The sequence below is a fragment of the Peromyscus californicus genome, unplaced genomic scaffold (assembly GCF_007827085.1).
Source record: "Peromyscus californicus insignis strain IS unplaced genomic scaffold, ASM782708v3 Scaffold_12__1_contigs__length_115047231, whole genome shotgun sequence".
In the NCBI taxonomy this organism is placed as follows: domain Eukaryota; kingdom Metazoa; phylum Chordata; class Mammalia; order Rodentia; family Cricetidae; genus Peromyscus; species Peromyscus californicus.
In genome coordinates this window covers 86,740,972-86,811,133 of record NW_026294413.1, presented here as the reverse complement: position 1 = coordinate 86,811,133, position 70,162 = coordinate 86,740,972, and the positions used below count along the sequence as shown (strand labels likewise).

General features: G+C 49.1%; 2 protein-coding genes and 1 long non-coding RNA gene across 6 annotated transcripts in view; 2 read left to right on the top strand and 1 right to left on the bottom strand.

The window, feature by feature from the left end:
* Dcp1a (decapping mRNA 1A) overlaps positions 1-10,923 on the top strand; it is a 70,135-nt gene extending 59,212 nt beyond the window's left edge. For both annotated transcript variants that reach the window (XM_052733770.1, XM_052733771.1), the window contains 4 exons: positions 2,654-3,385; positions 5,472-5,537; positions 6,679-6,897; positions 7,162-10,923. In XM_052733770.1, the coding sequence (XP_052589730.1) occupies positions 2,654-3,385; positions 5,472-5,537; positions 6,679-6,897; positions 7,162-7,242 (1,098 nt within the window). In that variant the 3' untranslated portion in view covers positions 7,243-10,923. The remainder of the gene's footprint in view (positions 1-2,653; positions 3,386-5,471; positions 5,538-6,678; positions 6,898-7,161) is intronic.
* A 23,313-nt stretch (positions 10,924-34,236) lies between these two features.
* On the bottom strand, positions 34,237-35,622 carry LOC128107621 (uncharacterized). The gene is made up of 2 exons (XR_008217157.1): positions 35,099-35,622; positions 34,237-34,879 (listed from the first exon to the last, which is right to left on the bottom strand). It is a non-coding gene; the product is annotated as an uncharacterized LOC128107621 (long non-coding RNA).
* A 120-nt stretch (positions 35,623-35,742) lies between these two features.
* Positions 35,743-62,039, top strand: Tkt (transketolase). 3 transcript variants are annotated; one of them, XM_052733750.1, is made up of 14 exons: positions 35,743-35,964; positions 46,641-46,758; positions 47,613-47,726; positions 48,511-48,608; positions 53,358-53,549; positions 54,126-54,244; positions 55,464-55,657; positions 56,281-56,445; positions 57,240-57,396; positions 57,508-57,638; positions 58,265-58,348; positions 58,468-58,561; positions 59,510-59,632; positions 61,746-62,039. In XM_052733750.1, the coding sequence occupies exons 1-14, from the start codon at positions 35,858-35,860 to the stop codon at positions 61,919-61,921; spliced, it is 1,872 nt and encodes a 623-aa protein (XP_052589710.1). In that variant the 5' UTR covers positions 35,743-35,857; the 3' UTR covers positions 61,922-62,039. The 3 variants fall into 3 exon arrangements, with proteins under 3 accessions (XP_052589710.1, XP_052589713.1, XP_052589711.1); XM_052733753.1 differs by lacking the exon at positions 35,743-35,964 and adding an exon at positions 36,188-36,371; XM_052733751.1 differs by lacking the exon at positions 35,743-35,964 and adding an exon at positions 45,555-45,577.
* The last annotated feature ends 8,123 nt before the right edge of the window (positions 62,040-70,162 follow it).

Genomic DNA, 70,162 nt, shown 5'->3' with positions numbered 1-70,162 from the left:
AGTTGTGTGATTGTCTAAAACAAATACAAATCCTTAATCTGCCCCTACACAGAGATACTATATCTATTTAGTAACACTGCCATCTAGTGTTTACACAGAAATACTGTATCTGTTTAGTAACACTGCCATCTAGTGCTCACACAGAGATCTTGCATCTGTTTAGTAACACTGCCATCTAGTGCTCACGCAGAGATCTTGCATCTGTTTAGTAACACTGCCATCTAGTGCTGAGTAGCAGATGATGCTGCCAAACCTTGCTATTGAACCCCATTTCATGAGGGCCGCTGAGGTGATTGAGGTCTGTACAAGTGGTGCCGTGCAAGCATGAGGACCAGAGTTTGGATTCCCAGCACCCACATAAAAAGCTGGGCTCAGTGGCACTCTTATTTTTGTTTGTTTTGTTTTGTTCGAGACAGGGTTTCTCCATGTAGTTTTGGTGCCTGTCTTAGAACTCACTGTAGACCAGGCTGGCCTCGAACTCACAGGGATCTGCCAGGCTCTGCATCCCAAGTGCTGGGATTAAAGGTGTGCGCCACCTCTGCCTGGTGGCGCTCATCTTTTAATCCAGCATTGAGGGGGCAGACACACACAGACCTCTAAAGCTCCTTGGGCAGCTGCTCTAGCTGAATAGGTGAGTTCTGGTTCATAGAGGATGGCATCTGACATTGACCTCTGTCCTCCACATACATGCACATTACCTACATGTGCACACGTGTACACCCGAATGAACTTGTATGTATACCACAAGTACAACTTACAAAAAATGAATTTCACTTTCATAATTATTAAATTCTCTTGGTAATATTTCCCTGGTGTGGTTTTTTTTGTTTTTTCATGCGATTTAATTATTCCCATTCTTTAACATAGAAGTATGATTTCTTACCTGAAATTTCTGCAGACTAGCCCTAATATTTCATTTTTCAAAATAGGAATCTCTAAACATTAGTATATATATGTAACAGTATGATTTTTATGTTCCACATTAATTTATATTAATGAATATGAAAATTGCTTTCCAGTACTTTCCAAAACAAAAAACTGGTTTTGTTTGTTTACATTCACTTGGACAGAATTGCATTAGCTCCTAGGGGATAGGCTCATCTAACCAAGAACTCGGTGGGTAGCTGAGGGTGCCTTTGAACTTCTGATCCTCTACCACTGTCTCCTGAGTTCTAGTGTTGCTGTTGTGCTCTCTCCCAGCTTGGTGCTGAGTAAAGTTGTTAGGCTTTTTGTTTCGGTTTGGTTTGGTTTGGGTTGGGTTGGTTGGTTGGTTGGTTGGTTGTCCAATTTGGAACACACTATGTAGCCAAGGCTTACCTTAAATTCAGACTAACCCTCCTACTTCCACTCCCCATCCTGGGGTTACAGGCATGAACTACCACATCCAAGTCCTTTATGTCACACAATCGTGAACCATTTTGTTTTATCATAAAGAATTTTTTTAATTGTCGGGCATTCAGCAATCAGGAAGATGAAGCAGAATTGTTAAAAACTCAAGACCAGCCTGGATACATGCCCCCAAAATATAAAACATCCCAAGATCTGAGGTGTACATAGCTTGGTAGTCGAACTGCAAAATAATTGTCATAATTGTGTATATGGTTATGTAATTTTTATATTTACAATTGTGTTAATTTTCCAGTTAATACTTGACTTGAACCTTGGTATTTTTTACTTAGATACTGGGCTTTGGAGAAGTAAAAATATGAGGAAATTGAACCATGTGAATTATTATTATTCCTCTTCTACAATTTATTTATTTATTTGTTTGTTTGTTTTTGGTTTTTCGAGACAGGGTTTCTCTGTGTAGCTTTGGTGCCTGTTCTGGATCTCACTCTGTAGACCAGGTTGGCCTTGAACTCACAGAGATCCGTCTGGCTCTGCCTCCCGAGTGCTGGGATTAAAGGCGTGCGCCACCACTGCCCGGCTCCTCTGCTACAGTTTATAAAGTGAGTTTCAGGTCAGGAATATGTAGAAAGACCCTGTCTCAAAATACAAAGAAAGAAAAGAAACATTCCAGATTTAGAATCTCACTTCAACTTTAAGACCACAGCAAAAAGAAGAAGAAAAATAAAAACTGTGCGTATGCACGTGCAGGGCAGACTCACCAGTGAGCTGCTTCCCTAGCTCCAGTCTCCAGGGTAAATGTTTTTGTTTGCTTCAGGATTCTGTGATTTGGGGGCATGGAGCAGGAAAGGCTGGTAATAAATGCTTAAAATTGTTTGGGGTATTAGGTTCGTGTAGTTCAATGCTAGCTTTTTGTCAAGAACAGTAAAAGTGAATTTCTTAGAATTTGGTCCCCCTGTCGTGCTGGCTTCATGTGCCAGTGTGTTAGTAACAGTGGGCACTTAGGCACATTAGAGCTTTATCGTAATATAAGTGCCCCTTACCTTAGCCACGTTCACCAAGGGGAACAAAGTAAACTAACCGATTTCCTGGAACTCGACAGTACAGATCTTGGTTATTAGCAGAGTCCGATCCTCGGACCTGGAGAGACTGATAGAAGCTGTTGAGCTCTGCTGCATCCTAGGTTACCCCAGGCGGTTTTCACACTCTGTCCTTGCTTTTCAGGCTTCTGCATCATGAGAAAGCATTTGGGTTACATTGATCTGCAGGGATTTCTTTCATTTTTGTCGTTGGATCTGTTTTTCAGTCGGCTCCATCTGGTCACAAACATCTGACAGTAGAAGAGTTATTTGGAACCTCTTTGCCAAAGGAGCAACCAACAGTTGTGGGTCTAGAGTCAGAAGACGTGGAGAAGCCGCCCGGAGATGGATCGCAGAAGGAGCCCAGCTCATTCCTCCCCTTTCCCTTTGAGCAGTCAGGGGGAGGGCCACAGTCTGAAAACCTGGGTGTCCATTCTGTGGCTCACCACACAGTCCAGCCTGAAGTCACCGCCCCGGTGCTCATCACTCCTGCCTCCATTGCACAGTCGGGGGAAAAGCACGCCCCAAGCTACACAGTCCCACTGAGCCCTGTCCTCAGTCCTACTCTGCCAGCCGAAGCTCCTACCACACAGGTTCCTCACTTACCTCGGAATAGCACCATGATGCAAGCAGTGAAGACCACACCTAGACAGAAGTCTCCACTCCTGAGCCAGCCAGTTCCTGAGCTAAGCCCCTTCAGACCCCCGGTGAGTCTGTCAGGCACCACTGGCACGTCCCTCCCCAGCGTTGATCTGCTCCAGAAACTCAGGTTGACCCCACAGCATGACCAAATACAGGCCCCGCCGCTTGGAAAAGGTGTCGCGGCACCCAGCTTTCCGTCAGCAGCTGGCCAGCTGGCCACCCCTGAGAGCTTCATAGAGCCCCCCTCTAAGACGGCAGCAGCAAGAGCAGCAACCTCAGCCTCCCTGAGCAACATGGTGCTTGCTCCAACCCTTCAGGTAACGATAGGAGAAGGTGGGGGAACAGGGGGAGGAAGAGGGAGAGATTTTGTGCACTGGCCAAAGGTGTCTGTGTGCGCCCCACCACCACCCCCGCCCCATGGTCTGAAGTAACTGAATTTGCTGTGGAAACACCCTGGGGGAGTTGGCATTGAAAGATGAATAAATTGTCAGTTAAGGAGTTTGAGCTTTGTTCTCAGGCCTCAGAAGGCACCGAAAGGTTCTGAATGAAGAACGCCTTGTTGGAAATGACAGAGACGGAGTCAGGCCATTCATGACAGAGCAAGCTGATGGTCACTTGGGCCTGAGCAGTAGGGGCCTGGGTTGGGCAGTGTGGACAAGTGGATTTTTAAAATATCCAGTCAGTAAGGCTTCATGGTAGAGTGGTATAGAAGGGAGAGGAGAGATTTGCCCTTCAAAGTAATTCATAAGTGGCAAGTTCACAAGTGAGGAAACAAGCTGAGTTCAGATGCGTGGTACGTGGTCACGGCTGGAAGGGGGTGGAGTGTGCTGCCCTGGGACCGCTGGCCACCGTTCAGCATGTGGGTGTGACCGCATAAAAAGGAAGGAGCATTCTACTCTGCTGGCAGGGTTCTGCTCCGGAGGTAGATGTCACAGCCCTGAAGTGCTCCTCATACTTTCTTTTGCTGTGACAAAACACCAGAAGAAGCATATGGAAGTGTACTTTGGGTTTCTGTTCAGGGCAAAGGGTCTGCTCCTGGCTCAGTTAATCTGGAAGCTCAGGCAGTGACCCTGCCCCTGCCTTCCCCAGGTTCAGCCCCAAAAGACAGCACAACACTCTTGCATGCTTCCTGGCAGAAACCACTTACATATGTGTAAATAGTCCTTTAGAGGGAGTAACTGGTTTTTAGATCTTGCTTTTGCCTGGTATAGTGGCACATGCCTTTAGTCTCAGTACGCAGTCTGTGATTTCAAGTCCAGCCTGGTCTACATAACAAACTCCAGGCCAGCCAGGGCTATCCTGTCTCAAAACAAAAGACCTTCGTCTACATTGAGTTCTCTTGTGTGTGCTGTGTAGCACACATCTTTCCCAAAGGCCCCGATAGTGCATGCCTATAGGAAGAAAGCTGAGGCAGCAGAGTCTCAAGCTAGAGACCAGCCTGAACTACCCTTGTCTCAGAAGAAAAAAACAGAGAGAGGAAAGTCTCTCTTCCTCTCACAAAAGTGAGCATTTAAAATGTGACTTAGGATGAAGGCTGTTCAGTGCCATCTAACCAAGTTCAAACAACCTTTGAAGAAATGGGGGCTGGGGACATAGTAGCAGAGCCACTTGCCTGTCATGTGCAAGGTCCTGAGTTCACCTTTCAGCACTGCAGGGGAAACATTTGTTAAATCATTTGATATATACACCCAGTGGCAAGATAGGCCCGGCCTATCCCCGTTTTTACAGGTGATGTATTTTCCAAAGGCAGGCACGGTGGCACAGACCTTCAATGCCCTCACTTGGGTGATAGTGGTAGGCAGATATCTGAGTTCAAGGCTAGTCTGGTCTGCAAAGTGAGTTCCAGGCCAGCCAGGACCACAGAGAAACTCAGTCTCAAAAAAAAAAGTGCCACGTGGTGATGGATCATGCCTTTAATCCCAGCACTTAGGAGGCAGAGGCAAGAGGATCTCTATGAGTTCGAGGTCAGCCTGGTCTACAGAGCAAGTTCCAGGATAGCCAGGGCTACAAAGAGCAACTCTGTCTCCAAAAAACAACAAATTCCAGATGCTTAAGAGGCTGAGGCGGGAAGATTGTAAATTCAAGGCCAGTCTCAGCTCTCGATATACAAATCCCAGGACTGAGGATATGGCTCACTAGTAGAGTCTGCCTGCTTTGCACGAGCTCTGACTTCAGTCCCCATCACACTTCTTGGGGTCACCTGAAGGGTTCGCCTGCACGTCTTCCGGGGGAGCTCCACGGGGGCTGCTGTGCAGAGCGCTCGTGTGGGGAGGAGTCCTTGGTTGCATTGCCAACAGGTCTCTCAGCCTCTGGACCATTCCTTGTTGAAAACATAGATGTGTCACCAATAACTCATGAAACTTGCTGTATCTATTCATCTTTTTTTCCCATTAAACATTTCAGTCTATGCAGCAAAACCAGGATCCTGAAATATTTGCCCAGTCTAAGGTGTTACCCAGTGCCATCCCGGTAAGGACCCCCTCCCCCAGCCCACCCCCCCCACCCCCGTGTGTGTGTGTGTGTGTGTGTGTGTGTGTGTGTGTGTGTACACATGTACGTATACGTGTGGAGGGCCAGCACTGACTTGGGGTGTCTTCCTTAGTTGGGCCATCACACCCATCCAGAATGTTTCCATGCTCCTGGGGATCCAAACTTAGGTCTTCACAAGCTAACCTAGGGCAGACATAGCAAGCACCAGGCCATTTCCCCAGCCCTGAGACTTCTCTGAAGAGCACCTTAGTGAAAACCTGTCTAGGTGTCCCTTCTGGGCCTGAGATGCTGTGGCTTAGAGACCTTATATTAACTCTACAGAGATGTCGGCCTTGACTGTAGCGAGCAGATCAGCCACTGGGTGGGCCATCATGCCTCAGTTGTAACTGGGTGGGTGCTGGGCACATATCAAGCTGGTTTCTTTTGTTTGTTTGTTTGTTGTTTGGTTTGGTTTGGTTTTTCGAGACAGGGTTTCTCTGTGTATCTTTGCGCCTTTCCTGGAACTCACTCTACTGTAGACCAGGCTGGCCTCAAACTCACAGAGATCCGCCTACCTCTGCCTCCCAGCACCCACTGGCCGCTGTCACTCCAGCTCCAGAGGATCCAGCGCCCTCTTCTGGCCTCTATGGGCACTGCATGCACATGGTGCTCTGGCATACAGGCAGGCAAAGCACCATACACATAAAATCTTAAGGAAAGGGGTGGGCGGGCGGGGCGGGGCGTGCTAAGTGCCTCGAATAACAGATCTCAGATTCAGACAGGGTGGAAAGTGAAGACCAATGCCAAGGCTGTCCTCTGGCTTCCATACCTGCTCCATGGAACTCATGATGGAATACACAGATTTTAAAAAGAAAAGAGACTGGGAGTGATGTGCACCCCTTTAATCCTGCACTTGGGAGATAGAATTCTGGGCCCGCCTAGTTAGTCTACATAGTGAGTTCCAAGACAGCAAGGGCTGCACCCCTCTCTAAAAAGAAAGAGAGGATAAAAGAGTAGTGTTTAACTCTGCTCGGCGACGTCTCATGGTAATAGCTCTCACCATATGTCCCCTTCTGTGGGCCTAGGGGTTTGCTTCTGTACAGCAGTGCGAAGTGACTGTTACTCTGTTGTTTCCCTGCAGATTGCAGGCCCTCCATTGGTTACTGCAACAACCACAGCAGTATCTTCTATCCTGCTGTCCCCCAGTGTGTTCCAGCAAACAGTTCCCAGGTCCATAGACCTAGAGAGGAAAGCAAGCTCTCCCTCCCCCCTCACTGTTGGAACACCAGAAAATCAGAGAAAGCCTTCCATTATTCTCAGCAAGTCTCAGCTCCAGGACACACTGATACATCTAATAAAGGTATGTAAGGTGTCAGCTTAGCTTTTCATTTTGTACCTCAGTAAAAGTGTAAATTCAGACAACTGCCTGGGAGAAACCTCTCTCTTCCCAGGTATCTTCTCCTGGTGGAATGACAACTGTCAACTCCAGGACTGTCGTTATGACTGTCCCTGGGGTGAGGATTGGGGGAATTAGCTACACCAATCATTTTTGTGTCTTCCTAAGTTGAAGTAAGTTCTGAAGCGGTTACTGACACTGTGTCTCCACCTCTCCCGTCTCTTCCAGAATGACTCTAGCTTCCTCAGTACACTTCATGAAGTCTACCTGCAGGTGTTGACCAAGAAGAAGGACAACCACAACCTATAACTGGAGCACAGTCAATGTGAAGGTCGAGGGTGCACCTCAGAAACAAGCAGGCTTCCTCATGGAACATCTCAATAGAATGTGGAGCTTTGAGAAGCCTGAGTTTGAGCCTTTGAGAGAGCCTTGTTCCTTAAGGCTGTTTTCTAGAGACATTCTCAGTGATGATGGAGGTTTCACTGTGAAGCATCACCAGCAGACCTTTGTTTGACAAAGACAGCAGAAAAGACCATTGTGTTGAGTTCCGTGGGGGTGTGGAATAAGGAGCCTGATTGTCAGCTTACTTTCCAGGCCTCGGGCGGGGCCACCAGCCTTGTAGCAGAGCCCAGTGGAGTCCAGGCCCTCTCTCCACTGCTGGCCCTAAAGCTCTAAACTGAATGTCAGCTCCACAAAGTAGCTTCGAGTTCTAAGGATCGGAATTAAGTTGGTTCTTTAGAAGGTATTTGTTCAAGTGAAGTATGTTTTCTATGAGCACCCCGCTTGGGCCTTAAACTTCTGGGATTTCTTTGTGTTTCGTTAAGTGTCCCGGTCCTGCCGTGTGCAGACTCAAGTGAAGCGCGGCTGTTTGGATAGGCCGGCCTGGGCTCTGGTGGAGGAGGCTGGGAACCTTGAAAACAGAGGCTGGGACTGCCCAGATCCACATCCTACCGGAGGCTCTGCTCTTAATAAACTCTCCAGTGCTTTGGAAGTGTCAAGTTTGTGTGTGAAGCACAGCCTTATTTTTCTTTTCTGTCTAAACAGTTAAAGTTCTTGTTGATTGTTTTTCTTAACACTTTGACAAAAGGACCAGTGGACCAATCTGACAAAGCCATTCTGGTTCCATTCCTCAGATGTGCTGAGAGCAGTTTTCAAGCTATGCAGAAAAGGGGGCCGTCCTCACACTGCTCTTCCTTCGTTGTAGACTATGGAGTCAAAGTGGGAGACGCAGAACCTCACCAGTATATTCCTAGGCTGTGAGCTCTTGAGCCGCAGTGTGAAACTGTAAAGATGCTTTGTGATGCTGCTATTGATCTGCCATGGTTTCTATTTATTCTTTTATGGCATGTAATGGTGTTTAGTAATATTTTAATGTAGAATTTGATGATTTCAGCAATAGTAATTTTGAGATATTCTTTGAATGAAAAGTGTCTTTGTTTCTATGATACAGGTCATTTTGTAGTATTTAACCAATTAAGATGCACTGCTTACTTTTCTGAGCACTATTTAGTGATGGGTAGGAACCCAGTTGGCTCAGCCAGCTAATGTAAGGACTCTCTGTGACTGTGCTGACAGATGCGGCAGTCCCAAGGGAATAGTCACTTAAGCTTTAATGGGAACTCAATCAAAGGCTCATCCATTTCTTTCTAGCTGAAATTTTAGAGAATTACTTGTTAACTACTTATTTTAGTTTGGTCTTAGTTTTTTAGGCTAAAGAATACTTGGATTGGCTCATGCTGATCTCAACATGCTTCCTGGACAATGTTTCTGCTTCTCAGTTCAGAGTCTTCTCTCTCTTGCTGTCTACCTAGTTATATGTGAAGTGTGCAGAATTCAGGGAAGCCTAGACTTCTCATGCTCAGTTAGGGATAGTTTGTTTTCATGATAGTGTGTAAATTTAGTAACCAAAAATTAATTGTTGATGCGTCATCTAAGGAAGGTAGAATTGTAGTGAGCAGATCTGTTGCCGACAGTAGGAACCACCAGACTGTTCTCCTAAAGTGGACACTACTGTAGGTCTGGTCACCCCGTGCGTGGTCTCAGTGAACATCAGCAAACAGATGAATCAAAGCATTCTTCTTCCAGTAGGTGTTTGAGCTTAGCTGATGCTTTTGAGTGTGTGTGATATTCTGGGAGGGTGAAGATGGGTACCCTGAAGAGTGTCTGCAGTCGGATCTGTTGCTTCTCACCCTAGTCCTAGGAATGACTGACAGAAGTGCAGCAGAATCTCCTGGAAGGCTTCCTCAGTGTAAACACAGACTTCTAAGTGCCGAAGTGATGGAGACTTGAACAGGGGAAACCTGTTTCAACTCCCAGATTTATATATTCCAAGCATTTACTTCAGATTCAGAAGCCAGAAGTTCCAGATCATGATTACTAGGAAGTCAGGCCAAGCTTGGCTAGTTGCAGCTGGATGAGCCTGGCCTCACAATCGGCTCCATTGCCTTATTCCTCGTTCAGGCATACGATCGAGAACCTCTGCTAGCGGAGCTTGCCTGTTTACAGTGTCTTTGCTGGAACCTTAGCTGAACTGAAAGGGACATTGGAGTTGCTTCTTGCTAGGTTGGCAGAGCCCAGGAGACTGCATTTAGGCCACTCTGTCCACCTGTGTACACATCCCATTCCCTCACCCCTGTGGTCAAAGGATCTGGGACGAGCAGCCAAGAGTTTGGAGTACCGTGTGTCTGGAGTGTCACCAGTGAGTGACACTGCTCTTCTTTTCGTTGTAGTTAATGTTACGTCTTTGAATGGATGCACACCCCAGCCGACCCCCATCCCTCTCAGATTGCCTTGTTCCCAGTTGTACACCTCTCCTGGGCCTCGTGACACTTGCCACTTGATCTACTTGACTCTGAGTGCCGTCAGGATCGGGAGAGGCATCCCCTGCAGTCTCCATATGGGCTGTCCACAGTTGGCCCTGGACAGTGGTGTTTCTTTCTTTCAAGGCCTTGGCCTAGGCATGGCATAGATACCAGTGACCATAGTTTGCATGCGCGAGCATTCGTTGTGTCTGTGGCCTGAATCTTCTTGTGGGGATTATAAAGCCGTTGACTCCACTAGTCAGTAGTCTTTGGAAACCATGCAGCTGTATTGCTCTCTTCTCCCAAAGAATGCTTGAAGTGTTCTCCTTTCTGTAGTGGGAGCAGTAACTGCCATTGTAATACTAACAATGCAATGTGAAACTGAAGGGGCCTAATGCTTACAAAGCAGAGTTAGCCATCACTCTGGAACTTGGAGGGAAGAGAAGGGCACAGCAGGACCCTGTGCGGGACAAGGACTGAGGCTCATGGCCTGAGTCCTGTGCCCTTGCGGCACATCCTCTGTGGGCCATGTGTGTTTCTTCTTGCCTGCCTTTGGTTTTCTTCAGTTGTGTTCAGAGTTCCTTCTAGAACTCACAGTGCCCTGTTTTCAAGAATCCAGAGTGTTGGGGTCTGAGCAGAGCACCTTACAGTGGACTTCAAAGGCCACGCTTGAGAGCGTTTCCATGAGCAGCCAGGGCCTCAAGCAGCCTGTTGGGTTTTTGGTTTGAGGTTGTTTTGGTTTTTTTCTTCGAGTTTCAGCAGGAGAGATGCAATGTTTCACGTGGATTCAGATCTGACATCATTCTTTAAAATGCTGCATTGCAATATTGATCACTTCAAAGTGGGAAAAATGCAGAGTTGTGTTTCCCTTTGAGCTGTGAATCCTGAAGAAGCGTGTTGGTGTCCGTGCTGTGAGTGGTCTCTCCTCGTACTGCTTTGGCCGTGTGGCTCTCATGACTTCATTGTACCAGCTTCTCAGCTTCTCCGCGGAGACGAGAAGCCCGCACCACCATGAAGCTTTTGTTCCATGAGCGCAATGCCGCCTCGTTCACCTTTTTAGTGGTGTGGATTTTAGACCATCTGTGTATGTTTGCAAATATTAAGTTATTACATGTTTTAAAATGAGCATTTTTCATCCTAAATTTTATATGTTTGCAAATATATTTTTTTAATAAAATTTCAAAACCAAGTTTTAGCACCTACTAAAAATTCTAATTGTGTTTTTATTTAAATTGTGTAAATGGGAATTTTCGAATGAGTTGTACCTCGTCAGAGCCCTGTACTGCTCAGGTGTCATGAGGGCAGGGAACAAAGCAGCCAGAATCAAGACAACCACGTGTTTTCGGTGTCTGTTTCTCCAGAAAAGCAGCCCTCAGAAGACAGGGAGCACGTGTGTGGGGCTGGGCTCCATGGCTAAGTGCTGCATGAGCATAAAAGCTTGAGGTTCAGACCCCAGCAACTGGTTTGGTTTGGTTTGTTGCCAGTGTGAGGACAGGCCCAGTGCTGGTGAGGCAGAGGCAGCTGGATCCTGGGAAGTCACTGGCTAACTGGTTTACACAGCTCCAGGTTCAGTGAGGGGCCCTGTCTCAGAAGAATGAAGTGGAAAAGTGATTTGGGAAAACACGTGGTGTCAGCCTCTGGCTTCTGTGTGTGCCCACAGGCATACCTGCACATGCACGTACCACACAGGCAAAGGCGTGCCTCAGGGGAGGAAGCCTCGGTGTCAGATGCCCACTTAGAACAAATTCAGTTTAGGAGTAAACTGCCTTTCTTTGTAACTAGAATCCTGATTCCTTTGTAAGGTTTGGTTTTAAATTCAACCCAGGGCTGTGTGTGTGCTAACCAGACACTCTAGCACTGACCCACACTCCACTTCCTAGGAGTTCCTAGGAGGTTGGTTTTTTAGCAGAAAATGAAAGCAAATGAATTCACAGTTACTCTTCTTTATAGAGGTTAGAGCTACAGCTGGCCTGCTTGGGAATTGTCAAAGAATAATATGTTTTTGAGTGTATTTTGTGCATTGAGGCACAATATCAAGAGAATAAAGACAACCACTGAATGGAAGAAAACATATTTGACAGACGTCTTGTCTAGGACTCCGCAGGCCTGGTAGTGCACACCTGTGTCCCAACACTTGGCAGGTGGAGCATGAGTTCCAGGCCATCCTTGTCTGCATAGCAAGTTCCAGATCAGTCTGGGCTATATGAATGAAACTGTCTCAGGAGGGCAGAGGGGGAGAGTCATGAATCCAAAGGGACCAACCTGAGCTACGTAGGAAAAGCTTTGTTCTGTTGTTTTTCTTAAAAAGCCTTTCTTTACTCCACCCCCTCACTGATAAATTATTCTAGGTTGTAGGTTCTTGGGTCATTCATGCTGCTAGTCATTAACAGAGTTAGGTTGTAGATGCAGCTTAACTTTGATAGAGCGCTTACTACACACACACACACACACACACACACACACACACACACACACACACACACACACACACGGTCCTGGGTTCTATCCCCAGTACCACATCACATAAAGCAGATACATCTAATCGCAGCACTTGGGACATAGATTCAGAAGGATCAGAGGTTCAAGGTCACCCCAAGCTCCATAGCTCAAGGCCAGGCTAGGCTGTAAACTAGAGTATTCTGCTCACCCATTGCTTTTCATCTGTCAAGACATGGGGAGGGGTTGCTGGGGGAGATGGCCCAGTTGGTAAGGTGCCTACCACACAAACGAGGACCCAGTACCCAATAAAAGCCTATGGCAGCTAGATCCCTAGCACTGTGTGGGTAGTGGGGGACAAAGAAGTCTCTAGAACCAACCGGCCTAGCCAGATTGATGAGGTTCAGTAAGAGACCCTCCAAAAGTACTTTGGAGAACCAGCCAGATGGTTCAATGGGTAAAGCACCTGTTGATGATCTGAAGTTTAATCCCCTGGATCTTCATGGCAGAAAGAAAACCACCTCCTCCAAATTGACCTCTGACCTCCACGTGTGTCATACCCACATACACAAATATGCCTGTAATTAAAAAAAGTGGGACAGTGAGAAAGACACTTGGTGTCAATCTCTAGCCTCCACACACATATGATAATACGCATGTACACACAGACACCTAGGTGGGAGTTGAAGTCACTGGTTTCTTTGAAATTGTGTGAGAAACTAAATCCAGCAGAATCTGAATAAGCTGGAAAACTGGCTAAAAAATGAACAAGACGAGGTCAGGGACCTCTGAGCGGTTCACTCACTGTTTGCAGATCTTGGTTGGACTAGGTGCTGTTGGGAATCCGGTTTGAATGAGGAACATGAATCCACTGAGTCAGAGCTGTCAGGGGTGACGGGACTAGAGGAGAAGCTGGAGATGGTGCAGTCATGTAGGGCGAGGGAGGAGCCATAGGTAAAGGCAGGGAGCACAGCCAGAGGCAGTCAGGGCTGGGGAGCGGACTCCAAGGAAACAGTATCTGCACAAGTGTGAGGACCAGAGCTCACGCCCCCAGAACCCACAGAGATGCCAGGTGGGCAGTGGGCATGGCTGCCCCTTGTGTAATGCCAGTATTTGGAAGGCTAAGATGGAGTCCTATCAGTGAGCTCTGTGTTCAGTGGAGAGACTTTGCCTCAGGGAATAATGTGAAGAGCTATTGGGGAGGACTCCAGACTTCAGTCCTGAGCCTGCACATACATGTGACCACACACACATTCATGCGCCCCACACCATACACAAAAAAGCAAGGGGGAGGAGGCGGGGGGCGGCACAAGTCATGGAATCTGACATTTCCATGTTCAGACAGTGTAATTTACTTAGTTCGTGTGGTGTGAGTCCTCACCAGGCTTCTAAACTGTATTGATGAAGTCAGGATTCTAAACCTCTTGAGAGCTTGCTGAATGGAGAGGTGCCATGGTCAGAACCACGGAGCCTGTGCTATCCACACAGTCGTGGGATCAGCTCCCAGAGCCTCAAGAACCTTCCACACCTCACACACACTCTTGAGTTCTCTGGCCAATTGAGCCAAAGGTAGAGACAGCTGCTAACAGGTTTTTAAAACCCATCTGGGTGGAATGATTTGGGAGGAGGTAGTGCAAGATTAGTATGATAGTCCCATTAGGTGGGGAGGGGAGAATTGTTTCAAAGGAGTTAGAGCAAGTTTAAAAACCTAATTCCACGGAAATCTTTAAATAATGTTTGTTGCACGTGCCTTCTGGGTATGCATTGTTCTTCAACCCCTCCAACCCTGAGGGACGATTATTCCAGGGCAGCCTAAGGAGGGGCCCCAGGAAGGGGTGGGGACGGACTGATAATCAGTTCATCAATCTGAATAGGGCTCCAGAGAGCTTACCGTATGTGCAGCCAAGAAGCAGGCCTCCTGGAGATCTGCCTGCCTCTGTCTTCCAGAGTGCTGCCTGCTATAAAGGCAAGCACCGCCACTCCTAGCCCTTCATCCCCCTTTATAAAAAATATTCCACAATTCCCCTTTGGTATTCTGACCTGGACTTCATAGAAAATACAACCTATGGCTCCACAGACTATTTTTAACTTAGTGATAAGGTTATTTAATGATCAAATGCTTTTTTATTAACTATTCCATTGGCTGGGCAGTTACACGAAATTTTCCTAGAGGTCTTCACTGTGACACCTCCCTCCCTGAAATGCTCACTGCTCAACCTACACCTGTCTGGGACCCAAAACACTTGGGAAGTCAGTCCCTGTGCTAACTGTCCTCTGACCCAAGCAAGCACCTCTTGGGGAGTTCACTGTACCCCACTTTGCAAAAATTCATCCCAGCTGGGCTTGTTAACATTTGTCCTTCGCCCCCACCTGGCATAGGGGGGCCAAGCATCCAGCTGCTCTCAGCACCTGCCACGGCTGCACATTGCCTGGTGAAAGGACATGGAGCATAAAGAGACCTGAGAAAACTGGGCTTCGTGTATGCAGCTACGGGGAAGTCCTCAGCCCTCCTGAGTAAGGTTTCTCGGGTGCAGCCCACTGAGGAGGCGCACCCACAGCTCTGTAAGTAACTTCCCCTAGGACCTGTAAGGAAGACCAACAAATTCACTGGTTCCCCCAGAGGGAATTTCGGCGGAATCATGCCTCAGTTTGTCATTGGGACCTTGGGAAGAAGTAGTTGACACAGCTTTACGGCTCTCTTGGGGGAAGGAATTTTAGCAATGAGCCCCACCCCATACAGCCCCAAACCAGGCTTGGTCTCTCATCACCCAAACTAACCTGGGCTCCTGCCCAAAAGCAGAGTGAAAAGCTGTTCGACTCCAGCCCAAGATGATTAGATTATTAACTAATTCTCCCGGAGGACTTTGGAGTCCTTCATGATGGACATCGTGCTGTGACGGCTGGAAACTCAGCACTTTTGATCACCAGCACTTTCCCAGACTCTGTCTTGGAGAATGCAATGGATCAGTGGGCAAGCAGGTGGACATGCACAGAAGCTGCTCGCTGGTCTCTGCATCTGAAAGACTGGGTGCCAGCCATTCTGTGCTTGGTACCTCGTCCATTAGCCCATGCACGCACATCAGCCTGTGCACTCCATGGAGGACCAGACCTGAACCCCTCTGCTCTTGTGGGTGACATGAATAAAGATGCCAGGTAGAATGTATCGACAGAGTGAGCTTCACTCTCAGGATGTATCAGCCCATCTTACAGATGAGCGAACCACTGGAGGGTGAGTAAATCACCTACAACAATCAGCTCAAGTTCTTCCTGCTGGACTATGGCAGAGGAGTTTCACCCCCTCCTCTTTGGGGGTTTGCGAGACATGGAGAAGACCTCTAGGTCTCTAGAATCGTATCTGTAAAGGACAGCAGCATTGTTTCCTGACTGGTCAATGGATATAGGTTCAAAGGATTATTTCCCCTCTTGTTCTTTAGAGATGAAGATGTTGCTGAGATAAAGGGTCCAACTGAGCTGTTAACGGAGCTTGCCGAGAATGAAATGACCAGTCCTGGACAAGTTACCTGGGTCACAGCACTGTATCCATATAATAGTTGCAGAACTATCTGCCCGAGTGCAGAGTGCTGGGGGTGAGGCCATTGGAAGAGCGCTTGCCTACTGTTCGGGAAGCTGCGGGTTCAAGCTCGGCACTGCATAAACCAGGCACAAATCTCTCTCACCTATAGGCCCAGGACTGGGAAGGTATGGACAAGAGGATCAGAAGTTCAAGGTTATCCTTAGTTGTGTAGAGAGTTCAAGACCAGCCTGGGCTACACAAGTTTCTATACCAAAGGAAAAAAAAGAAAGAAAATGATCCACTGGATTGAAGAGGCCAGGGTATTTTACAGTGAAAATTTGGAAGAAGGCACAAATCTCTTCCATTCAACCTACGTTGACTCCTTAAGATGATCAGTCTTCACTGCTTGTCGCTCCTTGATTGGTTTTCAAAGCAGAGAACCTTAATTTTTTTTACCTATTTTTATTTATTTGTATATATGTGCGTGCGCATGCATGTGCCGTAGGCACGTGCCTGTGTACATGTGTGTGATGGGATGGGTGCCAGGCCACAGTATGCATGTGGAGGTTGGAGGACGATTTTGTGAAGTCTTACGTGAGTTCCGGGGATCCGACTCAGCTGCAGGGCTCACACGGCTCGCCCTCCACCCGCTGAGCACTGTCACCTGCCCTGCTGTCCCTCCAAAGGCGACACGTCAGCATACAGAAGAGTGGGGGGCCAGTGCTTTTTCTTTTTCTTTGTTGGTTTAGTACAAGATTCTCAATTAAAATAAACTCCTAAATGAGCATGGTGTTTCAGGCCTGTCATCCCTGCCCTACGGAGGCTGAGGCAGAAGGATTGCAAGTTTGAGGCCAGCCTGGACTACATAGTCAGTTACAGGTCCACCTGGGCCATTCATTGAGACCTTATTCTTTTTTTTTTAGAACATCGCTGTCTTCGATTTCATACACACATATAATGTATGATGATTACATTCCACCTTATTTTTCTAAATGAACATAATATTTGCAATTGTAACCATTTTTAAGTTCACAATTTAGTGGCATGAATTACATTCAAGATATTAATTACACTCATGATATTAATTACACTCATATTAATTACATTTGTGAGACCCTATTCTTATATGTTTGTTTTTATTTTTTTTTATTTATTTTTTTTTTTTTTGGTTTTTCGAGACAGGGTTTCTCTGTGTAGCTTTGCGCCTTTCCTGGGACTCACTTGGTAGCCCAGGCTGGCCTCGAACTCACAGAGATCCGCCTGGCTCTGTCTCTCGAGTGCTGGGATTAAAGGCGTGCGCCACCACCGCCCGGCTTGTTTTTATTTTTTGAGATAGGGTTTCACTATGTAGCCCTGGCTGTCCTAGAACTTGCTATACAGACCAGGCTGGCCTCTAACTCACAGAGATCCACCTTCCCCTGCTTCTTGAGTACCATCATGCTCAGCTAAGCCCTTTATCTTAAATAAATTAGAAATAAACTCCTACAAAAGGGAAGTGACTGCAGCCATGGCTCAGTATGAGCGTGCCCACCTGGGAAGGATCCAAGCATCTCTCCCCACTCTGCACCCTGTGGCTACATTTAGGACAGCTCCCGGGTTTGTTTTGTTGTTTTGTTTTGTTTTTTTCTCTCGTCATAATTATTCCCACTTATTCCTCACAGGGGTATTTCTTGGGAGGCATTCTCAGCCCTGAGCCAGAGCATCCTGCTGACACATGGGCCAGAAGGGAAACTGAGACCTGGGCAGGAGGCTGGTGCTAACCCAGCCCTCAGCCATACATAGCCTTGGCCATTTTCCAATGCAGCACTTTGATAGTTGAAAGGAATTTATTACTCCAGCCCCTCCTCACTCACGACAGCTGGACATAGGTGCAGTTGGGTGCAGGAATTTTGTTGTTGTTATTTCAGAACTGGCCAAGGAGTGGGTGTGATGAAATCCCACATTTTGGAGACGTAAAAGCAGGAAGATTGAGAATTTGAGGACAGCTGGGCTTCACACATGCTCGCGCGCGCGCGCGCACGCACACACACACACACACACACACACACACACACACACACGCACACACACACACACAAATAAATAATATTTTTAAAAATTAAAAAAAAAAACCTTGCTTACCATGGTCACCTCCTCCTTGGAGCTTTCCCTAAACTGCAGTCTCAACAAGAATTCTTTCTAGACCACATTGTGTTGCCTGGACAATGCTCTCTGCAGACCTAGCACTTGCTGGGTGCTCAGAGCCCAGGCAGGCTCCTCTTGCTGCTTAAGCATGTGGCAGGCACTTTGCACATAGACCTTGAGAAGTGAGTGTAGATAGAGTTTTTCTGCCTGACCCACAGTCAGGACAAATCTCTCTCACCTGCCAGTCCCACAGCCTCTCAGACCCGACCAAGTAAACACAGAGACTTGTATTGGTTACAAACTGTATGGCCGTGGCAGGCCTTTTGCTAACTGTTCTTACAGCTTAAATTAATACATTTCCATGAATCTATACCTTGCCACGTGGCTTGTGGCTTACCGGCATCTTCACATGCTGTTTGTCATCATGGCGGCTGGCAGTGTCTCTCTGACTCAGCCTTCCACTTCCCAGCTTTATTCTCCTCCTTGTCCCGCCTACACTTCCTGCCTAGCAAATGGCCAATCAGTGTTTTATTTATTGACTAATCAGCAACACATTTGCCATACAGAACATCCCACAGCACTTCCCCCCCCCCTTTTTTTTTCAAAAAGAAAGGTTTTAACCTTAACAAAGTAAAATTACATATATGTTGGGAATTTGGGCGTAGCTTCTCTTACTACTTCCTGCTGGAGGGGGGCTCTGTATCTTATGTGGTCACAAAGAAAATTTTAGGATCATGGAGTAGTCCGTGAGGCTGTATCGTCTGAGCCAGTTGCCTTCAAACCATTCTGGATGTTGGATCATCTGGGCCATGGTGTCATCGGAGACCTTTCAGGGGGTCTTGGCTGGTCAAACCTGATGTATCTTAATCTGGAACAAATCCATAGCCTTTGGCTTTCTGTGGGAACAAAAGCAGAGTCTCCTTTCCAAAGCAACATATCCTTATATCCAAATTTTGAAGTCAAGGTACCTTTAAAATATACATTTTGGCATAACTCAACAGCTTTTACAATCAAATGTTTTTCTGCAGTTAAAAATCCCAAAGACAACACAATCCAGGTTCTCTGTGTAATATTCATCTTCACGTGGCTTATTTTTTATATTAACTTTATTTTCTCTTTAAAGACTTTATTTTTTAAACTATGTATTTGTTTCTATAACTGTATATATCACCTTTTTTGTCTCTTTCAAGCCTACGTATATTTTACACACATTTTAAACTATTACATCTGAATCTGTCTTATTGTGAATCTATTGCTTTAAACTGCAGCAGCTGTGGCTGCTGGCTCCACCCACCTCAGCTTCCCAACATGGCGTTTTCCACCAGCTCTGGGAGCTATCGTGGGTCTCTATGCTTTTATCCAAGCAGCGTGTAGCCCAGAAACCTCTTTTTTTTTTTTTTTCAGTTTTTTTTTTTTTTTTTTTTTTTTTTTTGGTTTTTCGAGACAGGGTTTCTCTGTGTAGCTTTGCGCCTTTCCTGGAACTCACTTGGTAGCCCAGGCTGGCCTCGAACTCACAGAGATCCGCCTGGCTCTGCCTCCCGAGTGCTGGGATTAAAGGCGTGCGCCACCACCGCCCGGCCCTCTTTTTTTTTTTTTTTTTTTTTTTTTGTACTAGCAAAGTCTAAATCCATCACGCATCTTAATGTGCCACTTGCAGAGGCCTCATTCCCACCATACTGCAGGTCAAGTGCGCACACCAGGAACCCACCAGTAGCTCAAACCAGCAGCTGCTGCTCATTTGAGAGAGACAATTAGGAACTGTTTTTAGCTCCGTTTTAGAATCTTTTTTCTCAGTTTTTAGGTGGAAACTCTTGCCACCACGTTGGACGCCATTTGTAGCTAGAGTTTCCCTGCCTGGCCCACAGTCGGGACAAATCTCTCTCACCTGCCAGTCCCATAGCCTCTCAGACCCAACCAAGTAAACACAGAGACTTATATTGGTCACAAACTATATGGCCGTGGCAGGCTTTTTGCTAACTGTTCTTACAGCTTAAATAAATCCATTTCTATGAATCTATACCCTGCCACATGGCTCGTGGCTTACCGGCATCTTCACATGCTGTTTGTCATCATGGCGGCTGGCAGTGTCTCTCTGACTCAGCCTTCCACTTCCCAGCTTTATTCTCCTCCTTGTCCCGCCTACACTTCCTGCCTAGCGAATGGCGATCAGTGTTTTACTTATTGACTAATCAGCAACACATTTGCCATACAGAACATCCCACAGCAAGTGAGTTCCTGAGTCGGAAATCAAAGGGACAGTAATGGCAGAACCGTGTCGCGATCCCGCTTGGGTGGCCAGCATCAGCAGCACTCTTCCGTTGCTCACAGTGGCACCTGGCAAATGCTTGTACCTGGTCCTAGTTGGAGGCTGGCGGACTGCTGTTGCCGGACCTAGAGATGGAGGTTAGGATTCCGGATGGTGGGGCAAAGAACCTGAGCTTGGAACTTGATGTCTCTCCTTACTGTTCCTGCCCCAACGTTACGAATAAGATACAGTCAGTGGCTTCCAAGTGTCCCAGGGGTGCTTGTGGGTCGGAGCAGTTGAGCCCCTCTTCCTGACTCTTTCCCAAGCTTTTTGGCACAACCCTAAGTAGCCATGCTGGGTGAGCTGTTCAAAAACCAGCCCAGGAGAAGATCCACCTATAAAACAAAACAAAATTCTTTTTTTTTTTTTTTTTTTTGGTTTTTCGAGACAGGGTTTCTCTGTGTAGCTTGGCGCCTTTCCTGGAACTCACTTGGTAGCCCAGGCTGGCCTCCAACTCACAGAGATCCACCTGGCTCTGCCTCCCGAGTGCTGGGATTAAAGGTGTGCGCCACCATCACCCGGCCAAAATTCATTTTTAAATACATTTTTTAGATTTGTTTATTTTAGTTTGTGTGTATGAGAGTTTGGCCTGCATGTATGTCTATATACCACATGTGTGCCTGATGTCCCCAAAAGTCAGAAGACAGTATCAGATCCCCTGGAATTGGAGTTAGGGATGGTTGTGAGCCACTATGCTGGTGTTGGGAACTGAATTAGGGTCCTCTGCAAGGGCAACAAGTATTCTTTTTTTTTTTTTTTTTTTTTTTTTGGTTTTTTTCGAGACAGGGTTTCTCTGTGTAGCTTTGCGCCTCTCCTGGAACTCACTTGGTAGCCCAGGCTGGCCTCGAACTCACAGAGATCCGCCTGGCTCTGCCTCCCGAGTGCTGGGATTAAAGGCGTGTGCCACCACCGCCCGGCTAACAAGTATTCTTAACCACGGAGCCATCTCTCCAGCCCCCAACAAAACTCACTTTTCTATCCATGTGAACATTACGAATACTTCCATCACCTCTTCCTGCACAGGGTAATCAGGAGCTATCAGAAATGACAAGGAAGAAAATTCTCTCTACTGTTACAGCCCAACCTCCCTTTAAAAGCGCCCTGGGTAGCACCGCTGATCCCCAGCCCAGCCTTGTGTAACATGGCGCCCTGGGCAGAGCCCACAGAAACTGCCTGCCCTCCACCCAGGGAGATACCCATGCCTGGAGCAATGCTGGGCAGGATTCAACTTCTGAAATTACAAGTTAGAATGACTTGGCGCCTTTTCTGTACATTCAAGGAAGCAAGGCCAGCAGTACTGGGCTGGGCTTACAGGAATGACTCAGAGGGTCAGCCACACAGTCTGGACATGCAAGATCCTGTCTGTACAGCCCCTCCCCCTGCAGCCAGCATGTACGTGTGTGTGTGTGTGTGTGTGTGTGTGTGTGTGTGTGTGTGTTGTGTGTTCAAGAGCGCATGTGTTACAGGCATAAAATCCCTACAGAAGTTTACCCAGTGGGAAAACTTTACCCAATGGTTGATCTTCCTCTGTACCAGGAGTAACCCAGGAGCAGAGAGCAAAGGGGCAGCTTGGGAACACAGGTTTCTAAGGCCAGCACTCAGGAGGCTAAGGCAGGAGGATTGTGAATATGTAACAAGACCCTGTCTCAAAAACAGACCCTACAGGAAATGGGCTCTTAAGAGTTTTGTTGCAGAGAGGAGACCCAGTGCACCTAGAGGCTGGCTGGCAAGCTGGAAATGTGTGAGGAGCTGGAAATGTGTGAGGAGCTGGAAATGTGTGAAGAGCTGGAAATCTGTGAGGAGCTGGAAATCTGTGAGGCTGCTGGCCTCTCAGCACCGAAGCTCATCTCCACAGAGGTCCTCTCACCCGAACAGGTCAGAGTCAGCAGATCTTCTGGGATCTCTCCTTTACTTAATCACATCTACATGACAGACAGAGGCTAAGTTAAGTTAGTGCTTCATTGAATAACAGGGATACAGACCACGTATAAACACACTCATACATGCACACATGGACATGCACCCAGGCACACACGCCGGCACGAGTGAATAGTCACATGAACACACACGTGCGCATGCAGGAACACACTTAGGAACACACACATTTGCAAACACATTCGACTTTAAAAATTACGTTTATTCCCACCCTCCACCTTGTGAGTCCTGGAGACTGAAAACAGGCATCAGGCTTGGTGACACCTCCTTCACCTCCTGCTCCATCTCTCTGGTTCCAATAAAACTTTATTTTAAGCAATGAGGGATCTGACTATAGCTCAGGGGTAGAACTCTTACCTAGAATCCCCAAAGCCTTGGGTCTGATCCCTGGCACCACAAAAATATAAAAAAGCAAGAAATGTCAAAAACCTCCCTGAGGTCCCCCTCTGCACACACTCCACAAAGAGGGTGCTGTGGCAAGGGTTGCTGAGGTCCTGAAGAAACTGGGCTGCTTAAGGGCTGGGCTTGCAGCTCAGTGGCAGAATGCTTACCCAGCATGCACAGAGCTCAGGGTTCGAGCTCCGGCCTGAGGGGGGTGGGGCAAGTCAAGAAGGGAAGGAGACAAAGAACTCGGGATCCTCATCCACCATCGGTGAAATTATAAAATAGTAGCCACTTTGGAAAACAGTTGGGCAGTCTTTCTAATAGTTAAAAGCTATAATGGCAGCCTGGTTTCGGGGGGTGTACACCCTTATAACCTCAGCACTGGAAGGGTGAGAGCAAGGAAATCAGTTCAAGTCTGAGAAAAAGAAAGTACAAGGGCCGTAAGACTCAGTGATTTCAGTCCTCGGTGTCCACCCATGGGAACTGGACACAGCCACACACACACATCTTCCCACCACCATCCAAGTCATCATTGGTGGATACGAAACAGCACGCGGGGCGCTCAGCGAGTGGCTGGATAAACCAGACGTGGCCTCGCCACACTGTAGAATATTACACATCCGTGAAAAGGAGGCGGGTACGAACACGTGCCGTGCTGTGGATGGACCTTGATAGCATCATTCTGAGTGGAAGAAGCCAGACACATCGTGTGTCTTCTTTGCATAAAATGTTCAGAATAGAGATGGAAAAGATGATGGCCACGGAGGCCTGGGGTGGAGAGAAGAAAAAAAAGAAATAGAGAATGACTGCTAGTGGGCCCAGGGCTCTTTGTGGGGAGGGAGTATGAAAGCATCTCAGAAAGTGAAGATGATGGCCGCACAGTTCCATGAACGTACCTGAGGGACATGAAATCTAGCTGGTGTCTGTCCCCAGTTCTGTTCCTTACAGCTAAAACTACTGGAGGGCCAATGGGACGGCCCAGCTGGGAAAGGGGCTTGCTGCCACGCCTGGCAACCTGGGTTGATCCGTGGAAACCACGTGGTGGGATGAGAGAAATGGATCCCAAAGCTGTCTTCTGACCTCCACACATGCACCACAGCATACACATCCCCTCCCATAAATGTAACAATTTTTAAAATTAAAAAAATAATAACAAAAACCACGGGAATTTGCTGATGGATAAGAACGGCTATCATTGGGGCTGGGGAGATGGCTCAGCGGTTAAGAGCACTGGCTGCTCTTCCAGAGGACCTGAGTTCAGTTCCCAGCACCCACATGGTGGCTCACAACCATCTATAGTGGAATCTGATGCCCCCTTCTGGCATGAAGGTATACATGCAGAATCTCATGTATAAAATATAAATAAGTTAAAAAAAATTTTAAAGAATAGCTATCATTATTATTTTAAAAATATGGAATGCTTTGTGAATTTTCACATCATCCTTACATAAATAAGGGCCATGCTAATCTCCCTGAACCGGAATTACAGACAGTTGTGAGCTGCCATGTGGGTGCTGGGAATTGAACTCAGGTCCTCTGGAAGAGCAACCAGTGCTCTTAACCACTGAGCCATCTCTACAGCCTATGAGCACTATTCTTAAAGACTTCCTTTGGATCCAGCAAAATGGTGAAGTGGCCGGGCGGTGGTGGCGCACGCCTTTAATCCCAGCACTCGGGAGGCAGAGCCAGGCGGATCTCTGTGAGTTCGAGACCAGCCTGGGCTACCAAGTGAGTCCCAGGAAAGGCACAAAGCTACACAGAGAAACCCTGTCTCGAAAAACCAAAAAAAAAAAAAAAAAAAATGGTGAAGTGGGTAGAGACGCTTGGCATACAAGCCTAACTCCTGGATTCCATCTTGGAGCCCACATAGTGGAAGACAACGGTGAAAGCCGAGAACCACACCCCACGCCCACCCCGCATACACACACACACAAATAAATAAACATACATTTTTATTCTAATTTAAAAAATAAAGATCCCCCAGTAACAGCTGAGTTTATTGTAGTGAAGTGTCTCAAGGTGGAGCCCCAGATAACATCAGGTTTGGGGAACAAATGATTACAAGGTTTAATGTTAGAACTTCCGCCCTCATCCACCTCTCCTCTTGGAAGTGGAGAGGAGGCTGGAGACCAAGCTCTACCACCTCTCTCAGGTGCTGAGGTGATACAGTTCAGTGACAGTGCTGGCCTGCCATTCATGAGGTCCTAGGGTATATCCCCAGCAGCACAGCAATAAATAATACTCTTTAAAAATCCAGAATCTCTCTCTATAGCTTTAGCTGACCTGGAACAAGCTAGACAGACCACCCTGGCCTGGAACTCAAAAATATCTTCACGAATACTTTTTTTTGGTTTTTATTTATTTGTGTGTTGTTGTTTTGGTTTTTCGAGACAGGGTTTCATTGTGTAGCCCTGGCTGAACTCACTTTGTAGACTGGGCTGGCCTTGAACTCACAGAGATACACCTGCCTCTGCCTCCCGAGTGTTGAGATCAAAAGTGTGTGCCACCATCACCTGGTTGTTTTATTCTTTAAGATAGAGTCTCTCCAAATAGTCCTGGCTGTCCTAGAACTCACTATGTAGACCAGACTGGCCTCAAACTCACCGAGATCCATCCGTCTGCCTCTGCCTCCTGAGTGCTGCACCACCATGTCTGGCTTTGCCTGAATACCCTGGAGGGCTGGGTGTGTAGCTCAGTTGGTAGAGTGCGTCCCTGGCATGCGTGAAATCCCTGATTGTGAACCCCAGCGCCTCATAAGCCAGGCACGGTGCTGTGTTCTGGAGGTAGAGGCAAGAAAGCAGAAAAACAAGATCATCCTTGACTACACAGAGAAGTTGAAGCCGGCCTGGGCTACCTGAGACCCTCCCTCAAACAAAATTGAACAGGGACCGGTGAGATGGTTCAGTGGGTAAAGGCACTTACCACGGCCCGGCGATCTGAGTTTCAACCCCAGAACCCACATGAAGGTTGTTTGAGCTCCACAAAAGTTGTCCTTTGACCTTCACATATGCACACATACACACAGTGCGTAGGAACATGCTACTTAATAAAGTACATTTTTTAAAAAAGTAAACTTGAGCACTTGGGAGGCAGAGGCAGGAGGATCTCTGTGAGTTTGAGGCCAATCTGGTCTACAGAGAAAGTTCTGGGACAGTCAAGGCTATACAGTGAAACCCTGTCTCAAAACACTCCCCCCAAAAAAGTAAACTTGAATAAAATTTTATTTTTTTCTAAAGATTTATTATGTATACACTCTTCTTCCTGCAGACCAGAAGAGGGCGCCAGATCTCATTACAGATGGTTGTGAACCACCTTGTGGTTGCTGGGAATTGAACTCAGGACCTCTGGGAGAGCAGCCAGTGCTCTTAACCTATGAGCCATCTCTCCAGCCCTGAATAAAATTTTAAATAAACATCCTTGAACAAGATTTGATGAGTTTCTGGGTTGCTGAGCATATGGATGCTGAAAGTGGTGTCTCCTAGCGGGGGCGTGGGACCTTCGTACCCCAACTCCTCACCTGTCATCTCACAACCCCATCTGGTGTCCATCAGTATCCTTTGGACAAATAGAAGGAAAGTGTTCCCTTGAGTTTGTGAGCTATCCTAGTAAATTAATCCATCCCCTGAAGGGGTTTGTGGGAACCTCAAATCATTTCTGGTTGGTCAGAAGTTCTGGAAATCCAGACCTGTGGACGGAGTGGCCTGGGACTGAACCTGTGAGTTCAGACACTACCCCTAGGTAGATGAGTCAAAACTGATTGAATTAGAGGATTCCAGCTGGTGAGCACGGCTGGATTGCTGGTGGGAAGAAATCCTCATACATCTTAGTGAGCAGAGGCCACAGAAGCATGGGAGGAAGTCTGGGGATAGGAAAACGCTTTGCTTGGATTCTCCCCCCAGTGTTTAATACTCCAAATCACTGAATTGTACACCCTCGGCTACATAGTAAACTCAAGGCCAGCCTGGGCTGTGTGAAAACCTGTCTTTAGAAACAAAATAAAGTAAACATCAAAGGGTGACTTCCATGGTGCGTTTGCTGTATCACAGTGAGACTGAGTTTAGACGAAACATCAGAAAGAGTCAGCAAATGAACGAGGAGAAAATGAGAAAGCCATGTGTGCCTGGGTGAGCTGGCTCCCTGCCAAGCCAAGGAGCTGCAGCAACTCTCGGCCATGTCCAGGTTCCTTTTCCCTGCCTTTGCCTTCCTCTCACAGGGGCTGGCCTGGCTGCTGCCCAGGGCCCAGAGCCTGCAGAGGTCCTAGAGCCAGCCATCTGTAAAGCGTTCCTGGTTGTTTGCTGGCCACGTGGCATGGGCCTGTTAATTCTGTTAGCTTGACACAAACTGTAGTCATTGGGGAAGAAGGAACCTTCATTGAGAAATGCCTCCACTAAATGGCCTGTGGACATATCTGTGGGGTATTTGTTTTTTTTTTTTTTTTTTTTTAATTAACGATTGGTGTAGGTGACTTTTTTAAATGGTAAATTTCTTTTTAGTTAATGATTGGTCCACTGTGGGCAGCACCATCATCCCTGAGCAAGTGGTCCTGGACAGTGCAAGAAAGCCAAACTGAGCAAGCCATGGAGAGCAAGCTAGCAAACAGTGCTGCTCCTCCATGGCCTCGGTTTCGTTCCTGCCTCCACGTTCCTGCTCTGAATCCTGCCTCGGCTTCCCTCCATAACTGACTCTGATCAGAAAGCGTAAGCCACATAAACCCTTTCCTCCCCAAGTTGCTTTTTGGTCATGGTCTTTAACACAGCAACAGAAACCTAAGGAGGATGTGACTCCAACAACTTCCCCGCACCTACATCCCACTGCTTGAGAAGAGCATTGACTGAACTTGCTGGTGGTATTTGCTTCTGCCAGATGGAGACTGGTCCCCCAAGGCTCTGAGCCAGCCCACAGGACCTGACACAAAAGGGGAACCCAGCCTTTGCTACAACGAGTATTGTGAGGAATACCCATCTTACAGATGCGAAGACTCTGACACCCAGTGATGGCCAAAGAGCCATCCAACACGGAGTAGGCTTTCGGTCTTCGCTCTCTTTGAGAGCTCTTCCCACCCAGGATGGGACCTCACCAGTTAAAGGCAAAGGTGACCGAGCTAGCAGAACCAGCTTTTCTGGAGAGCTCTTTGCCAAATACATCCAGAGCTCTAGAAGGATCGCCATCCTTTGACCCAGTAGTTTCTTGTGTAGGGCTCTAGTTCATAAGATAAGGCATGCCACCCAGACAAAGATGTACATAGGTACCCATCATGGTGAAAAGTGGAAAACAGTCCAAACATCCCTGACATGGACACAGCCTCGTGATTGGATAGCACACACCCACTTAATGTACTATCTCTGTGGCTAGTGACATAAAAGGCTTGGCTGGTAAAGGTGCTTACCACCAAAACTGACCACCTGAGTTTGACCCCTGGGGTTCACAGGGTAGCAGGAGAGCACTGACTCCTGCAAGAAGCTGTCCTTTGACCTCTACTGTGGCATGTATGTGCCCCTCCTGCACACACCAAATTAATTAAATTAATTAATTAACATACTTTAAAATTTTATCATGTCTTTGAAGAATTTTTAAATACCAGGGAGGAAATATAAGAGAGATGACATGTTCTAATGATCTTGATAATTTTGTTTTTGTTTTTGTTTTTTTCAAGACAGGGTTTCTTCGTGTAGTTTTGGTGCCTGTCCTGGATCTCGCTCTGTAGACCAGACTGGCCTTGAACTCACAGAGATCTGCCTGCCTCTGCCTCCCAAGTACTGGGATTAAAGGCGTACGCCACCACCGCCTGGCCTTGATAATATTTTTAAAGAGCCACAATAGCAAATGCACACAGAACAGTCACTACCCATTTTCAGCTTTCATGGCCATCTGAGGTGCATAGGTACCCCAACTCTATTCTGCAGTAATTCCTTAGCACAACCTAAAAATCGATGTTTTATTTGTCAAATGAACAGGCTAACAGTGGTCCTCTTTAAATGAAATGATACATTATTTTAGTTTACTTATGAATTTTCTGTATTTCCTGGGTATATGCATGGTTTCATTTTCTGTAATGTGCTGGGATTGAACCCAGGGTCTTGTGAGGACTAAGTAAGCACTCTATCTGAGCTACAAACACAGCCTTAAAAAAATTTTTTTTAGGCCAGAATGGCCTTGAACTTTCTTTTATTTCTTTGTGACAGGGTCTCACTATGCAGCACAGAGTGGCCTAGAACTCACTACAGAGCACAGGCTGGCCTTGAACTTCCTATAACCCTCTCACCTCATCCTCCAAGTGCTGGGGCCGGAGCTATCTACCATCATTCATGGCTCTTTACCCTTAATTTTTTTTTTCTTTTGCTGTTACACATCTGTAATGCAGCACTTAAGAGATAAAGGCAGGATGATGAAGTGTTCAAGGTCACCCTCAGCCACATGGTGAGGTTGAGGCTTGCTTGAGTTGTATGAGATACTATCTCAAAATAATAATAATAATAATGATGATGATGATAATAATTTTTTCTTGTGAGTCAAGGCCTTACTAAGTTGTCCAGGCTGGACTTGAACTCAATGTGTGGACCAAGAAGGCCTCAACCATCTGGAATTACAGGCCTGCCTGGTTCATTTTTCAGGTTTTTACAGCAAGAATATCTGACTTTTATAATCAGAAATTTGAAGTGTTTTGTTTGTTGGTTGATTGGTTTTGTCTTTGGGTTTTTTTTTTTTTTAAGCATAATTCCATCCAAGAGAAATTAGAAGTGGTCTCCTTCCTGGGGCACCTTATCAAAAGAGGTATTCCAGAGCTGAAGAGAGAGGTTCAGTGGTTAACAGCACTCGCTGCTCTTGCAGAAGACTCAAGTTCAGTTCTCAGCACCCACCTGGTAGCTCCCAACCATCTGTAACTCCAGTTCCAGGGGATCCAATTCCTTCTTCTGGTCTTCTCAGACACCAGGCACACACATGGTACACATGCATACATACCCACAGGTAAAACACTCATACACATAAAATAAAAATAAGTAAAACTTCTTCTTTTTTTTTTTTTTAAAGAGAAAGATCACAAAAATCCTCTGGAAGGAAATTCTGGTATTGGGGGGACAGTAGATTTATAAATCAGTGTACAGCCTCAGTCAGGTGCTCTCTGTGAGGCACTGTGGGGGGCAGTGCTAGGCACTTATCCCAGAAAGACTCATCCCAGGGCCACGCTGGCCCGGAGCCCTGGCTAGGAGTCAAAGGAAGTGTCCCAAGGCCATAGCCATGGAGATTGGCTTCAGTACAAGGCCTGTGCTGGCTTGGGGCTCCCAGCACCCAGCTGAGGCATGCCCCAGGAGTGCACACGGGCCCAGGGCTGCCAGAGCAATGCCAACGCTGTCACTCAGGAACGCAGCTGCTAGAGGCCATTCACGCCCCATCGGTGCCCACTCAGTAGATGGTGGATGGTGAGCGGCAGATGTGTCGGAGCACATCAGGGTAGCTTCACCCTGAGCTGCATCCGGACAACCGAACAAGGGCAGGGGCACATCCACAGCCTGAGGCTGTACTCTCAACCCCAAACATCCTAGGCAGCAGCCTGACTTATGAAACACAGGCGCAGCTTTACATAATCATGAGGAATGGAGACCGATGGCTACCAAGGCCCCCAGCCTCAGCACTAGGTTTTCTCAAGATGGAATTTTCTTTTGCTTTCTTCTGATTATAAAAGCCAGTTGTGGCCATTGCCACCAAATCCCTGAAGGAAAAAAAAAAAAGTAACGGGCAAAGAAGAAACTATACATCTCTCTCAGTCTCACCCTTCCAAATCTTTCTAGCCTTTCTGATTTCTGCTGAGTCCATATGAATGGGTGTGAGCATGGCACACACACACACACACACACACACACACACACACACACGCACACACACGCACACGCACACACGCACACACACGCACACGCACACACATGCACACGCGCACACACGCACACATACACACTAAAAAAATGAAGCATGCATGCGTGTGCACGTGTGTGTGTGTGTGTGTGCGTGTGTGTGCGTGTGCGTGTGTGTGCGTGTGTGTGCGCGTGTGCGTGTGCGTGTGCGTGTGCGCGTGCGCGTGTGCGTGTGTGTGTGTGTGTGTGTGTGTGTGTGAGTGATTTAGAGGTCAGAGAAGAGCTTGCAGGAAAACAATTCTCTCCTTCCACCGTGTGGGTGCTAGGCCTCAAACTCAGATCGTCAGTGTTGGCAGCAAGCTCCTTTTCCCACTTAGTCAGCTCTCCAGCCTCCCTCATCCCTGTAAATGCTTTTAAAGAAAAGATTTGATTTGATTTTGACTTTGACACAGAGTCTCACTATGCAGCCTGACTGTCCTGAACTCACTGTGTAGACCAGGCTGGCCTCCACCACACAAAGATCCACCTGCTTGTCTCAGGTCCTGGGATGAAAGGTGTGTCCACCACACCCAGCCCCTTGTTTGTGACAGATATCTACCTGTTTTTCTGTCCCTTGACTTTATTCAGGTAAAAGTGTGCAATGGACAGCTCAGCTTTTTTTTTTTTTTTTTTACCTAGGTAACCCAGTCTGGCACAGAACCCCCGTCCCTCTGTCTCAACTTCATAAGTGATGAGATTGCGTGGGTGCCAGCCCTCTGAACCCAGCAAAGCACTGCGTCCAGGAGTACCCAGTTCTACCACCCTATGTCTTGCTGTCCGAATCCCAGGACCCCAACACTATTGCCTGAGGGTCTCATTACCAATGCAATGTCCTAGGCCCAGCTCTGTAGAGACAGGTCAGAAAGTTGGATGTGATGCCAAGCAGAGGACTGTCACATCTTCTGGAGCCACCATGGAGCAACATTTCCCCATGGGTCTTACTTTCTACTCCCCAGTCCACGTGCCTTAGAAAGACTCCTTCTCTCAAGAGATTTGGAGCCAGGCAAACGTGCCTATAACCCTAGCACTCAGGAGGTTTGGGGTTTAAAGGCCAGCCTGGGCTACATACTGAGACCCTGTTTTTAAAAAGAAACAACTTTAGAGATTTGGTCTTCCCTTTGGCCTCAGTCCCTGCCCTGTACCACCACAGATGCCCGTACAGGGGAAGCATCCCTCAGGACCACCTCTTGGCATAGTTCTGGGTCAGTGAGCATGAGCTCTGCCAGGTCTGGGCTGGGAAGCCTGAGCCTCCATGTCTGAGATTCCAGTTCAGGCCGATAGCAGGAAGGCTGGACTCTGGCTTCACCCAGGGCCTCGGCCAAGGCACAGAGGCTTTGTAGGAGGCCAGGAAGATGCCATGGTAATGCCACAAGCACTGTTCAGGGAAGAGCAAGTCAGGGGGCCAACAGGAGAGGAGGCCAACAGAAGAGGTAGCAGACCGCATCAGAGACACAGTTGCAGTTGGCTATAGAAAGTGTGTCTATGTGACAGAGCACGTGAGAGTAAGTGTGTGGGAGTGGTACAGAGAGTATGTGTGTCAGACAATCTCAAACCTAGGCTTCCTCCAGCCTGCTCCAAGTGTGATATTCTCCCCCAACTAGCTGCCCTGTGCAGCCTAGCTGAGCAATGCTGGCCTTTCCTGCTGGGGTGAATGCGGAGCTCTATTCTCTACATCTCATCAACCTTTCTGATCCATCATCACTGTCAAGTGATGTCTCCTATAGCCATCCCAATAACAACACCAGGGTGCATGCTGCCCACTCAGCACCCCTAGTCGCCTGCCAGTACATCCTAGTGGTCGTGATGTCCCTGGAGCCAGCTGAGGGGGGAACTAGATTATGAGCACTTGCACCCTAAGGGGGCCTACCCTTTGCAGGAGATCCTGTGTGGGTGCTGAGGGACAGCTCACTTCAGTGTGTGGCTCTGCTCTTGGGTTGCCATGACCTCTGCTGTCACCTGACACTGGCAACAGGACATCTGTGCCACTTCCTACCTTCCAACAGAGCACCTTTGTGTCTGAAGGTGAACAGGCTAGAATAGAGGGCACGAGCTGGAGGACCAGATTCTCTCTGGTGACATCTTCCTGACACCTCTCTTTGGGTGCAGCTCTGACACTGGCTGGCTGTGTTATCTCAGACACTGGACAGTGATGCTTTCATTTCACCGCCATTTATTGGGCCCCTACTATGTACAAGAGGTCACTGGAGTCCGAAGGGGTAGAGCCAGAGGTTAGAGCTCTCCTCCTCTATTCTACTGGAACTGACATAACATAATTTGGTGGCGCACGCCTTTAATCCCAGCACTCTGGAGGCAGAGGCTAGTGAATCTCTGTGAGTTTGAGGCCAGCCTGGTCTACATAGTGAGTTACAGGCCAGTTGAGGCTACATATAGTAAGACCCTATCTAGAAAGAAAGAGAGATAGAGACGGAGATGGAGACAGAGAGACAGAGAGAGAGAGAATGAAGCTAGAAAGCAGTCTTTCTTCAGACCCTGGCAATGAGAAACACCAAGAGAAAGCAGGAGAAGGGCTTTATTGGCTCAGGGTATAGCAGGGACATTCCTCTAAGTGGGAATGGGTTTGGTGGGTTTTTGTTTTTGACACAGAATTGCCTTATGTAGCCTAGGCTGGCCCCAGTCCTCTTGGCTCAGCTTTCCCAATGCTGGGATTAAGGTGTATACCAGCATGCACAACTGAGTTTCATCTTGTTGTCTGTGTGCTTCTGTGAGTGCACGTGCACATGTGTGTATGCACATGTGTGCAGGCCAGAGAACAACTTCAGGTTTCATTCATCCTGTGCTGTCCATCTGTTTTTAATTTAATTTTATTTTTTGAGACAGTATCATTAAGCTGGAGCTTGTAAGTAGGCCGGCTGCACTAGCTGGCCAGTGAGCAGCCTGAAGCCAACTGTCTGCCTTCCCAGTGTTCCGATTTCAAAGTCACATGAGACCACACCAGGCTAAATAAATGTAGGTTCTCATTCTTGGGTCCCCTGAAAACAACAGCAGTACTCCTAACAACGGAGTCATCTCTCTATCCTGGATCTTAATGTTCTTAAAGCAAGGTGTGGTGATTTGAAGAAAACAAAAGGTCCCCATAGGGAGTAGCACTATTAGGAGGTGTGGCTTTGTTGGAGTAGGTGTGGCCTTGTTGGAGGAAGTGTGTCACTGTGGGTGGGCTTTGAGGTTTCCTATGCTCAAGCTACACCCAGTGTGGAAAACAGTTCACTTCCTGTTGCCTGCAGATCAAGATGTGGGACTCTTAGCTCCTTCTCCAGCACCATGTCTGTCTGTACACCACCATGTTTCACCATGATGATAATGGACTAAGCCAGCTCCAATTAAATGTTTTCCTTTATAAGAGTTGCTGTGGTCATGGTGTCTCTCCACAGCAATAGACACCCTAACTAAGACACAAGGCAAGGCGCTAGTGTGCTAAAATAGAGAGGGTTGGATGCCACAAAAACAAGAGAATGGGAGGGAGGCTGGGGGTGTATGGGCTGAATTTTATTCCAACAGTGGAGGGAGATCACTGAGGAAGCAACAGGAGTTTTCTCTGGCAACCACAAGGAATGTGAATAGGAGGCTCAAAGAATCTGGGGTGTAAGGGAAGCAGGGGAGCAAGAAGGGAGCTGGAAGCCAGGTGGAATCCAAGGTCTTGCTGAGATGTCTCTGAATAAAGACCCATACCCATGGACAGCAGATCTACCCCAACAAACAGGAACTAGCAACAGCCAGCCCAAGATTCCGATTACAAAGCTGGCCTTGGGGAAGACCAAAAGAACTGAAATATGGCTGAAATTCAGGATGAACTGAACCCAATAAATGTGGAACCCCAGGATGAAACAAGATCTTAGAAGCCAATGATGGCCAAGACCCTAGATTCCCAGAGTGGAGGTAGGAACATTTCACTAGAGTGGATACATAGAAATTAGCATCCTTTTTATTAATTGTTATCACATAAATATGTATTCCTAAATATAACCTAATTGGTTAGAATGTTACTCGTATGAGTGTTTTCAGGGTTAGTTGCCTGTAGATCTTTAAGTAGTGTTGAAAGAGAGCAAGGAGAGGTATATGGGAGAGTTTGGAGGGAGGAAAGAGAAGGGAGAAATGTTGTAATTATATTATAATCTTAAAAAAAGACATTCAGATATACAGAAACGAACATTCAGAAATAAAAACATATACCTCTCTAACTTATTTTACCATTCCCAAATAGATAGTGATAATTTTCCACCGAAAAGAAGATGATGATGAAGATGAGTCCCCGCTGTGCCATTGAAGAGGTGGAGAAATGAAGAGCTACGCTGGGAATCACTGCCCTCAGGGCCACAGGGTTGGCAGGCCCAAAGGGTTCCAAGGTTTGCCTCCTTGACCAGTTAGCAGCCTGAAGATAGAGGTGGCACTTGCCAAGGCTCTGACGGTGGAACACTCTGAGGCCACATCACTCCAGTCCCAGGTCCAGTCCTCAGCAGACAGGAACCAGGAGAGCCAGCCTCTATGGGCAGGGCCAGCAGAAGCCAGAAGCTATAACGCACCACACTCAGTCTGATTGGGACACCTGGGAAACAGGCCAGAGAGGGAGCACTTGGGGGCGGGGTGCTCACCAGCACAGGACCCATTGTTTCATGACTGTGAATTTGAGCTATGTGGAGGACACAGAGAGGACCTGGCCTGAGGCTTTACTGGTGGCCACTGCCTCTGCCCAGCACGCATTCACAGGCTTGCCTTTATCTCCTCTCTGTAAAATGCAGCTTCCTCCTCCCGAAACAGTACTGACCTGAGTGTGCGTCATGGATTCAATGAAAGAGATCCAATGAGACCGGGGTGGCAATGCTTTCGATTACCTCCACTCTGGGATCATTCTTCCAAGGCCCAGCAGGTCTGGTAAGAGTAGTAGGTGCTCCTGTCCCTAGGACCTAGAGGCAAACCCACTAAACTCACCGTAGGCCCTACTAGTTTGAGACCAGCCTGCTCTAGTGATTTCTCAGTATTACCATTACTGGCAGTGTATAATCATTCTCATGCCCTGTACAGGTTCCTAAAGCCCTGGGCTCTTTTGGAGCTGAGACAGTCTGTTGCGGCAGACCAGCTACCCACCAGCTCTGTGACCTTAATCGGCCTTGCCAAGTCTCAACCTTTTCCTTAGGAAAGTGCAATTACCGATGAGTATCTCTCCTCTCCCAAAACAGCCGGCGAGCTCTGAGCCACGCTTAGAACCTGGAGCAGTGGTGAAGTTACTTTGTTGAAATTGTTAGCGTCGGTGGTTAATTCCAACAGAGCACTGTGCCCAGGCAGACACCCCAGGCCTGGCAGCTTGTAAGTGTCCAGAAAGTGCGGGGCGGGGCTGAAGGCCACTCGTCGGCCTGGGGTGATCCGGCGCCCCGCCCCGCCCCCGCCCCGCCCCCCTGGGCGGGTCCTAAGGAGTCTTAACGCGCCCGCCCGCCTCGCCGGGCCTCGGCCGCCGCTTGTCACCGCCTGAGCCGCCACCGGCTCTGCGTCTCTATCCCCAGCGTCCTCGTCCTCGCCCGATCGCGCCATGGAAGGTTACCACAAGCCAGATCAGCAGAAGCTGCAGGCCTTGAAGGACACGGCCAATCGCCTGCGCATCAGCTCCATCCAGGCCACCACCGCGGCAGGCTCCGGGTGAGCGCACGGATCTGGCGGGGCGGGGAGCCGGGTCCCACGGTCTCGCTGACTCCGTGTCGCGCTGCACGATGTCGCCACGAGGGCGGCGGCGGGGGCGCGGTCAGATGGCGGAGTCTTCCGCTGCACCGGAGCGGCCGGGTTCCGCCGCGTGGGCCTCGGCCTCGCGAGCGCCTCCAGCCGGCCCGGGTTCCCGGCTCCCCCTGCACCCCAGCGCGCCTCCGAGCTCCGCGGCTGCACCCGGAGGCCACCATGACTGCTGGCGGGAGAGCCTGGCGCACGTGGGGGCCCCATCCCTCTCCACCAACCTGTTGGCTCCACTGACTTGCAGAGGGGGAAACTGAGGTTCCGGATTTATATCAGTTGTTCAAGGTCACAGCGAAAGCTGGCATTTCAGCCCTTGCACTGTAAGCGGAGAATGTGTGTAGAGCCCACCATTTTGCAGGAGACTCGGGGCCCACCCTTCCCCGCATCTCTAACCATGCTCTCCTCCTCGACACTTATTCCTAACCCTGCCATCTGTGGGTTGGGGTCCTGCTTTGGATCCCGGCGCCGCTGAGGACTTCAGGGTGGGGGCGGGGAGGTGACTCGTGTTCACAACACCCTGGGCATGAGAAGGAAAAGGGAGACTAAGATCAGACCCGAGCCAGGAGGTTGCAGTGCGAGGCCGGGGGAAGGAGGTTTGCCAAGCTTGGAGAATGAAGGCGCGGGGCCCACACGGAAAGGGAAGTTCTGGGGTAACGGTGTTTCCACACTGGGTGGTTTCAAGAAATTCTGAGGTCTCCGTCGGACCTGGTGTGAGACCACTGAGATAGGGAGGTGTGGGCTTCGCGGAATGGTTTGGGGGAACTGGGTTGGGAGTGTTCAGAAACCCAGCTAAGCTGTGAGTTTAGAACAAAGACCAGAATTCTGGATTCTGGCCAGTTCCATACAGGATATATTATTAGAGTTAGTCTCTCTGGCCTTTTAGCGCGGGTTCCTACTTACCCTTCGTGCTTTTGAGACGGGGTGTTCTCAGAAGGTTTGGGCTGGGAGCCCTTTGCCACTGAACTTCCCATTCATACTTTGGACCTGTTATCTCTCTTGGGTTTAGATCGCTGACTGTGGTGTAGGGTGTTCCCTGCCCAAGTAGAGACCTGACTTCCTTTCAACACGGTCTTCTCCTTAGCTTAGCACAGAGTAGGTCTTCGTGTCCTATATTGCTTGTTCTCTACTGGCCCCTACGATTCCCTTCAGGTCTGAAGTCTAGTCAGAGAGGAGCGGTTAACTAACTGCTACCTCTGCAGCTGCACATTCTACAAAACTGATAAGCATGCAGACCTTGCCAAGATCAGGGAGCAGCTAGGTGGGAATTCCTGGAGTAACACAGCATCCTTGATTCCTTCCTGATGATCAGTTTACACATGAAGACGTTGAAAAGGAGTGTGTTACGTCATTGGCCCAAACTGGTAGTCAGTGGCTACCTAGTACAGCCTGGCGTGGGGCTGGCTTCTCAGAAAGTTCTCTTAGGCGTAGGGCGGATAGCAGGCTGGAGGATGAATGAAGGGGCAGAGGAAAGCCAGGTATAGCTTGGAGAGAAATTAAGTAACATTTTCAGCTGTAAGAGGGCTTACTTCCAAAGCAGGGGTGGTCTCCAGGGGAAAGTGTTGCAGGTGGCTACAGAGTTACACCAATGTTTACATTGTAGCCTTAGGAATTCCCTGGACTCTGAAAATATCCATGTGCAAAATGACAGAGGTGGCTATGTAAAATACGATGTGTGTGTGTGTGTGTGTGTGTGTGTGTGTGTGTGTGGTGTGTGTTTGCATGTTTGGGTATATTTTAGGTGCAGAAAAGTACTACTTGGGAAAATGTTTTTTCAGCAGGAAGTAACATTGCTCCTCAAGCCCTGTCACAAGAATGATTTTGAAATGTGTGTGCAAAGAGGATGATTGTGTACAGAAAATATTCCAGGAAGGCTTGAGATGTGAGTGTGTTCTGGCTCCTGAATGTTTATTTGGAGGCTCACTGCAGTGAGTGAGTTCCATCAAGTGAAGGCAGGTTCAGTACTGAAGTTCTGACCCAGTCAGGAGCAGATAGACGAACTGACCACCCAATCGATATGTCCCATTTTCTGGGACAATTTGGGATGTGGTAGAGAAAGAACACTTTGGTCCAGTCTTCACTGGCCACCCACTGAGGCTGGACATCCTATCAGTTAGGGTCCAGGTTGCTGATTTCAGAATGGCAAGCGGTCCTGAGTGGACAGTATTGTCTCATCAGCCCTGTGTGCAGTAGGCCTCATCAGGCCCCAGAAAGTCAGCACACTGGCCTCTGTGTGGGGAGTGGGGTGGGTGGAACATCACAGAGGCCTTTCTGTTGAGGCAGCACCCACAGTGGCCGGACTCGCTGGGGTCATCTTCCACGTGCCGATGCCGCTGTGGCAGGGGTCCAACTCATCCAAGCTTTAACAAAAGGAAACTCCAAAGGCCTTGTCAGAAGTGGCCGGGTTGCTGAGTTTAGTAGTGAAAGTTCTCAGCCCTCACCTTGCAGGGCTAGACTGTGTTAGCCAAATGCAGCCAAGTGTCATCTGCGGGAGCACCCCAGTCAGGCCTGACTTAAAGGGGAAGTAGTCTGTGCTTTCAGGGAGTCCCTTAGTGTTTCTGACTCCACAGCTTTGGGGAGAGTACCTGGGAGGATAGGGTAGGCCCAGACCTGGCTTGTGAGCACGAGGAAATAGATCTAATCCTTCTCTGTTCTGAGCAGCGATGTCCTTGTCAGGAAGACCCTACTGTTCTCAGTGCCTCAGTTTCTCCATCTTTAAATGATGGGATCATAGAAAGCCGGTTAGTCTTTTTTTTTTTTTTTTTAACTGTAATAAGATACATGAGGCACTCTAACTTTACAAAGAAATTTTTTCGTTTATCTTGGTTTTAAAATTTGTTTATTTTGGTTTTACTTTGTTTTTAGACTTATTTTGTGTGTGTGTGTGTGTGTTTTGCCTGCATGTATGTATGTGTACATGTACATGTCTGGTGTCTATGAAAGTCAGAAAGAGAGCATTGGATCCCTTGGAAGAGGAGTTTATGGGTGATTGTGAGCCATTGGGTGGGTGCCAGGAATTGAACCTAGATCCCTGGCAAGAGCAATAAAGTAGTTCTAACCCCTAAGTCCGCTCTCCAGCCCAAAGAAAAGGTTGTTGGGTTTTTTGGTTTGTTGTTGTTGTTGTTTAAACTTGTAATTTTAGATGGAGAGAATCCAAACACGTGAGGGTAAGGCTCATGGTGGGAATATGAGAGAAGAAGAAACAGCTAAACAGGAAGTCAAAGAGCATACCCTCTGCTCCCCCAAGGACCTTCCAGTGTTCCATACCACCTCTGCACCCCGGTCCAAACCTCCAACATGTAACACATAAATAGCATCCAAACCATGATTTTTAAATCAGGTCCCTTAGGAGTGAGGTTGAGAGTTCGGGGTGAGCAGACCCTGGGGTCTCACTGCCTGCTCTTGAAGTGGCTGGAGCTTTTCCTGTTCCCCAACTCCGGCATTCAGGGGCATTTTGACCAGATGTGCAGAAGACCCTCTCAAGACTCTAGCCCCTGTGTGGCTTCAGCCTCATGGGACAGAACAGGGCTCCCAAGGGCCAGCTTCTTTTAGGCTGCCTGGGGACATCTGACTCCTCCTGCCCCTCCTGGCTCTGACTGAGGTAAGAGCAAAGCGGTTGAGATTGCCCCACCACCACCACCAAGCAGCAGCAGCAGCAGCAGTCATGTTTCTCAATTCAGGGTGAAGACACCTGGCAGCTCTTGAACTACTGGGCTCTTTGCCTGGGTGAGCCCTGAATCAGCAAAGCTAACGGCCAGTATTCCTTAAACCTGGGAACAAAGGGGCGGGCGCTAATTGGGGTCTGCTGGAGATCACTTCGTGGCTTCCTGTGAACTCAAACTGACTCCTAGAGTTGGCCTCTTGTCTCCAGAGCCTGGTCCCATGGAATCAGGAGCAGTTCTCTTTCCCCGGGTGTCCAGGACACCCCTGAGACCAGGGACCTGGACAGAGCTGGGGCCGTAGTATCTAGAGGTGAGGTCGAGCAGAGCTCACAGTGGCGTCTCTTGCTTAGAAGTTGGCTACATCCCTGGATGGAGAAGAGTGTGATGGCTGAAGGCTGTACAACTCGTCTGGGAAGTACAGACACCTGAGAACTTCCTCCACTGGCCTCTCAGCACTGCCCTCCTTCCAGAGACAGAGCAGTAACTGCCCCGTGGAGGGACACTTTGCAGAGTGAAAGGTTTTAAATGTCCATGTCTGACTTGTTTTGTTTTTGTGGTATTAGGGAGTGGACCCAGAGCCAGGCAAGTACTCTCTACCACTGAATTGTATTCTCAGCTAATTCTGAGATTTTGTTGTTTGTTTTTCAAGACAGGGTTTCTCTCCGTATCCCTGGCTGCCCTGGTACTCACTCTGTAGACCAGGTTGGCCTTGAACTCAGATCCGCCTGCCTCTGCCTCCTGAGTGCTGGGTTAAAGGCATTCGCCACCACTGCCCAGCTAAGATTTTTTTTTTATATCTATGGTAATTTTAGTGAATTTATTACCTTTAATTTTAGGACATGCCCCAGCCTCTGAAAGACCTCTCTTGCCCATCTGCAGTTTCCTCCCTTCCCACACTGGCTCAGCTTTCCTGTCTCTGTAAATTTAATTCTTCTGGATATTTTATCATAATGGAATTGGACAGAATGAGGTCTTTTGGGTCTGGCTTCTTTCACATGGCATAATATGTAGATTTGTTCACGTGATAGCATGGCTTTTCATGCTTCATTTCTTTTTACAGCTTCCCTTGTATGTCACACATTTTCTTGCTTTTGTCCTACCCCTGCTGGTGACTGGCACTGGGTCTCTGGACAGGTCACTTGACTTCTGAGGACCCTGACAGTCCCGACCCTAAAATGAGAAGGATGTTAGACCTGATCTGTGATGATGTCAATATGGATATTAACTGGCTCAGGAGAGGTGTCGTCAGACAAAGATCTGAAGGAATGGCCTGAGGTCCAGGATCAGATTCATTCTGGGTGGGAATCAGCTCACTGTTTGAGGGACTTCCATCTGATACCCTGAATTTATTAGAAACAAGGCCTTACCCTATAACCCTGGCTGGCCTGAAACTCACTTTGTAGAGCAAGCTGGCCTTGAACTCATGGGAAACAGTCTTGCCTCTACCTCCCAAGTGCTGAGGTTACAGATGTGTGTACCACACTCAATTTACCAAATATAAGGGGAGGGGAACATGTGCATAAATTAACCAAGTGTGGCAATACACATCTGTAATCCCAGCTCCATTTGGAGGACCCCAAGGGCTCACTGACCATCCCGTTTAGCCAGTGGGTGGGTTGTAGGTTCAATGAGAGACCCTGTCTCAAAAAATAAGATGGGATCGATGAAGGGAGGCGACTTCTTTGTCCTTTTCCTTATCTCCCATTCTCCCAGAAAAACACCCCGAATGCCCCTTTATTCTGTTTTATAGTGTGTATACACTGCATTTGTATGTATTCACAAACAATGTGGTCGTCTCTGTCATGTCTCTGGTGTGCTTTTCTCACAGGCTGTGTTTGTGAGGTAGCGTTGATGTTGGGTCTGTAAAGGGTAGGTCCCTCGCTGCCTCTGCTGTCTGTGTTCCCTCGTGTTTCATTCATCTGTCCTGTTGGTGCATGCAGCATTGGTTCCAGACCATTCCTTGCTGTTTAACATGGGAACCTTCTTGTGTGTCCCCCAGGGTACACATGGAATGTATGTTTGCATTCTTCCGTGTGTTCCTGTGTGTGTGTGTAGGCTTGCTGGGTCTCGGGGAACAGGCCTCTCTGACACAGTCTTTCTATGTGGTCAAAGTGGCTCACGTTTTCCATCTTTTGTTCGGGTACATTTGGGTAAACTACATTTCCCCAGAACTGTTTTGTTTTCAAATCTTTTTATATCAGGTGGGTCAGAATAGTCACCATATATTTGTGCCTTGAGTCCTATTAAGAACAAAAAAAACAAGCCGGGCGGTGATGGCACACGCCTTTAATCCCAGCACTCGGGAGGCAGAGCCAGGTGGATCTCTGTGAGTTCGAGGCCAGCCTGGGCTACCAAGTGAGTTCCAGGAAAGGCACCAAGACAGAGAAACCCTGTCTCGAAAAAACCAAAATTAAAAAAAAAAAGAACAACAACAACAAAAAAACAAAACAAACAAAAACAAGGTCTTTACTGGAGCCCAGGCTTTGAAATGGCCGTCTGCCTGCCTCCTTCGGGCTCCCAAGCTAGGGTTACAGGCATATGTCACCACGCCTTGCTCTCACTGCTGTGTCTGATACTGCTCTTCTCATAAGAAAATGAGTCACAAGTTGGCTAGATTTTTGGTGTCTTCCTGGTGTCTCCCCACTCCTCGCACCCCTTGTGAACTAGCTTTTGGTCTAGAGGTGTATGTAGTGTGCTGTCAGAGGGCTTGTTCTCCTTGGCAGCCTTGGGTTTGATCCCGGAACTGGCCCTCCCAAAAATAATAATTTAGAAAGAACTAGCTCTGGGCTCTGGTTCTTTATAGTATGTATTTTCTTTTAAGATCTATTTATTTATTATGCATACAGTATTCTGCCTGCACGTGTCCCTGCAGGCCAGATGAGGGCACCAGATCTCATTACAAGTGGTTGTGAGCCACCATGTGGTTGCTGGGAATTGAACTCAGGACCTCTGGAAGAGCAGTCGGTGCTCTTAACCACTGAGCCATCTCTCCAGCCCCATATTTTCTTACTGTTTCATGAAATTCTAGGGTTTTTATTTATTTTGTTTTATGTGTATGAATGTTTTGCCTGTATGTCTGTGTACCACATGCATGTGGTGCCGACAGAGGCCAGAAGAGGGTGTTGGATCCCTGGGGTTGCAGATAATTGTCAACCTCCATTGTGAGTGCTGGGAATTGAACCTGGATCCTCTGGAAGAGCTGTGAGTGCTCTTGCTCTGAGCCACCTCTTCAGCTTTTGCTTTATTTTTAATTTTTTTTCTGGGCTGGAGTGTTAGCTTGGACCTTACAAGCTTTAGGACCTGAGACCCCCTCAGAGCCCATGGACGTGGTGGTGTATGCTCGTAATCCAGTGCAAGTGAGGCAGAGACAAGTGGATCATGGGGCTTAGTGGCCACCCAGTCTAGCTTAATTGGTGAGTCCCAGGCCAATGAGATTGTCTCAAAAATCAACCAAGGACCAGCGGTAGTGGTGCACGCCTTTAATCCCAGCACTCGGAAGTCAGAGGCAGGTGGATCTCTGTGAGTTTGAGGCCAGCCTGAGATGTTACACAGAGAAACCCTGTCTTGAAGAACTGAAAAGTAAAAAATAATAAAAATCAACCAAGGTCACAGCACCTGAGGAAAGACCACCAAGACCATGCCTTGGCTCCTTCATGCACACACATGTGAACCTGAACACATCTTTTTTCTGCTCTCTTTAAGTTCAGTCCAGTTTTTTTTTTTTTTTTCTAGTACCCCCTTGGGTGCCCGAGTCTTTTCTTTTGTAGATTTTAAGCATTGGAGGCTGCCATGGTGAGGCCATGAGTGCTTGGTCTCTCTGGTTTGTTCATTCACCTTGAGGCCCCTTGGGGGATTTTCTCTGGCCTTTTCCTACTGGGAAGCCCAAGAGTAGGAATGAATGTTATAGGGGTGGACGCCCTCCTGGAGAGGGGACCAAGGAAGCTTGTGTGTGATCTGGAGAAGGCCAGTGTGTGTGTGTGTGTGTGTGTGGTGGGAGAGACATTATTGGGACCTGGTTCCAAACTGCACTCTTTCTGGGTAGACTGAACTGATTGAGATTGTAGATGGCCCCCTGGGCCAAGGCAGAGCTGATTGTTTAACAAGCCGCCGAGTGTACTTGTAACTCCTGTGCAGCACACAGAACAGGTGGTAGGGTGACTATCCCCACCCCTCACGCCGCCTCTGCTCAGATGCATCTTCAGCTATGTTTTCCATGGCACCCGCAGGTATCTGATTCAGGCAGGCTGGATTGCAAGGAGCGTTCGGTCTTGAAGCCGCAGGTCCCTGTGCTTCTGGCCCCACAGATGTTCTAGAAATTTGGGCTTGAGAGTGGCCATGTCTCCTCGGTGCTCAGCACTTTTTACAGCATCCTCTCTCGATCTTTGGCTCATTGCTTCTCTCTTGCCTGGAGTGACGGGCGAACCAGAGTCCTGGTCTGTAGGTGAGCAGTTGAAGGCCCTGAGGGGTTTGGCACCTTGTGCCCTCAGCCACTATTGTTGCTGGTTGGTCTTTGGTCTTTTGGAGGACCCTCCACCCAGCTCCCAAATAAATCACACACATGGAGGCTTCTTCTTACTTACGAATGCCCGGCCTTAGCTTAGTTTCTAGCCACCTTTTCTTAACTTAAATTATCCTTTTGCCTCTGGGCTTTTCCCGTTCTCTTACTTCTGTATCTCACTCTTACTCCGTGGCTTGCTGTGTAGCTGGGTGGCTGGACCCTGGAGTCTTCCTCCTTCTCTGGCTCCTAGATCTTTATCCTCCCAGATTTTTCCCTCTATATATTCTCTCTGCCTGCCAGCCCCGCCTATCCTTTCTCCTGCCTCACTATTGGCCGTTCAGTTCTTTATTAGACCATCAGGTGTTTTAGACAGGCACAGTAACACAGCTTCACAGAGTTAAACAAACGCAACATAAACAAAAGTAACACAACCTTAAAATAAGCCACTAGTGGCAGTGGCCAACCCACTTTGTACCTTTGCATTGGCTCTCACTGGTTCCCCGAGACCCCTTCACAGCATCCCCATTCATAAACAAAGAAGCGGAGCCTCCCGGAGATGAGCTAAGTCACATATCCCACATGATGCAGCCCATATCCACACACCCTGCCCCCGCTGAGAAGGCACTTAGTGGGTTTGAAGACTACATCAGCACCTGGTGTTGTAGGTACCCTCTTCAGGGGCCTAGCAAGGAAAACATAAATCAATAGTTTGTAACACATATCAACTTGTGGGATCTCCTGTAGCTCCTCACCTTCCTCCATGTCTGCTGTGTGTGAGCTTGGGCACTCCTCTGCCACAGACGTCACTCCGCCATACAATTTCTCTGGGTGTCCTCCTTAGTTATGGCCATGCCAGAGTGTCACCCCTTGGTCAATAGGCAGAGTCCCTGCCCTTATCTCTCTTCTTTGGGCCCTTCCTTCCCTACTGGGGCTTCCTCATAACAAGCCATGCCATTTCCCATCCCCCCCCAAATTTTATTGCATTCATTTTAAAAAAAGATTTATTTTATTTTTAGTTGTGTGGATATGGGTACGCATATGTGAGTGCGGGTGCCTGTGGAGGCCAGAAGAAGGTGTCAGAACCCCTGGAGCTGGGGTTAGTTACAGGTAGCTCCTCATGTGGGTGCTGGGATCAGAACTTGGATCTTCCAGAAGAGCATTTAACTGCTGAGTCATCTTAGGAATGGGGCTGTACTCAGAGGGTAGGAAGGGCAGTTGGCCTGGGTGTTCTCAACTGAAGTGGGCGCTGGGGGCAAGGGGTGAGGGTGCCTCTGAGACAGACAGGAGTCTCTCGTTGACATGTCCTCACCTCCCTCTTTTCAGGTGTAGTGTCTTTCCCCCATGACCAGGAGTTCATAGAGATGGTGAAGTATGAGGCTATCTATCGTGTGTTGGGAACGTGGGAACTAAACCAGCATGGACAGTTCTGGATTCCTCTACTAACCTGTCTATTGCTGGGAGCGATTTACCGCTAACCTGATGGGGGAACCCCAAGAGGGGAGGAGGCTGCTGGTGTGAATCCCACCCAGGGTTGCATGTGCCCTTGGGCTTGGTATTGGCATGTTTTAGTGTGAAGCGCCTCGAGCAACAGCATCAGGGCCGAGCCGAGCTGCATGTGTGGGAGGCCGATCTTGATAGAGTGTGGCTAGGCAGACTCTGCAACTGGCCGAGAGCGACAGCCTCTGGCCCCATTCCGGGGTAGGGACCGGGTTAATCAAGTGATCCTGTGCAGCCTGAACTCACATAGCCTCTAGGATATAATCCTTGTGCTTTCTAAAACCATTCAGTTGTCAAAATAAGACTCTAAAATAGAGACCCTACCACTCCAGAACTGGAAGGGCAGCTTCCTGCTTTTGCCAACCCCACCTCAGCTCTTATCTACCCGCAGGCAGGAGGGGTTTGTTATTTTTATAATGATAGCCTTTGTGGAGATGAGCTTGTGTGTTGCACGTTTCTGTATGCTAGCCTTCAGAGTGTCCATTCAAAAAACAACCAGAAAACTAAAGTCCGATGTTTCAGTTTGCAAACCTTCCCTTACCCCTCTGCTCATGGCCCCAGTGGACCCCGGAGTGGGCAGACTGCTCCTTATAAGCAGGTGGATTCTGGGCAGTCTCTTTGGGGTGTGGCTCCTTGACCAGTTAAGTCCCTCTAGGAACTCCTAGGTAGGGACTAAGCTCCACCCCCCATACTGGGTACTCTTGGGATGGTATGGCAGTCCCTGGTACCCAAGCCACTCTAGATCCTAAGCCACCAACAGTAGCCTTCTTGAAACACATACTATGTTTCTAAGTAGTGGGAGCCCATGGCTCCGATGCCTGTGTGTGTCTCCTCAGAACAGGCATCCCCAGGCCCCTGACACATGCCAGAGTGGATGTTGTAGGCCAGGGTCTGTGGCCAGGATGCTCATGCCTGTCTTCTCTCCTTGGCCACAGCCACCCCACATCATGCTGTAGCGCTGCCGAGATCATGGCTGTCCTGTTTTTCCATACCATGCGCTACAAGGCCCTGGATCCCCGAAACCCTCACAATGATCGCTTTGTGCTCTCCAAGGTAAGAGCCCTGCTGCTAGCCACACCTACCTGGGGCCGGGCCCTGTGGGTTCCCTGGAATGGTGGTGAGCGGTAGCCCAGCCCCAGCCCACCCTTCCTTCCCTACCTGCTCAGCCTACTCCCCGCTCTATGCCTTGTGCTGAACTGACAAGTTGAACTTGAGCTAAGGGACCAAAATTAACAGGTACGGTAGTCTGGGTACATCAGAGACTTAACAAAGCGGGGTAGGGGGCAGAAGAACCTGCGCTTCTGCTGGGTGTGTGCTCAGGTTTGATGCTGACAGGCAACACTGAAATCCAGGTCTGGAGATCCTGTGTCACCTTCTGCCCGAGCCCCTCTGTGTTGTGCCAGCGTTCTGAGGGCCAAAGCTTTGCCCTCCTCGTGAGTGACAGTCCACTACAGTTGGGGAGGGCCGACGCCCCGTGTTTCCTCTTCTAGTAAAAATCACAGCCGCCAACCATACCACAACTGCCCGAAATCCACCTGTCCTCTGGCCTGGCTCAGCAGCCTCTGGTTTCCCGGGGCAGGCTGTGAGGCTTAGAAGTCTGTCCAAGTGTGTCCCATGCCAGCAGCCGGGATTAGGGTGGCGGCCGCCTGCTGGGGTTTTGGACTTGTCCAGCTGCACAGCTGTGCCCCCTGCACCTGTCATGGTGCCTGCCCACTTTGGACTGTGGGAACTTTGGGCTGAAAACCAAGCGTCTGGAGAGGGTTGAAAGGGGAGAAGTAGCCTTCACTGGCTTCCTCATCTGAAATGGATATCCTGGCTGGCCAGCTCAGCCAAGCCCGGGAGCAGCATGTGCAGTGGAAACGGTCCCTGCAGCTCTGCCTCTGACCTCCTTGTGCACCTCCCCACAGGGCCATGCAGCTCCCATCCTATATGCAGTCTGGGCTGAAGCTGGCTTCCTGCCCGAGGCAGAGCTGCTGAACCTGAGGAAGATCAGCTCTGACTTGGATGGGCATCCTGTCCCGGTAAGTCACCCAGCAGGGAGCCTCCTGGGCCTCTGCCTCATCTCCCTCTCTCCTAGGCACAAGGGAGAGGGGAAAGGCAGAGGAGCCGACTATGATGAGGAAGGAAAAGAGAGAGGTCCGTGGGGTGATGGCAGAGTGCTAGTGGTACCTACCTAGGGAAGGAAGTGCTTTGCCCCTTGGTGCCAGGTTGATCCCAGCACATACTGATGTATCACAGGCACACTGTGGTCTAGGTGTTCACGAGGGCCGAACACTCTCTATTATAATCTGTTATAATCCCCGTCACCCATCTCTAGCTGCTTCATGTGATCAGCTGTGTTTACAGAGGAGGCAGTTGAGACTCTGAGAGGTTTAGTTCCCAGCCTGAGGTCACACAGTTCACTAGGGTTTAGAATTGAACCCACTCCCAGAGTGACTTTGCTGTCCGAATAAGAACTCAGTCTCGCCGGGCGGTGGTGGCGCACGCCTTTAATCCCAGCACTCGGGAGGCAGAGCCAGGCGGATCTCTGTGAGTTCGAGGCCAGCCTGGACTACCAAGTGAGTTCCAGGAAAGGCGCAAAGCTACACAGAGAAACCCTGTCTCGAAAAACAACAACAACAAAAAAAAAAAAAAAAAAAAAAAGAACTCAGTCTCCAGAAGGTCCTTCTGCAGGGCAGGGGTTCACTGACTTTGGGTGGGGATGCTGCCCTGGCTGCCATGGCCAGAGAAGCCAAGATCCTAGGGGGTGAGTTGGAAACGCTCTTTCCTGGCCCCTTGAATAACTGTGGATCTCTCTTACGACAGAAACAAGCCTTCACCGATGTGGCCACTGGCTCCCTGGGCCAGGGCCTGGGAGCTGCTTGTGGAATGGCATACACAGGCAAATACTTCGACAAAGCCAGGTAACCCAATGCTCCCCACTCCTACCCTTGGTAATTTTGAGGGGGTTCCTCAGTGGCCCAGGCTTAGCCCCTCCTACATTGCCCCTGGCTCCTCTTCCTGCCTGACTGGGGCTAAGTAAAATCAACATGTGCCCCCTTCTGCCCTCAAAGCCCTGAGATGGTGACGTGGCCAGCACTCCTTTCAGATGAGACCAACTCAGACATAAAGGACCCTCCCAGAGTCTGGCTGTCAGGTCAGGTTTGCATCCTGAGTACATAGTGGTACCATATGCCCTCAGTCTGGTGCCCGGCTCCTGAAAGTGTCAGAGCAGCCTGCCTCCCCACCCCCATGTCTGACAGGAAGCTTGGCCGGGGCGACCTGCCTTTGTGTATGAAGAGGATTAAATTATGTTCTGGAGGGCAGGGTCCTCGAGGCACCTCCCATCAGCTAGTGTAGAGACTGAGGTGGGTGGGTGGGTACAGCCTGGTGGATAGGGTAGCTATTCTGGCCTCAGGAGATTTGTCGAACTCCTAGTGCCCTTGGGACAGATTTCAGCCACTTGATCTGCTGTGGACAGGTTGCGCCTAGGAAGCAGAGTGAATAGGCTTCTAGGAGTAACCACTGGTCCGAACAGTTCCTCCAGTCCACCATGTGGGAGCAAGGCTGAGTGCTGGGTTTCACCTGGAGAAGCCTCACTGAGGGCAGGGGTGTGAGGGGTCACTAGGAAGAATACTTACCTAGATCTTCTGGTCTGAGTGTCCCGAGGCACACCCATCGTCCCCAGGTGCCCTGTGGGCAAGGAGTTTCCTAGGAGGGCTGGAGGGGACTGGCCTACAGCCAGGAACATCCCACTTCCCTGTCGGCCAGCCCTGCTGAAGAGAGGCCACAGCCAGGTCCCTCTGGGGACAGGTGGCTGTAGGAAGCCTGACTGCCCCGCCCACATACCGGGAAGCACCTGCTGTTCGCAGGAAGTTCTTGGGCGTGGGGCTTCTGGATCAGCTCTCTGGAGAGCCCCAGTCCTCCCAGGACCCAGCCCCTCAGTCCAGGGTCACCCCCAGCACAGCCTTGGCCGCAGTTCCTGGCTGAGCTTTAGGGCGAGCGTAGCTACACCCAGAAATGATTCACTCTGAGATGAAGTGTCGCAGAGGATGAGGTGTATGCTTAAGAACATTTTATCTGGCCTAGAACCAGAGAAGTGAGTTAATTATTCCCTACAGCTGCTTGAAATAATTCCCTGTGAAGGATCGTTTTCTGACCTTGACATAATAGAACAAACCAGTGTAGGGAGAAGGGCTTTAGTGGATTCCCAGAGGCTGTGGTGGCTTAGAGCCAGGGTTAGCTGAAGCCTGGGCCCTCAGACAGTATCGTGTAGGGGTGGGGTTGTGGGGGGTGAAGGGCCAGGGCACCAGGAGATTATCGGGCCCAGCCAGGCACCCAGAGCTAGCATGCTGATGGAGCCAAATGGGTTGCTGGCATACTCTCCCTGCAAGCTCTTTTAAACATTTTTTTGTTTTGTTTTGTTTTAAAGTACATTTATTCATCAACAATGATACAATTTTAAAAAAAAAGTTTCTCAGTGTTTTCTAATTGCTGGTATGTTGCTCTTTGAGATTCAGGGACAGTAAATCAATGTCCCAGGGTTTTCAAAATTATATTTTAGACGTATGTCTAACAGTCTTGATGCTCTTGTTATTTGAGTTGCTAAAATTCTTGTTTACAAGAATAAAATACACTAAGTTTAGTAGCAGTTAGAAAAGAACACATCCTAGAGAGATGGTCCATGGAAAACAAAATTTAAAATTCAGGTCCCCTGGAAGATAACAGCCACTGTGCGGTTACACGTGGACACTGCCTACTTAGCACTGAGTTACAGAGCAAAGAAAGAAAGAAAGAGAAAGAAAGAAAGAAAGAAAGAAAGAAAGAAAGAAAGAAAGAAAGAAAGAAAGAAGGGAGGGAGGGAGGGAGGGAGGGAAAGAAAGAAAGAAAGAAAGAACGAAAGAAAGAAAGAAAGAAAGAAAGAAAGAAAGAAAGAAGGAAGGAAGTGTGTGCATGGCCTTAGCTCTCCTTTTCTTATTTATCATTTGTAGTTCTAACTGCTGTGGTTAACCTTCAGTTTGTGGTCACTTTGCCTCAGTTTCTTTCACAAGTGGCTGGAATTACAGGCACGCATCACCAAGTCTGGCTCCCTTTTCTTGATTCTTAACCCCTTTCCCTAACTGAAATCTAATAAGGTGTTTCTTCCACATTAAGTCTTCATAAAAGGATTTACAAATTTGTAACCCTAATGTAAGTTCACATTCTGCTTTTTAAAACGCTAAACTTTCCCCCCACCCCCCATACCCCTACCCCCCCCCACCCCACACCCTACAACCCAACCCCGGTTTGTCATAGTGAGGAGGCGAATGTGCATATGCCGTGGCGAGGTGTGGAGGTCAGTGGATAAGTTGAGGACAATAAGGGACTTGGGGAGTTGGACTTTGGTGGTCAGGCGTGGCATCGGGTACCTGCTGAGCCCTAAAACATCTAAACAGTCTATCGTGGCCATTTCCTCAGGGCTAAACTAACAAGAGATGCTTTAGTGTCTCTAATGTCCTGTCCTGTGGGTATACCATGTGTCACTTAGCCAGTCTTGTTGGACGTGCAAGATGGTTCCCGTGAGCGCGGGCGGGCCTTTCTCTTAGTTCCCGATGCCACCTTACAGCCCCCGGCCCTTATTTGTTGTTTCCTTCTAATCCTGTAGAGCTTTTATTTCTGTGATCTAAGGAATGGAGTAAACGGAATCTATCCCGGTTAACATTAAGCTGGCATGCTGGGCAGTGCGTGCCTTTGATCCCTGCACTCAGGAGGCAAAGCATGTGGATCTCTGTGAGACAAGGCTGCATAGTGAGACCCTGTCTTAACTACAAAAAACGAATCGCACACATTAGGCAGGCACCTCTACCTGAAACTAACAAGTTTTTAAAGACTGGCCTACGTCTTTGTGATTTTTCAGCACGTCTCACATCTTTGGGGTTTTTTTGCAGGCCGAGTGAAGGCCTTGTCTATACTGGGTTAGTACTCTTCCACTGAGCTACTCCCCCAGCCCCAACATCTTTGAATTTTTTTGAACCCTGATGTGCAGAGTAAGTCTAGTATTGACAATGCTGTCATTGACTACCGGGTGCCTTCTTAATTCGCAGCCTCTGGAGAGCCATGCTGACAGGTCTTTAAGTGGATCACAGTGTAGTGCCAATCCCTAACATTTGACATCTGGCATCTCCAGCTAGGGTTAGCCCAGGCTTCTCTAGGCCCCCCCACATCTATTCACAGCCTCATTCCCAGCATCTCAGGACCTTAGGATACTCTCCTCTCCTTAGTCTTTTGACCCTGTGGGGCCAGCCCTGTCTCTGATCTTGAAGTACAAGGCTATGTTGTAAGCCAGCTTGGTTCCAGTCTGACTTTGTGGAAGTGGATTGGACATGGGACACAGCCATTCCACCTCCCTAGAAACTCTGGAGGTCAGGATCCCCACACGCCTGTCTCTCTGGCTCTTATCATGGAGGTCCTTTTGGGGAGCTGCTGTGTCAGACCAGAGCTCCTTTGGGGTGTTTGGGCCCCAGTAGCCTTAGGAAGAGAGAAGATGGCTAGAGGAAAACCATGTTCCAGAAAAGCATGTGTCTGAAATGCGGGCCCTCCCGTCCAGGGTACCAGTGGCCCCACCTAGTAGACACCTCACAAGAAAAGTCCCAGCCTGGGAAACATGCAGGAAGTTCTGTGGCCTGGGCCTGTGGAAGTGCTGAGTCATGCTGACAACTCCGGCTGTCTAGCTATGGGCCTGCAGTCAGTTGGAGGGCCTTTCTCTGTGAGTCCAGCCAGGCAGAACCACACAGCTGAATACTGGGCAAGGTGTGGGGGTACCCACCTCCCCATCCTGACACCCCTCCCTCTGTGTGCATTTCTATACAGCTGACAGTCCAGGGCACAGTCCGATATGTAACTTCAGACGCAAGTCCTTTGACTGATCTGAATGTTTTCTTGGCCTCTGTGGATTTGGGGAATTCCTCTCAAGGAGGTCACTCAGCTCAGGGCCCAGCACCAACCATGGGGCGGGCCCATGATGGAGGCAGTTACTCTTGGCTACTGCTGCAAGACCTCCAGATCCTCACCTCCCTTGGGGCTAGGGGGTCTCTGAACCAGTCCTGTGCCTCTGGCCTTACCTCTCTTTACCCCACCCTCCAACAAAAGCTCTGCTCTCTCAGTAATGTACCCTGATTTCATACTCGTACCTTGACACCCTGCTTTGAGAAGACCGCCCTTGCCGGTGTGGAGGGGAGAAAGCCGTACTGGAGGAACTTGCAGAGAGCCTCCCTGTGAGGCACCTGGTCCCTGTGCTGAGCAGCTGTGCCTCGTCTCTTCCCCCAGATTGAATGAGCCTAGGTTCCCAAGGTCCCGTCTATCCAGTCTTTGCTGGGGAGGGGTGCCAACCCCCCAAGTCCTTCAACCTCTCTTCCTTCTAACTCTTGCCTCAACAGCCCCAGCTCTGATTCGTGCTGGCCAGATCCCCATCATCTCAGCAGCCGGTCCTGCGGCTCCTGGCAGCTTACTTGTAGAGTGTGGGCTGGCCTTAGGTTCCCAGTGATGACATTGACCTTGTCGTGTCCCTGCTGCCTGCTCTACATGGCCATATGTGGCTGGCTGCACCTCTGTCCCGGTTTCTTGGGAGGGTGGTGTTGAGGGCCTCACTCTCCCAGGAGAGAGGGACCAGCCCTCCCATGAGCTTTTGTCCACAGCTACCGAGTCTACTGCATGCTGGGAGACGGGGAAGTGTCCGAGGGCTCTGTCTGGGAGGCCATGGCCTTTGCTGGCATTTACAAGTTGGACAACCTCGTTGCCATTTTTGACATCAACCGGCTGGGCCAGAGCGACCCAGCTCCCCTGCAGCACCAGGTGGACATCTACCAGAAGCGCTGTGAGGCCTTTGGGTATGTATGTATATTAATATACCCAAAAAGGTGGTGGTGAGGGCATAGCTCAGTGGTAAAGCCCTCGCCTAGCATGTACAAGGCTCTGGGTTCAATCCCCAACGGTGGTGGGGTGGAGTAGAGTGTTAGGGTTCACAGCACTGTCCCAGCTCCTTGACAGAGGTTAGATAACGTGGTTGAGCGTATAAAAGTCTGCAATATCTATGGAGGAATCAGGTGCACACTGAGCCAAACATTTTATGAATCTAATAACATGTGGGCTCCAAACTCGGTGCATGGTCTCCAAAACATCTCTTAGGAAATGAGTGGATCAGGACGAAAGGACGGGGCATGAACTAAGCTTTGAATTATTTGAAAGGAGGGAAATTAAAACTAAGCAAAAGAAGCAGACTAATGTAGGGGAAAGGAAGAAAGTCCAGATTGGAAACAGTCGTGTCTTAGACTTTCCAGCTGGAGTTCGGCCATGGGGTGGCATGCAGGCAAGCTCCCAGATGCTGGGCCCCATCTTTCCCTGGGGGCTTTTCAGGGTCCTCTGGCACCTGGCTGCCCCTGACCCTGTGCCACCTCTGTCCCCAGCTGGCACGCCATCATCGTGGATGGACACAGCGTGGAGGAGCTGTGCAAGGCCTTTGGCCAGGCCAAGCACCAACCAACAGCCATCATCGCCAAGACCTTCAAGGGCCGTGGGATCACAGGTCTGTGTGTTTCCCCATCCCCAGAGAGACCCTTGTGCCTGGAGAAATGCCTGTCATTTTCCTAGAGTGACTGACTGGTCTCAACTGAGCTGTATAGACAGACAGATGCTTCCTGAGTGAAACAGCCCCTTAGTGTATGGTGTCACTCAATGGACTGTCCCTGCCAGCTCCAGCCATCTGCCCTGGGTTGCAGTGTAATGTGGCACTGTGCAGCCCCGAAGCTCCTGGAAAGACCTGAATTCTCCCCCAAGGAAGCAGGGCACTGGGGTAGTGCCTGGCGGAGGCCTTCACCAGGCGTCCGACAATGGTTCCCTGCTTGAGAGTGAAGCAGGCATAGTCCCTCCCCGACACCCACGGTTGAACTCCAGATCCCTTGAGGATCAATGGAAGGGTCAAGCTGTAAGTGACCAGAGACAATGAGAAATCTCACCCCAGTTCTAATGGTTGTAATAAAAAAGACAGAAAATAGAACTGGGGATATGAGGCACATGCCTGTGGTCCCAGCACTCAGCTGGTGGAGGCAGAAGAGAATAGGGTGACCCTTGGCTACTTAACGAGTTTTAAGCCAACCTGGTTATGTGAGGCTGTGTCTCCAAAGGAAAGAGGGGCTGGCAAGATGGCATGGTAGGTAAAAGTGACTGCTGCCAAGCCGGATGGTTTGAGTTCATCCAACATTGAGATTTAGGTTTGGAGGTGACTCAGACTGCCTGGTACTGACTGGGAGGGTTGGTCTGTCTGTTCTTGGATCTGCTTAGGCTACAGTGACAGAAGGTGACCTCAGAGGGTGTTAAGCCTCACTGGTCCCCAGACGGTGAAGCTCTGAAGGGATGGGAAGACCTCACTCTGCTCACAAATGTGTTGGATAAACTTAGTAGTTCTCTCTCCTTCTGGTCGTCTGCTTCGTTTTCCGTCAGGGGTTCCTCCCAACTCCCCCCAAAACTGAGTCTGAGTTCTCTAGCATGGGCTGCAGAGTCTGGGGCAAGGGCCTACGGGGACAGTGGCAAAGGGGACACACATCTGCCCACACGTGGCTCCTCCTCCTCCTGTTCATCTGAGCCGTTTCCCCGAGTGGTGGGCGGGCATGCAGAAGTCCTCTTCTGTGACCTTCTTTTCCTGTCCCTAATAGTGCCGGGTTCTTCTTTTCCGTGACACCGCCATTCCCATGATTTCCCTCTGTGGATATCCCTACCTGACCTTCTGTCTTCTCCAATACCCGCAGGGATTGAAGACAAGGATTCATGGCATGGGAAGCCCCTCCCCAAAAACATGGCTGAGCAAATTATCCAGGAGATTTACAGCCAGGTCCAGAGCAAAAAGAAGATCCTGGCCACGCCCCCTCAGGAGGATGCCCCTTCAGTGGACATTGCCAACATCCGCATGCCCACCCCACCTAGCTACAAAGTGGGGGACAAGGTACCTAGTTGGCTCTTTAGTGATGGATTGAACTGGGTTGGAGCTGGTTCTCTGGTTTCCCGGGGTCTAGGCCTCCTGGAAAGGAATGAGTCTGTGGCAAACAGGGAAGCTGAGGCTCCTTGTCTGTTCCTGATGCCGGAGTTATGTGCCCGTAGAGGCTCAGAGGGCGCGAGGGACTTGGTCACATAGTAAGCTTCTAGTTGAAAAGATTAGCGTTCAGGGCTCCTTCGTGGTCTGGTAAAGGCTAGGTGGAGCGGTCTTGGTCTATGCTTTTCTCTGAGTAAAGCTCTCAGTGAAGCCTGCAGCTTTCTGTCTCCAGGCCCTTGGTCTTCTTGTGTTTTGGCAGTTTCCAGGTCTCACTGGGCTCATTTTTTTTTTCTGTTTCCCTTTTTATATTGTTGTTTTGAGTTTCTTGATGCCAAGTTTCACCGTGTAGCCCAAGTTTGGCCTCAGATTGAACAAACTCTTGCCTTTGCCCCTAGTGCTGGGGTTACAAGCATGTGCTGCTCCTATGCCCAGCCTCTGTTTCCATGTTTATAGCCCCTCAGAAGCTTCAGACAAGACCCCAGGCCTCAGCCCTACACACGCCTCGGTGGTACTCAGAGCCTTTGTTCTCCCTACAGATAGCCACCCGGAAGGCCTATGGACAGGCCCTCGCCAAGCTGGGCCATGCCAGTGACCGCATCATTGCCCTGGACGGGGACACCAAAAATTCCACCTTCTCGGAGCTCTTCAAAAAGGAGCACCCAGACCGTTTCATTGAGTGCTACATTGCCGAGCAAAACATGGTGGGTAGGCTGAGGGGCACAGCCAGCCACAGCTGCAGAACCACCATGATGGGGCAGCGGCCGGCTGAAGCCCTCTTCCTCCCTGGGGCAACCATATTGGCAATGCCAAGTGTCAGCCGTGGGCCAGCTCAGAGAAACCACAGGAGCAACTAGGACCCCACACTGACCTTTGACCTTGAATGGCCACTTTGGGGGTGATTATTCCCAAGGGACAGTTACACGTGGGAGGAGCTTGCATGTAGGACAGGTGTGGTGGTAAAGGGGACCTACTGGCCCATAGAACCTTTTTTTTTTTTTTTTTTTGGTTTTTTCGAGACAGGGTTTCTCTGTGTAGCTTTGCGCCTTTCCTGGAAATCGCTTTGGAGACCAGGCTGGCCTCGAACTCACAGAGATCCGCCTGCCTCTGCCTCCCAAGTGCTGGGATTAAAGGCGTGCGCCACCACCGCCCGGCCCTTTTTTTTTTAAAAAGATGGACTCTAATGTATCCCAGGCTGCCCTAGATTTCAGTATGTAGCTAAGGCTAGCCTTGAATTCCTGATCCTGCTATATCCCAAGTGCTAGGATTACAGACGGCTACCATACCTGGTATCAAAGGAAAATGATCTTGGGAGAAGTTTTGAGGTGATTATTTCAAGTCATAGGAGTCTGGGGTTGGGAAACAGGTTACAGATCTACAGAGGTCTCGCGTGAATTAGCGTGCTAGGATCATAGGCTCTTCCACTTCCCACGTGTGGCCTCAGGAGGGTTCTGGGCTCCCTGCTTCTTCAGGGCTGACCCGCCCTTCCTGTCCCCAGGTGAGCATTGCTGTAGGCTGTGCTACCCGCGACAGGACAGTGCCCTTCTGCAGCACGTTCGCGGCCTTCTTTACTCGGGCCTTCGACCAGATTCGCATGGCAGCCATCTCGGAGAGCAACATCAACCTCTGTGGCTCCCACTGTGGCGTGTCCATTGGTGAGTTTAGACCAGATGCTAGCACCCACTACCTTCCTCAGAGCGGTGGATGTGGGAGGGGTTGGGACCAGGGAGCCAATCATCATCTCCTTCATCTTTTCAATACCCCAGGGGAAGATGGGCCCTCACAGATGGCCCTGGAAGACCTGGCCATGTTTCGGTCAGTCCCCATGTCAACCGTCTTTTACCCGAGCGATGGAGTTGCCACAGAGAAGGCAGTGGAATTAGCAGCCAATACGAAGGTTAGTCATGCAGCTGTTCTTTTTGAAGTTAGCTCTTCTGTAGAGAGGCAGAAGAGGAGGCCAACACAGAGGCAGAGTTGGTCACTGGATGCCCAGGGAGGCATTTCCTGACCTTGTTGTGGTGTTTGTATAGCTTAAAGAAGTGAGACCAGGAAGAACAAAACATACCATTCTTAGTACATCATGGCATCCAGTTGGACAGTAGACAATATTTGCCCTGCTTGAGTTGAAGAACAGAGTAAATGGTTCAGATCAAGAGCTGCCCTGCCACAGAGTAGCATATAGAGTTTCCTGTTTCTTGCCTGAGAGCAGGGGCCGGCCTTACTGAGGCATTCTGGAGACTAGCCCCACCGAGAAGTCAGGCCAGTCAGTCTGCTTTCTTGCTTCCAGTCTGAGATTAGCCACGCTGGGAATGCTCCTCATGTGTTTAGAGGTGCCAGCCACAGGGAACAAGTCCCATCTCCTTGCTGTGGCAGCTGGGACGCAATGACTGTTGTTTATAATTAATTGATGGCTGGCAGAGGCTTGCACCTGGGAAAAGTGGCCATCTAGAAAACTCTGCCCTCTGTCACAGGACAGATCTAAGTGCTGTCCTGTATTTCTCAGTTTATCTGTTCCAATCTCAGGGCATCTGTTTCATCCGGACCAGCCGCCCAGAAAATGCCATCATCTACAGCAACAATGAGGATTTCCAGGTTGGCCAAGCCAAGGTCAGTGCCCTTCATGTCTGAGAGAAACCCCAGAGAGACACAGACCCTGCTGCTACTCCCACTACCAGACCCTAACCTGGCTCCTAGTCTGAACTTCACTGTCCTCATGTCACCCCCAGGTGGTTCTGAAGAGCAAAGACGACCAGGTGACAGTGATCGGGGCTGGTGTGACTCTGCATGAGGCCTTGGCCGCTGCAGAGCTGCTGAAGAAAGGTAAGGAGGAAGGGACCAGGAAGGTCGCGGACTGAGCGATGTCTACATGTTACACAGACTCTTATCTAGTTAAAGGGTGACCCTGAAGCCACCCTTTGAGTCATTACACCATGTCCAGCAAGTTCTGGGACATCTGATGACTTTAGTCCCAACCTGTGGTCCCAGTACATCATATCAGAGGCCTTGGAGCCGGACAGTGAGGCTGGAGTCACAGCTCAGCTGGGCTCTAGTTAAATAAATTACTGGCCATCATTGTGCCTCTGTTTCCCCGTCTGTAAGCTGGTTCTTAACCTTTATGACTGTCCTGAGGACTTAGGTGTGACTTTGCATTAACACTATTATTACAGGTATTAATGTTAGCTAGTGATATCGTAGGGCAGACATGAAGCGCCTCTCCATAGGATCACCAGACATGCCACATCTCAAGCTGTGAGCACCAGGAAGCAAAGGGTAGTAGCTTGGTTTGGTGACTTCAGAGTGGCCTGTGCGGTATGGGGGGCAAACAGGCCTGAGGCTGTAGCAAGACAGGCCTGAGAGAGGTCCAGAAAGCCCCTCCCAGGCTGGGCGGCTGGGTGTGGTGAGCATCTAGCTTTTCTCCCGCGAGGGTCGCTGGCTACAGCTGTTCTTCCTATCACTCCGTAAACCTTTGTCTTAGATCAGACATCTGAAGCCCCCCTTTATCCTCAAAGGCATAGGAGGATGAGGACCCCCACACACCAATCTGTCCTTGGACAGTCCACAGGGCACACAGCTGACCAGGATCTCCCAGAGGGCATTGGCAAACAAAGGCTCAACAGTCAGCCCCCAGAGAGTGATTCTTCCTTGGCCCATAGCTATGAGACAGTCTCCAAGGCACCCCATTCAGGATAAGGGGCCGCTGAAGTTCCACCATAGGGCAGGGCACAGCATGCAGCCTTCTCTTAGCTGTGTTCTGGTCTTCCCTCACAGAGAAGATCAGCATCCGAGTGCTGGACCCCTTCACCATCAAGCCCCTGGACAGAAAGCTCATTCTTGACTGTGCGCGTACAACCAAAGGCAGGATTCTCACGGTGGAGGATCACTACTATGAAGGTAATTGGGCTGTACCAGACTGGATCAGGAAGGCTAGAGAAAGGAGCAGGGGCCCGGGAGCCAAGGTGTAGACAGGGCTTGGAATTCCTCTGAGGGCAGTCTGCCTTTGCCACTCAGCACTGACGGGGCCTCGTGGAGCTCAGCCAACCAGCAGCTGTGAGTTAGCCGGGTCCCTAAGCCAAAGCCTAAGCCTCATAAGAGGCCAAGTCCCGACTGTACTGACATAGGGCTGTGGGTTTTCTGGCTACATACAGAATGTCCTTTTTAATCCTTTCAAAGCATCTTCTACAAGTACATGCCACTTCTTTCTTAGAGATGTCTCTGGGGAAGACATGAGCTTCGAAGGTCTAGTGCACAACTTGGGGTCAAGCTGACCTCCACCTGTACCGCACATGTGTGCACACACATACTAAATAAAGAAATAAATGGAGGAGCTGGAAAGACTCAGCAGTCTTCCAGAGGACCTTGGTTCAATCCCTGTCACTAACATAGCAGTTTAAAGCCATCTATGACTCCTATTCCAGGGGACCAATTTAAGAAAAAATAAAGTGTTCCACAGGCACATTAAAAATATTTTAATTACATAAAGTTAAGTGTCATGGCAACATCCCAGCACTCAGGAGGCAAAGAGAGGTGAATGTCTGTGAATTCAAGGTCACCTTGATCTACATAGACCAGCCAAAGCTACAAAGAAGAATGGATGCAGGCTGTCTCAGGTGGTAGAGTCCTTGCCTAGGGTGCAGGAAGTCCTGGTTTCCACCCCCAGCACTGCATAATCGGGCAGGTGGCTCACACACAGAACCCCAACTTTCTGGAGGAAGAATTAAAAGAATCAGAAGCTCAGGATCATGGATCAGGCTTTTTCTTTTAGGCCACCAACGAGCTCCCAAATCATGACACAGAGACTTAGTTTTGAAGGCTCGGCCTAGCTTAGGCTCGTGTCTGGCTCGCTTTTTTAACTTAGATGAACCTGTTTCTCTTTATCTACCTTTGGCCTCTGGGCTTTTTACTTTTCTTTCCTTCTGTGTATCTTACTTTCACTGCCTCTCATATCGGGCTGGCTGGCAGCTCTGGTTTCCTGCCCCCGGAGTGTTCCCCTCTTTCTCCTCGTTCTCATCCTCCCTCATTCTTTTCTCCTTCTTATTCTTCCTGCCTGCCAGCCCCGCCTATCCTTTCTCTGCCTATCTATTGGCTGTTTAGCTCTTTATTAGACCAATTAGGTGTCTTAGACAGGCAAGGTGAGACAAATGCAACACATCTTTACGTAATTAAACACACATCCTTACGTCAAACAAATGCAGCATAAATAAATATAACATGCCTCAACACAGTTAAAGTAATATTCCACAGCATAAACAAATGTAACATATCTTTACATCCTTACATCATTAAACAAATGCAGCATAAATAAATATAACACACATCAACACAGTTAAAGTAATGTTCCACATCATAAACAAATGTAACATATCTTTTTATAGTTAAAATAATATTCCACAGAGGCTAGAGAGATGGCTCAGTGGTTAAGAGCCCTGGCTGCTCTTCCAGAGGTCCTGAGTTCAATTTCCAGCAACCATATAGTGATTCACAACCATCTATAATGGGATTGATGCCCTCTTCTGGCACTCAGGCATACAGGTAGACAGAGTACTCATGTTAAAAATAATAAATAAATAAGCCGGGCAGTGGTGGCGCATGCCTTTAATCCCAGCACTCGGGAGGCAGAGCCAGGCGGATCTCTGTGAGTTCAAGGCCAGTCTGGTCTCCAAAGCGAGTTCCAGGAAAGGCGCAAAGCTACACAGAGAAACCCTGTCTCGAAAAACCAAAAAATAATAATAATAATAATAATAATAATAAATAAATAAATAAATACGTTGTAAAATAATAATATTCCACAGCAAGGTCATCCTAGACTACAGTCAGTTTGAAGCCGTCTTGAGCTATCTCAAGGAAAAAAAAAAAGAATAGAGTAAGAGTGCACATTCTAAGTAATGGATTACTTATTCTATTACTGTGATGGATTAGTGATGTCTGCTCTGGCAAGGGGAGTGGTGCATATGCAATCTTTGACATTTGGGCTCAGACTAAGACTTACCTGACTTTCCTTTCTCAGGTGGCATAGGTGAGGCCGTGTCTGCTGCAGTAGTGGGTGAACCTGGAGTCACTGTCACCCGCCTGGCTGTTGGCCAGGTACCAAGAAGTGGGAAGCCCGCTGAGCTGCTGAAGATGTTTGGTATTGACAAGGACGCCATTGTGCAGGCTGTGAAGGGCCTTGTCACCAAGGGCTAGGGAGGGCATGGGGTGCTGGGCGGGGGAGCTGCACATTCCTGCGAGGTTCTGGCAAGGTGCTCAAAGATGTACTGAGAGGAGACAAGAAGACGTAAATATATGTTTTGAGAAAAATGAACCCTGAGACCATTTTTTCTCTTTGTGAACATATCCAATGCAGGTTGTGGGATGGATGAAGGGAGAGGGAGACAGCTGGTGCTCTCGGCTTGGGGTCGGGATCTGGGTGTCCCCAGGAATCACCTTCCCCTGTCCAGCTTCTACAACTGCTCCCTGCCAGCCACAGTCAGGGCACACTGACTGTACCCTGCCTTTTAGCCAGTAACTTTCCTGGCTCCTTCATAGCCTCCTCATGTCCCCTAAGGTCCTGCTACTCTGCTGTCAGAGCTTGGAGTAGAAAGACTCATTTGTTCCTAGTCTTTGTCCTTTTGGGGGACATGAGCCACTGGTAGACTCCCTGGTTAATACTCCATGCCCTTGGGGAGGATGAGGCACATTTGTAGAGCTATGCCCTTGTCTGCCCTTGAGTCTGGGCAGAGGGAGCTGGTCAAACTGATCAGCTAGTGAGCTGCTTGGCCAGATCAGATCTGGTGTGTGTGGCACCAACTCCAGAAACAACAGGGAAAGTAGGTCTCAGGAAAATGACTGGGACTTCTCAGTGGGTAACTGGGTTCAGGGCAAACCCTGGGAGGGAGGCCTTGAGCCCCACATATTAGAAAAACGTCTTTAGGGGCTGGAGAGATGGCTCAGAGGTTAAGAGCACCGACTGCTCTTCCAGAGGTCCTGAGTTCAATTCCCAGCAACCACATGGTGGCTCACAACCATCTGTAATGAGATCTGGTGCCCTCTTCTGGCCTGCAGGCATACATGCAGACAAAACACTGTATACATAATAAATAAATAAATCTTAAAAAGAAAAAAAAAAAGAAAAACGTCTTTAGCGAGAAAAGCAGGCAAGCCATCTCTCTGCCTGTGACAACTGAAGGACAGTAGGAAAGGGCTGCTTCTCAGCCAAGAGTTTGGAGCCCTGACATAATTACAGTGTTTTTTTTTTCTTACATAGTTCATAACAACAACAAAAACCAGTAAACCTTAAAACCAGAAGTCGGGGGTGCTTGGTCACCACCTGGTGGTCATCTGTGGTACTACAATGCTAAGCACACGCCCTGCATAGGAAACTGAGGAAGGAAGGAGACTAGGGAAGGCATTGTGTCCTGAGCTCTGGGCAGCAACTGCTCCCAGCAGGTGATGGAGGTGATAGTAGCATTACTGAACACCTCCAGTACTTTGTATGCATATATTTTATTTATTCCTTACTACAAGATAGCATTTTAGAGGTGTGTCTCAAAAGACATGCCTCTTGGTCTAATGTGGAAAGTAAACCAAGTACAACTTCGTTTTTTTGTGACTCTTACCTTTTTTGTCCCTGTGGCCTCCTTAAAGGAGAAGCTATGCAGTCAGCCTTACGTAGAAGTCCTTGTTCTGGAGCAGCGCCTACAGCTTAGTGCCCGTGTGTGCAAAGTTGCTGAGCTCTCTAGAGGTTCCGGGCCCACGTAAAGATGTTTCCAAGAGCAAAATGGGACAAGTACACTCCGCTGTAGGACCTAGGAGGCTCTGCTTAGCCTCCACCTGCTGTGAGCTGAAGGGTTTGAGCAGGATTAACTAATGCAAGGCAGACGGATGAGAACTGGAGGTGCTAGGGCTTGAGCTGGTGCAGGGCTCTGAGAATGGATTTCATAGGTGCCTGGGTCAGCTGTCAAGTACAGTTAGGGCAGACTTGGATATGCATAGCTTCGAGGAGCATGTGGGGGTGGCTAGACCACTTGCTAGCTTGTGTAAGGCTCTGGATTCAGTCCCTAGGCCGGCAAGGGGTAGGGTCGGGGGAACACTTGACTTCCAAAGTGGAGACGGGAGGGGATGCTTCCCTCATCTTCAGCTGCCCGGCCTCTCCAAGGCCCACATCTTCAGCTGCCCGGCCTCTCCAAGGCCCACACGCTCACCAAGGAGCAGAGCTGGAGCAGGCAGGCAGGTGCCTGGGGAGGGAGCAGGCTAGCAGAGCTCCCAAGGCCTGTGGCACAGTCACTTAGATCCAGTCCTACAACATCAAAGACTCAGGAAACCATGACCTTTAGGGACCCAGGGGCTCTAAGGAGTGAGTGAAATTGCTGCTGCTTTTTGGCTGTGGAGGATTCCAGAGTGTGCTGGACTCCCCAGACTCTCAGGCTTTGAGAGTCTGGGGAACCCTGCACTCCTCCCTTAGCCCCTGGGGAGGTAAGAAGCCTGGACGGAGCATGGAAGCATCCTTGTAGCTCCTGGGCCTACTCAGGACCAAGGCTCCAGGCTGCACAAAGGCCCCAAGTCTGACTTCTACAGCAGTGAGAGCCTCCTGCAGCAGGTAGAAGGGAGCACAGCTCCTGTCCTCCACACCACCACACGGCCAGGCCATGCATGTGATGTCAGGCCATGTGACCTGGCTCATTTCTAAGCCTCCAGCTGCACAGGGGGCAGAGCAGGGGGAGCCTCACAAAGCTTCCACATCACAACTCAGGAGGAACAGGTCTGTGGAGCCCCACCTCCAGGGCTCCTGCTGCCTCATCTGTTAAATAATGACAGCTTCCTTCGGCTGCTGGGAAAATAAAGTAAGAGGCATTAACTAATACCATTAGTACATTGTCAGACAGATAAGGGCTCAAAGATGTTGCTTTTCCTAGCAGCTCATTCAAGGCAAGTAGCCTTTAGCACCAGGTTTCCTGTGATTACAGACATGGGGCTGTCTGCAATATGTGAGTCAGGCCCAGAAGTCAGGAAGCTGCCCAGCATGCTTGGTTGTTAGGCATGATGACTGTTATTAACACAGCCCTGTCATGTGTTTTGAGATCTAGTGACATGCTATACAAGTCACCCTTTCAAACTACAAGTCAATGGTTTTTTAGTATACTCAAGTTGTATAACATTTTTACCATCTCTGAATGGGAAACATGTGTCCTTTATCCACCACCCTCACGGCTGGGATCCACACTGCTGACTGCAAAGCTGGGCTGATAATGTCCAGAAGTAGGGAGGAATCCAAAGCCACAGGAATGCCAGTCTTGGGCTCTGGCTGCATAATAAAACACAATGGAGGCTAGCAGCCACATCTGTGAGAGCCAGTGAAGGAGAAAAGGGAGAATAGGAAAAAAACTGGGAGCTGGAGAGAAGGTTCAGTGGTTAAGAGCACTGGCTGCCCTTCCAGAGGACCTGAGTTCAATTTCCAGCACCCACATAGCAGCTCCAACCTGTCTATACCTCCAGTTCCAGGAGATCTGACACCCTCACATAGACATATGTTCAGGCAAAACACCAATGCACATAAAATAAATTTAAAATAGAAGCAGGCACACAAGCCTTTAATCCCAGCACTCAGGAGGCAGAGGCAGGTGAATCTCTGAGTTCCAGGACAGCCTGGGCTACACACACACACAGAGACCCTATCATGAAAAACCCAAAGGGTTTGCTGGGAGGAGCATTCGGAACCCCAAAACAGCCTTCATCCAGCATGAATGAATGATGGCTTGCCCGTAGCCACATAGAGTTTCCTTCCCTCCTGTCAACCCCCTCCTATACGCTCCAGCACCTACCCTTTAGGTACGTGCAGTCAGGACAGAACTGCATACAGAATACTTCAAGGAGCACAGCTGGGTGTGGCCAGACTTCCAGGTGGGGGTCCAGTGACCATCCCTCCCGCCTCCAACAGGCAAGCCCCAAAAGCAGGCATAGCTGACTGATGAAGATGGAGACTTTACCTCAGAGGCCTGAGGGTTCAGGAAGAGACCCTGCATGCTCCTGTGTGTGGAAACTGAGTTTAAATTCATATATATTCAGATGTGTGTTTATAGGTCAATGAGCTAGAAAAGGGACCCTAGAGTGGAGGAGCTCTTAAGGGAGGGTGGGAACTAGAGAAGATAATGGAACTGATGTAATAGAAAAGCAGAAGTGAGAATTAACTGGGGGAAGGGGAAGGAAGGGTCACAGGGGTGCAGTGGGCGAGAGGAGTGGATGAGAACAAAGGATGTGGCTTCTAGATAGGAATTTTGGAGCCTGTCATGTGGCCAAATGGCAGTCCCCAAGTCTGGCATCTCTAGGTTCGCCCATTTCCTCACAAGTCAAGAGCAGTTTGGAACTTGAGGTTTAAGAGAAAAAGGAACGTGTCTGGGGTTGAAATGGAGAGGGAAGTGTAGATGTAACCAACGGTCTTATTAAATAAGAAACACAGAGCCGATTCAGAGAAGAAAGCCAAGAGAAGAAGTGGGAGGCTGGGGAGATGGCTCGGTTGGGTAAAGTGCCTGCTGTTGTTAGCATGAGGACCTCAGACCCGAGACTCCACATGAAAGTCAGGAGGTGTGTGTCTAACTCAGCACTAGGGAGCAGGATGGCAGGTCCCAGAGGTCTCCTGGCCAGCCATTCTAGTTTAAATGACAACTTCCGTTTCAGTGAGAGACCATCTCAAAAAGTAAGGTGGAGAAGGGATTGTGGAAGACACGTGACACCAACCGCGGGCCTCCACGTGTACCCTTGCAGGTGAGTACACCAGTACATGCACGTGCCTGCACTCCTCCACCCCCCCCAGACACACACGGACTGCCCCTAACAGACCCAGACCCAGGGCAGAAGGAAGCCCAGATCGCATTCTTCATCCAGGCCCTAACTACCAAACAGCTATCATTTCCAAAATCAGTACCTAAAAGTCCATTTCTACCTCCATCTCCTTCTTAGACTCAAATGTGAGACTGTCCACAGAGTTGTACAGGGATCACATCCCCTGCAATGACTTCACACCTGACCGTACTCGATAAATGTTTTCTGCATATTTTTATGAGGGAAGGACATTTGACAGAGTTTTAACAACAAAATATCCGTATCTCACACTTTAAATTCTAGAAATCTCCATCTCTACTGTACGTCCAAAAGACTGAAATCCAACACCACTCGCCTTTAAATCTTTAATCCCAGTTCTTGGGAGGTAGAGGCAGGTGGATCTCTGTGAGTTCAAGGCCAGCCTGGTCTACAGAGCTAGTTCCAGGATAACCAGGGCTGTTACACAGAGAAACCTTGTCTCCAAAAAACAAAAATCAAATAAACAAAAGAGAAACAAAGTTACCAGCTGGGCATGCCTTTAAATTGGGCACTCAGGAGGCAGAGGCAGGTCGATCTCTGAGAGCTCTGAATTTGAGGCCAGCCTGGTCTACAAGGCAAGTTCTAGGACAATCAGAACTGTGCAGAGAAACCTGCTACACTGAGAAACCCAGTCTCAAAAAAACAAAAACCCGAAATAAACAAAAAGCAGCGGAACGTAGTTACCCTGAGCTCCTCTTCCGCCCTGGGCCCTTTAACAGCTATCTAACTAAACTTCGGCATCTGATCTAACATTCTTGTGACTAACAGGTAAACTGCTAAGAATGGCATCACTGCCCGGGGCAGGCCTCTGGCCCTGACCCACCCTAAAGCTAAGAACACTAGATTGCATCTGAAATTTTTTTTTTTTTTTTTGAGCCGAGGATCAAACCCAGGGCCTTGCGCTTGCTAGGCAAGTGCTCTACCACTGAGCTAAATCCCCAGCCCCTGCATCTGAAAGTTTTGAGAGAGGTTTCTCTAGCAGCCAGGAGCCTGCTTGCGTCCTCCTACCTACAACCTTGCTTCATGTACTGGCTTATGACTTCTTTTGTTTTTTTTTTTAAACATTTATTTTATGTTCATTGGTGTGAAGGTGTCAAATCTCCTGGAATTAGAGTTACAGACAGTTGTGAGTTGCCATGTAGGTGCTGGGAATTGAACCCAGGTCTTCTGGAAGAGCAGCCCATGCTCTTAACAGCTGAGTCATCTCTCCAGCCTGGGTTTATGACTTCTTTTTGTTCTGTGTCTGTGGACATTCCTTCCTCCATGGTGGAGCACATTATTTAATGTAATTGGAGCATCCAGGTGGCTGAGGCAAGAGGATCTTAAGTTTAAGGTTAGCCTGGGCTATATCATGTGATCTTGACTCCAAACACCAAAAAAAAAAAAGCAAAACAGAACAAAAAAATCATTTGAATTCTTTTTTTTGGTTTTTGTTTTTGTTTTTCGAGACAGGGTTTCTCTGTGTAGCTTTGCGCCTTTCCTGGAACTCACTCTGTAGCCCAAGCTGGCCTCGAACTCACAGAGATCCGCCTGCCTCTGCCTCCCAAGTGCTGAGACTAAAGGTGTGCACCACCACCACCACCACCACCACCACTGCCCAGCCCATTTGAATTCTTATCTGCCTCAGAATAAGCATTTACTTGTTTCCTCTGATGAGAAGTCCTTGTTTGAGGTCTACAGTCTCCAGACCTACAGCTCTCCCCAACAGGGCAAACCTCTCCACAGTGTCTCACTATGTAGTCCAGACCGGCCTTGAACTCACAAAGATTTTCGGGCCTCTGCCTCCCAGGGATTAAAGGATTGTGCCACCACACCCAGAAAGCTTTAAAAAAAAAAAAAAAGGTGTGTTTAGGCATTTTTGTGGAAGCCAGAGGACAACCTCTGGAATCTGGCCGGAGAGCTTCTAGCGAGTCTCCTGTCTCAGCCTGCGGTTTCTCCGCAGGAGCACTGGTATTACAGACGCCTGCTTTACTAGGGTTCCGGGAATCTGAACTCAGGTTCTCATGTTTGCCTAGCAAGTGTTGTACCCACTGAGCAATCTCCTCAGACCCCAGCTGTCTCTTGACACTTCCCACACACAACACAAGCCCAGGGAATCTTCTAGAAGCTGACAGAACCACTCTCCAACTCCTTGACCACCATGGCTACCTGGGAATGAATCCTAGCATCCAGGCAAGGCTGTGAGTGAGCTCCCACCCCCCAGTCCACCACCACCCACCCCACCCCACCCCATCCCTGCCCGCCCGCCCTCCCACCCCCCTCCCCCGCCTGCAGTCTCTGCTCTGTGTCCTGGCCCCAAACCCTCAGTTCCTCAGCAGTCTCTTCCACTTTCTTCTCAGTTTCCTATCCAGGCCAAGCTAAGGAAAGCAATAGTCAGTTGTCAGTTTGGTCACAAGAAACAAAAGCTTGCACCAGACAGTGGGTGGAGGGAGCTTGAGGGTAGGAAAGGGTTTGGCAGAAACGTCTTTTTTTTTTTTTTTTTTTCCCCCAAAATAGGGTTTCTCTGTGTAGCTTTGGAGCCTGTCCTGGAACTCACTCTGTAGCCTGGGCTGGCCTCGAACTCACAGAGATCCGCCTGGCTCTGCCTCCCGAGCGCCACCACCGCCCTGCCGGCGGAAACTTCTTGAGGAGCGGGGATTGAAGCGAAGTCTGAAGGTAGAGCCTGGTTTGGACCGAGAATGAGTGACGGGAGGATGGGAGAAGGGGGTGGGGCCTGCTGCGGGAGCACCCTATTTAGGAAAAACCAAACACCCAGTTTGAGTAGAGGATGTCCGCAAGCAGACTGAGGCTGGGAGATGGGGCCTTGGTGCAGGGAATAGAGACGCCAATCATAGGGGAATGGGGAGTCCATCCTGGGTGGCCTCAGGCAAATCCCCCACCTACCAGAAGGGACTGTACTTCCCTTACAAATAAGACACTCCCTCCCTTAGAGGACCACAGCCCTTGGATCCACTTGATCTCATAGTATGAATATGCTGACCGGGGAGAGCAAAGGCAAGAAGAGACTCCCAGATGAGCAACCCAGAGTCCAGCCCTGGCTCCTGCACCCACAACTCTGAGATTCCAAGCAAGCCTTGTTTTCTTGGGTCCTCAACCAAGAACAAGAAGACATTGAATCCCAGGCTTCTGATGAGAGCCTTAAAGCTGCTTGTCCCAGGCCTACCTTGTCTCTGGGGGATTCCCGTTTACCTTGCAGTTCATGTAGATTTTGCTACCATGGTGTCATGCCATGCATTTGTAATTCTAGAACTGGGCAAATCAGGGCAGCAGGTAGACTTCAACAATACTAAAAGTTCACGGTGGCCGAGAAGCACAGAAAAGAAATGTTCACCATTGCCAGTTACTAGGAAAAAGCAAATCCAAGCCACCAGAGACTTTCATCCCTGTTACAATGGCTATTTTAAAAGTAAAATTAGGCCTGGTATGGTGGCCCATGCCTTTAATTCCAGCACTGGGGAGGCAGAGGCCAGCCTACAGAGAGAGTTCCCGGTCAGCCGGGGCTATTACACAGAGAAACCTTGTCTCAAAAAAAATCAACCAATTGGGGCTGGAGAGATGGCTCAGTGTTACGAGCACTGGCTGTTCTTCCAG

Bases quoted from the DNA above. Each gene is read 5' to 3' on its own strand.
- Tkt (XM_052733750.1), top strand. From the start codon at position 35,858: ATGGAAGGTTACCACAAGCCAGATCAGCAGAAGCTGCAGGCCTTGAAG. The intron at 35,965-46,640 runs GTGAGCGCACGG...CCTTGGCCACAG, and splicing joins ACCACCGCGGCAGGCTCCGG to CCACCCCACATCATGCTGTA. The intron at 58,349-58,467 runs GTCAGTGCCCTT...TGTCACCCCCAG, and splicing joins TCCAGGTTGGCCAAGCCAAG to GTGGTTCTGAAGAGCAAAGA.